Raw genomic sequence first — 72,089 nt, 5'->3', positions numbered from 1 at the left:
ACCTCCCGACGGACCCTCCTCTCCAGCACCCCTGAATAGGCCTTACCAGGGAGGCTGAGGAGTGTGATTCCCCTGTAATTGGAACACACCCTCCGGTCCCCCTTCTTAAAGAGGGGAACCACCACCCCAGTCTGCCAATCCAGAGGCACTGTCCCCGATGTCCACGCAACGTTGTAGAGGCGTGTCAGCCATGACAGCCCCACAACATCCAGAGCCTTTAAGAACTCTGGGCGGATCTCATCCACCCCCGGGGCCTTGCCACCGAGGAGTTTTTTAACTACCTCAGTGACTTCGACCCCAGAGATTGGAGAATCCGCCTCAGAGTCTCCAGGCCCTGCTTCCTCAATGGAAGGCGTGTAGGTGGAATTGAGGAGGTCTTCGAAGTATTCTCCCCACCGACTCACGACGTCCCGAGTCGAGGTCAGCAGCACGCCATCCCCACTGTAAACAGTGTTGACGTTGCACTGCTTCCCCCTCCTGAGACGCCGGATGGTGGACCAGAATTTCCTCGAAGCCGTCCGAAAGTCATTCTCCATGGCCTCACCGAACTCCTCCCACGCCCGGGTTTTTGCCTCAGCAACCGCCGAAGCCGCGTTCCGCTTGGCCATCCGGTACCTGTCACCTGCCTCCGGAGTCCCGCAGGCCAAAACGGCCCGATAGGACTCCTTCTTCAGCTTGACGGCATCCCTTACCGCCGGTGTCCACCAGCGGGTTCGGGGGTTGCCGCCACGACAGGCACCAACGACCTTACGGCCACAGCTCCGGTCGGCCGCCTCAACAATGGAGGCACGGAACATGGTCCACTCAGACTCAATGTCCCCCGCCTCCCCCGGGACGTGGGAAAAGCTCTGCCGGAGGTGGGAGTTGAAGCTCTTCCTGACAGGAGATTCTGCCAGACGTTCCCAGCAGACCCTCACAGAGCGTTTGGGTCTGCCAGGTCGGACCGGGATCTTCCCCCACCATCGGAGCCAACCCACCACCAGGTGGTGATCAGTTGACAGCTCCGCCCCTCTCTTCACCCGAGTGTCCAAAACATGCGGCCGCAAATCCGATGACACGACTACAAAGTCGATCATCGAACTGCGGCCTAGGGTGTCCTGGTGCCAAGTGCACACATGGACACCCTTATGTTTGAACATGGTGTGCATTATTGAAAATCCGTGTCGAGCACAGAAGTCCAACAATAGAACACCACTCGGGTTCAGATCAGGGGGGCCGTTCCTCCCAATCACGCCCTTCCAGGTCTCACTGTCATTGCCCACGTGAGCATTGAAGTCACCCAGTAGAACGATAGAGTCCCCAGAAGGAGCGCTCTCCAGCACTTCCTCCAGGGACCCCAAGAAGGGTGGGTACTCTGAGCTGCTGTTTGGTGCATAGACACAAACAACAGTCAGGACCCGTCACTGAGAATAGTGGCGTGACATAAATTGTTTGGAGAAGCACAAATGTGATTTTTATTTTTTGATTTCTTTGCTTGGCTAAAAATGTATTCTGTAACTGCTTTAAGCAATATTATTTGTCAATTCGATCAAGAGACCCGCTACTATGAGAATAGTGGCGTGACATAAATTGTTTAGAAAAGTAGGTCAAGGGTTTGGATTTTTATTTCAGAGTTAATTGAAGCGTAACTTTAAAAAGTTATTTTCATGGAACAGGAAGAGAAGAAAAGGGTAAGTGAAAGGTTTTACCAGGGGCTAGCTGTGGATTTGGTGGAAAAGTACTGCGTGGTCAGGGCGGAAACAGCTGCTGAAGGCCACAGATGGCCAAGCGTGGGAAGAAAACTGGGCACTCCTACCCTATAGTAGGCGTGGGAAAACTGGCCAGTCCCTTCTATAGGCTTGGGAAAGCTGGCCAGTCCCTTCTATAGGCGTGGGAAAACTGGGCAGTCTTACCCTATAGGGAAAGTACAGGAGAAAAGAAAGGGGAGGGGGGGGACAGAGAAGTCTATAAAAAGTCCTGCAGGGGCAGCTTCAGGGCTTTTTCCCCCAAAAGAGCGCTCATACGTGAAGAAGCCCGGAGGAGTTTCAAGATTTTTTTTTCCAAAGTCCCGAAGATCTTTGTGTGAGACGCAGGATCACTGGACTGAAATTAACTTGGATTTACTCCTAAAAATTGGACTGGACAACTTTAAACGAGGAATAGGTGAGGGTTTACCGTTTTTATGTATTTTAGCGAGACGGGGGAATAGTCATCGGGCCGCCGGCTCCCTCGAGGCCAGCCTGTTTCTCTAATTTGGATTTTAGAAGTAAGATCGAATTGATCACTCGACTTTGCTTCCACCAAAAATAGCACGCAGCTGGTATTTACCTCTTCCATCTTTCATGAACTGTGTTTTGCAGTCGAATTGTTCTGGGATTGAATGATTTTATTAACACGGGCATCAGTGAGTGAAATTGTTCGGTTTCTGGAGTAATCGAGATTTTATAATTCTATTCCATGTTTTCTTCAATAAATGTGTTTTGTATATTACTTCGTTGTGCGCGGATTTGTACTGAATATGCAACCGATGGTTTGGGGCCGATTTAAATAAAATAAATTAACGGAGGTGTTTAAATCGGATTATTGGTTTTGTATAGAACGGAAAGTTATTTAACTATTCGAAAGGCTCAGGCCCGCTTCCCCTTTTTGACGGGCCGCGTAAAAAATAACTCCGAACAAGTTAGAGACTTGAATAACTTCCGTAGTTATTTGAGCCACGGGTGAATTTCGATCCGTTCGAAAGTTTGTATCGTCTGAATAAATTAACGGAGGTGTTTAAATCGGATTATTCGTTTTGTGTAGAACGGAAAGTTATTTAATTATTTGAAAGGCTCAGGCCCGCTTCCCCTTTTTGTCGGGCCGCGTAAAAAATAACTCCGAACAAGTTAGAGACTTGAATAACTTCCGTAATTATTTGAGCCACGGGTGAATTTTGATCCGTTCGAAAGTTTGTTTCGTTTGAATAAATTAACGGAGGTGTTTAAATTGGATTATTGGTTTTGTGTAGAACGGAAAGTTATTTAACTATTCGAAAGGCTCAGGCCCGCTTCCCCTTTTTGACGGGCCGCGGAAAAAGTAACTCCGAGCAAGTTAGAGAATTAAAAAACTTTCGTAAATATTTAAGGGAAGAGTGGATTTCGTAAAAAGTGAATTGTTGGAAACTTACTTCTTCTAAATAAAATAACGACGACGGTTAAAATAAATCATTGGAGTTGGAGGAGGATAAAAGTATTTCGATTGTCCGTCGGGCGCGGCCCAGTTCCTAAATCTGTCGGGCCGCGTCAAAAGTTAAACGGGACACGATCAAAAAATAGACTTGCCTTCCAAATTAATTATTGGGCAAATCTAAATAGAGCACGACATTTTTATCCGGTTTAAGATAGTTGTTATTCTTTTAAAGCAATTGAGAGGGGTGAAGAACTCCGACGGTTAAGTGCTAGATCTACGTATACGAAGTTAGAATTAATCATATAAAGTGCATTAATTTTCTTCTTAAATGCTATTATTGTCACACTTTTATTAATTCGATTCTCTTTCGAATAAAAAAAAGTTGGTCGGCTCGCTGCATGAGCGACCAAGTGGAACGGACCCATATCAACATTTACTTCGGCAAAACTAGTGCTTGGGTGCGCTATACAAACGAATCCCTGAGGTCTTAACAAAGACATATAAAAAATATCCGTAACAAATAAGAACTTCAAACACTAGCGGGGAGCCATCATTACGATGCGGTCACCTCGAAGTCCTGCCTCGAATTGAGTTACTCGGCACGAGCTTCGGGTGACTTGAGAGGGATTGGCGTCGTACAGAAATTAGATTGATTCCGGTGGAGTTAATTTAACTCGGGTGGTTAGATTACGGACGAATCTCCGAACCCGGCTAAAACAAACCCGTTACCGGGAAGCCGGGGGCACCTTAATCCAAGAGGTGCGTTTGACAACACAAAATTAGATACATAGATTCCAATGATAAAAAGTATATTATTTCCAACAATAACAATTAGCACACCAAAGTAAAGTCAAAGTCTGCTTTGTTGTCAATTTCTTCCCATGCCAAGACACACAAAGAGATCAAAATTGCGTTTTCCACTATCCCACGGTGACAAGACATATTACACAACAAGAAAACAACACAAAAAGAAAAAACAAGAACGCACATACAATGAATAAACGAGCGATGAATAATAAATAAATAAATTAGTTAATAAGAGGAGCAAAAATCGTTCATGGGTATTCCCAGTCCTAAAAATTTATTTTCCAACTGTTTTCTACCCTATAAAAAAATATGTTGCCGAATATATTATTAAAAGAAATTTTCTTTGCAACTTTCTTAGAATTTATTAAATTGGACACCCAAAACAATATCAGTATATAGCCATTGATTTTCTCCGGCTGTACCTTCCACGCCTTTGTTTTGCGATGTTTCAGTCGCTGGGGTACTTCTCACTGGCTCAAATTGGTAGCCTTGTACCCCAAGAAAGAAATCATACTCTTCTTAATTTTCTTCAGAAGGTGAAGAATCATCTGAGGGAGTTTCGTCAGACGACATCGCTTCCACTTCTGTATCCGCCATTGTGCTTACATGGTTTTTTTTTTATCAATTACTCCTCAATTCGCGTCGAAAATTCACAACGGTTTCCAAAAATACAAGTCTTTGGTATGACCCGGCCAGGGTTTGACCCACAACCTTCCAGTCTCAGGGTGGACACTCCACCACTAGGCTACTGAGCTGGCATAAAAACAAAGCAATACAACTTCTGTACATTGTTTATACAACTTACAGCTGTTTGAGAGTTTACATCTTCGAAATATGATCATATTTGATGGATTTCATTTTGTCGTTTATATCAGGTTATTCCATACACCTAAGATAGACGTCTAAATTAGGTCTACACATAGAGAAGAGGTCTAATAGATAGTAGGGAGTGATGTGCTGATGCCCTCGCGCTGAGCTGCGAGGGCGCGTCAGCCGGTCAGCATGGCAAGAGCAGAGCGGAGCCGTGACACGTTTACAATTTAAAATGTTTAAAAATATAATAAAATGGTAAAATATAAAATTATAAATGTTAGAGATTCGCTCACTCCAACTTATTTTGCAAGAACCACACGGGAGACAAGCAAGTCCTTTTAGACACCTGCAGGTGGAGAGTCCATTCGTCGCTGTGCGTACAGCGATGTTCGAATAGAGCTCTGAACTCTCCTTCCTGCAAGAGGATATTTATTAAGAGAAACAGAGTGGGGGTTGAGAGTTGACAGGTTTGGTGAACCCCCGGCCTCTGGTAAGATCAGAGCAGGGGGTGTTTTACGATGTTGTGGGAAACAGAACAACTTTGATTGCTTCCTCTGCAGCTGGTCAATCAAGCAGAGGAAGCAACCACTTTATTTTACTGTGTTGTGAGAGCAAGACAAGATTGGTTAATCATTATAGTCTACATTCCAACATAATCCTATGATAAAGATAACCTGGAAAACCCTAACACTCTCTCTCTCTCGTTCTCTCTCTTTCTCTCTCCCTCTCTCGCTCTCTCTTTTTCTTCTTTTCTCTCTCTCTCTTTCGTTCTCTCTCTTTCTTTCTCCCTCTCTCTCTCTTGCTCTCTCTCTCCTCTCTTTCTTTCTAACCCTACCCTAACCTCTCTCTCGTTTTTTTCTCTCTCTTTCTCTCTCTAACCCTAACCTCTCTCTCTCTTTCTCTCTCGTTCCCTCTCTCTTTCGCTCTCTCTCTCTCTTGCTCGCTCGTTCTCTCTCTCTCTCTTTCTCTCTCCCGCTCTCGCTCATCCGTTTATCTGACATTTATCAACCGCAGTAGTCTTACCTTAGGAGATTGTCATTCCCAGCCCCACTTTCTTGGTTCACGGTGTCACTGTCAATGGCAAATTCCCATGAGCCTCAGCGAAGTGTCACGGCGGCTCGTCAACCAATCCCGTCTCTAAACCTATCTAACAACGTGACAAGGACTAAATAAAGTTAGATAAAACACATTTGTGCCGTTTAATTGTGTTAACTGTTCCCCTGCAACCGCAAATTTAATTCGCAACAACATATTTGAAAATAAATCGATTAACGCAAACAGCGTTAGAGCGGGGCCGAATCCGGCGCGAGGCGGCCTTCAGGCACGTGGTTCGAGACGACCACGCCGGGCCGACGACACCCATCCCCGGACCCCGCCGTTCCCTCGCGGTTTATCCAAAGCCGCCTGCCGGAGCCCAACCAACGTGCCACCCCCCTGTTGCCGAGTTCGCTCTTCCCGAGCCCCGTCCTCCCGACAATTCCGTCCGTGACCGCCCCGCGGCGATCCGCTCTGCCCCAGCAGCCGGCGAGTCAGCATCCTACGGGTCTGATCTGGCCGCAGTCCGAGCTCTGGGCAGACACAGCGGCGTCGCGCGGGCGCGGTCGGCGCTCGGAGGCAGCGTTGGGACCGGACCGGCTCCCCGCGGAGACGGTTACGGAGCGCGGCCCGGCACCTCTCGTTACGGCGAAGGTACAGGCAGAGGCCGTTTGGACCCGTGCCGGCCGGAGGGCTTCCCACCCGATAAGGTCCACGAAGACTTGTCCTCGCCCAGCCCCCCGCTCCCGCGGTCGGCGCCCGGAAAACGTGACAGACCCCAGCTCGGCCGAGCGGGCGTCCCGCGCAACTCTACGCGCGCTCGAGCCACCCCTACCTGGTTGATCCTGCCAGTAACATATGCTTGTCTCAAAGATTAAGCCATGCAAGTCTAAGTGCACACGGCCCGTACGGTTCCTTTGATCGCTCCACTGTTATTTGGATAACTGTGGCAATTCTAGAGCTAATACATGCAAACGAGCGCCGATCTCCGGGGATGCGTGCATTTATCAGACCCAAAACCCACGCGGTTCCCGGGCGTGCGGGCCCGGCCTCCCTTGGTGACCCTAGATAACTTCCAGCCGATCGCCGGCCCTCCGCGGCGGCGACGTCTCATTCGAATGTCTGCCCTATCAACTTTCGATGGTACTTTCTGCGCCTACCATGGTGACAACGGGTAACGGGGAATCAGGGTTCGATTCCGGAGAGGGAGCCTGAGAAACGGCTACCACATCCAAGGAAGGCAGCAGGCGCGCAAATTACCCACTCCCGACACGGGGAGCTAGTGACGAAAAATAACAATACAGGACTCTTTCGAGGCCCTGTAATTGGAATGAGCACAGTCAAAACCCTTGGGCGAGAACCCATTGGAGGGCAAGTCTGGTGCCAGCAGCCGCGGTAATTCCAGCTCCAATAGCGTATCTTAAAGTTGCTGCAGTTAAAAAGCTCGTAGTTGGACCTCGGGACGCGAGCTGACGGTCTGCCGCGAGGCGTGCATCCGTCTGTCCCAGCCCCTGCCTCTCGGTCCGCCCCCGGGATGCCCTTAACTGGGTGTCCCGCCCGGGGCCCGAAGTGTTTACTTTGAAAAAATTAGAGTGTTCAAAGCAGGCCAGCGCCGCCTTGCATACCGCAGCTAGGAATGATGGAATAGGACCCCGGTTCTATTTTGTGGGTTTTCCCTCCTGAACTGGGGCCATGGTTGAGAGGGACGGCCGGGGGCATTCGTATTGCGCCGCTAGAGGTGAAATTCTTGGACCGGCGCAAGACGGGCCAGGGCGAAAGCATTTGCCAAGAATGTTTTCATTAATCAAGAACGAAAGTCGGAGGTTCGAAGACGATCAGATACTGTCGTAGTTCCGACCATAAACGATGCCGACCCGCGATCCGGCGGCGTTATTCCCATGACCCGCCGGGCAGCGCCCGGGAAACCACCAAGTCTTTGGGTTCCGGGGGGAGTATGGTTGCAAAGCTGAAACTTAAAGGAATTGACGGAAGGGCACCACCAGGAGCGGAGCCTGCGGCTTAATTTGACTCAACACGGGAAACCTCACCCGGCCCGGACACGGACAGGATTGACAGATTGATAGCTCTTTCTCGATTCCGTGGGTGGTGGTGCATGGCCGTTCTTAGTTGGTGGAGCGATTTGTCTGGTTAATTCCGATAACGAACAAGACTCCGACATGCTAAATAGTTACGCGGCCCTCGAGCGGTCGGCGGGCAACTTCTTAGAGGGACAAGTGGCGTTCAGCCACACGAGATTGAGCAATAACAGGTCTGTGATGCCCTTAGATGTCCGGGGCTGCACGCGCGCCACACTGAGCGGACCAGTGTGTGCCACATCCCCTGCGCCGAGAGGCGCGGGTAACCATATGAACCCTGCTCGTGATAGGGACTGGGGACTGCAATTATTTCCCACCAACGAGGAATTCCCAGTAAGCGTGGGTCATAAGCCCGCATTGATTAAGTCCCTGCCCTTTGTACACACGGCCCGTCTCTACTACCAATTGGATGGCTTAGTGAGGTCCTCGGATGGGCCCCGCCGGGGCCGGTCACGGAGCCGGCGGCCGCGTCGTGAAGACGATCAAACTTGACTATCTAGAGGAAGTAAAAGTCGTAACAAGGTTTCCGTAGGTGAACCTGCGGAAGGATCATTACCGGAGCGATCGAGCGGGATCAGCGGCCCGCGCTTTCGAACGAACACGCCGAGGGCGAAAGGCTAAGGTGGGGAAGGATCGGGGCCACGGCTAATCTAGCGATGCCCGCGTCGGGCGGTCACTCCGACGAATGAGCGGGGCCGAATCCGGCGCGAGGCGGCCTTCAGGCACGTGGTTCCAGACGACCTCACCCCGGCTCTAGCCCGGAGCGCCGCCTAGGACTCTGGGGGAAGGATAATCTCCCGCGGCTGACGCGCACGCTCGCCCCAGCTAACCGAAGGGGGGCGGGCGGTCGGCGCGGGCGCGCGGGGGACCGAGGACCTTTAGCCCGAAGCGATGAGCAGAGGACGGCGGAGGAAGGGGGTACTCGGCCGCGGCTCAGGCGCGCCGGCCCGCCCAGCGAGACCACCCGGTTAAGGCTCCGGACGGACGGCCATCGCGGTCGGCCCAGGTCCGGGGCGGGTCGGGCGGCGCTGGCGCGCGGCCTGAGCAAACCCGGCCTCCCAGCCTGCTGCGCCAAACCAAGCGAGAGAGACGATCCCGGCGCCGGCGGCGGCGCGCGGGTGGAGGTATGTGGCCCGCGCGCATGCGTCGCGTGTGGGGAAGGCTCCGTTCGTCACACCGGAGTCGGCCCCCCGCCCACCGTCGCGCGACGTCACCGTCCTCCTCCCCGCGCGCTCAACCGGCAGCTCGGCGCTCCCTCGCAGTCCTGAAGTAGTCTCCGGGCGTGCCGCGGCCGGGGTCGGGCCCGGTGCCATCGCGGAACGCCCGCTCGGAACTTAAACCCATTGCGGCGGGTACCCATCTCGCGAATCGCCTTCGGTGGACCGCGGGGGGTTCAATGTCCACACCACACGCACTTTTGAGGCGTCGCGGGGGGCGGACCCTTTCGGGGGCCCTGCCTTCATGCGTGCGTTCTCGGAGTCGGACGTCCCCGCGCCGGGCGCATTTCCCCCGTGGTTGTGCGTTGCGACCGTCCCTGGGTTGGCTTGGAAGGGTCTGGGGCGAAGGTGGCGCGGGCGGCGGGGCGGTGCGGGGGGGCCTCCGGGCTCCCCGGCCGCTTCGGCACCCGCGCTGTACAGCGCTTTCCTCACTCCGACTTTGCCGCTTCCCCCCGGGGACGTGGGAGTACTTTCTACACCTTCCGAACCAGGACGGGGCCCCCTCGCCCCAGGCGCGGCCGAAAGGCGCGGACCGTTCTCGGTGCGCGTTGGCCTGTCGCGCCGCTAGGGCGGGGATCGGCCTTCGAAGTAGGTGTCAGGGGTCCGCGGCGATTGTGGCAGCCTGACCCGTCTTGAAACACGGACCAAGGAGTTTAACGCGCGCGCAAGTCGGAGGGCACGAACGAACCCCAATCTGGCGCAATTAAAGTGAGGAGCCGGCGCGCGCCGGCCGAGGTGGGATCCCGGCCCCTCCCATGGGTCGGGCGGGTTAGGGTTAGGGTTAGGGTTAGTCTCGCAGCGTCGGGGAGGTGGAGCTCGAGCGCGCGCGATGAGACCCGACCGTGGTAGACCGTTTTAGCAAGATGACGCATTTCATCCCTCTGCCTAAGCTCCCATCTGCGAAGCAGACGGCGTCCATCATGGTGCGGGAGGTGTTTCGTCACCACGGTCTTCCACAAGACATCGTGTCAGACCGAGGACCTCAATTCGCGTCCACCTTCTGGATGGAGTTCTGCCGACTCCTCGACGCCACGGCCAGCCTCTCCTCGGGGTTTCACCCTCAGTCCAACGGTCAAGCGGAGCGCCTGAACCAGGAACTGGGCAGGGCTCTCCGATGCATGGCCGCCGGGGACCAGCGCGGGTGGGTTCAACAGCTTTCCTGGGTAGAGTATGCTCACAATTCCCTTCCCACCTCGGCCACGGGACTTTCGCCTTTCCACTGCGTCTTCGGGTACCAGCAACCCTTGTTCGCCCACCAGGAGCGTGGTGCGGCGTGCCCGTCGGCCCAGGCTTGTGTCCGCCGTTGTCATCGTGCCTGGGCGAGGGGCCGGGTCACTCTTCTCCGCTCTGTTTCAGGCTACGCCCGCCAGGCGAACAAGCACCGGACACCGGCTCCGGAGTACAGAGTGGGGCAGCGTGTGTGGCTCTCGACGCGGGATTTGCCGCTGCGAGCGGGATCCCGCAAACTGGCGCCCCGCTTTGTTGGACCGTTCCCTATCCAGAAGGTGATTGGCCCGGCCGCAGTCCGTCTGCTCCTTCCAGACTCCATGAAGGTTCATCCCACGTTCCACGTGTCCCGTGTGCGGCCCATCCATGAGAGCGCGTTGGCGCCGGCGCCCGTTCCGCCGCCGCCGCCCCAGCTCGTCGATGGGGGCCCGGCTTACGCTGTCCGCTCCCTGCTCCGATCGCGGCGGCGTGGTCGGGGCCTACAATATCTCGTGGACTGGGAGGGTTATGACGACGCGCACCGCTCCTGGGTTCCGAGCCGCTGGATACTCGACCGTTCGCTCATCACGGAGTTCCATCGCTGTCATCCGGACCAACCGGGTCCTCGGCGCGGGCGCCCGAGGAGGGACGAGGGGACCAGGGGTGAGGGTCCGGGGAGGTCTTGCCCACCGGTACCGGGTTCTTCTGCCCCCGCGCCCGTCGAGCCTGCGTCTGGCGAGATGTCGGACGTTTCAGCGGTGTGCTGACCCCTCCACCTGGCCGCCCGGGGTATTGCCTTCCTTTTTTTTTTTTTTTTGTTGTTTTGTTGTTTTCGGTTCCTGGGGACGTCGGGAGCCGTCCCTTGTGGGGGGGGTTCTGTCACGTGCTGGTGCCACCTGCGACGGGACCACGCCCCCCCTGTCAGTGGAATCACCGTCACCTGCCACGGATTCATGGACAGCGCTATATCAGCGCCGCAAGTGCAGAACCGAGTGCCAGTCTGTCCCTTGATGCTGCTTCGCTCATCAGTCCCGGAGAAACTTGACTCGCTTGACTATTCGAAACCCCCGCAGAACCGTTTGTCCTCTCCAGCCCGATCGCCGCTCCAGCGCCGGCTGTTCCCCTCATCCCCTTCCAATAAAGTCCGTCGTCCCGCACTTGGCTGTACTGTCCGATCCTTAACAGGAAGGACTCACCGGTGACGTCTTTGCCCACGTCCAAGCGTTGTACTTTGTATTTTCATCCTTCTGACAGTGGAAAACATATAGCCAACAAACACCGTGGAACCTAAACGAATGAAAGAAAACTATCATTTGGCCACAACCAACATTCACAGATACAACACAATGTGACGTGCGGGGTTGAGGTTAAAGGTTGAGTGAAGGGCCCTCGTTTTAAACAACTTTTTTGAAAAGGATTGGGAACAAGTAAGACGTATTTAATTTATTTAATGGGAAGTAGTAAGAGCTATTGAATTTAATCTATGTATTATATTCTATTGTATTGTATTCTGTTGTATTCTTTTGGATTGTATTCACACTAACCCTACTAAAACTTCAGCCCACAAAAACTCGCCTCTGGCGCCTAGCCTCTGGCACTTAGCCTCTAACACTTAGCCTTTAACATTTAGCCTTTAACACTTAGCCTAGAAGGTGAATAAATAGGGTTAAAGGTTGAGTGAAGGGCCCTCGTTTTAAACTACTTTTTTGAAAAGGAGTGGGAACAAGTAAGACGTATTTAATTTATTTAATGGGAAGTAGTAAGACTTATTAAATTTATTTAATCTACTTTTCTTCCCAGGCAAAATTTGATGTGCTGCAATTCCAAATTTCCAAAGTGAATGAAGGAATGAAATCCTTTAAATTATGATTTTGTATAAATACTAGGCATAAACACAAAATCTACGGCACAAAATGGGCAGACTTTACTTGTTTGAAAATGACTGGTTACAAGACAGACTTCTTTAATTTATTCAATGGGAAGAAGACTTATTTAGTTTAATTGATCTATTTTTGTTCCCTGGCAAAATTCGATTTGCTGCAATTCCAAATTTCCAAAGTGAATGAAGGAAAGAAGTCGTTTAAATTATGATTTTTTATAAATACTAGGCATAGACACAAAATCTACGGCACAAAATGGGCAGACTTTACTTGTTTGAAGAGGACTGGTTACAAGACAAACTTTTCTGATGTATTTAATGGGAAGAAGACTTATTTAGTTTATTTAATCTATTTTTGTTCCCTGGCAAAATTGGATTTGCTGAAATTGTATTTTGCCAAATCTTGACTTGAGACCTGATAGGAAGTATTAAACGCTTAGTTAAATCGATACAAATTGGTAATAAGAGCGAGTAATGTTGGTTGAACCGATGAATGAAGGTTGAAAGCAATTTAAATTATGACTTTGTATAAATACTAGATATTAACAGAACATCTACTGCGCAAAATGGGCAGAGTTTACTTGTTTGAGAAGGAGTGGCTTATTCAAAACTAAGATTTATTTAATCTGTTTGTTCCCAGGCAAAATTGGATGTGATGCAATTCCAAATTTCACCACATGATGGTGCCCAATTTTGACTTCATAGGACATATTAAACACTTAGCTTGTTACTATGTTCAAGGTAATCAGATTTGTTTATTATTCTAATGGCCTTTTCAAAACTATTCTGGATTACTACTTTGGATCTATTCTACATTACTTGGCAACAACATACTCTGTAACAGATTAGGCAGTATAATCACATATGTTAACTTGAGAGTGCCCACACTCAATCTACTTATCGTGATGTGTTAAATCAATTACTGTTAGACATTATTTGTCTGATAATCTACCAAATCTTTGAGTTGAAGAATTTGTGATTTAATTAAGAGCTTGTTATTATGTTCAGGGTAATCAGACTTGTATATAATTCTAATGGCCTTCTTTTGAAAACTATTCTGAATTACAACTTTGGATCTTTTATTACTTTGCAACAATATACTCGGTGACGGATTAGGCAGTATAATCACATATGTTAACTTCAGTGCCCACACTGTATTTATTTATGGTTATTTGTTAAATCAAGTACTGTTAGACATGAAATAGGAAGTGTTTAACATGAATGTTATGGCTACTCACCATTGTAGCTCGCTCCTGGTCAATGATACTTGTAGCTCGCTCCTGGTCAATGATACGAGCCTCTTCTTGCAGTGGAAAACTTACAGCCAACAAACACCGTGGAACCTAAAGGAAGGAAATTGAACATTAACATTTAGCCTCAACCAACATTCACAGATGTAACGCAACGCAAACTACACAAACGTAAATATTTTTAAACACAATGAGTTGTACTTACCGTGTACGCTCTAGACCAGGGGTGTCAAAGTCAAATGGACGGAGGGCCCAATAAAAAATTTAGCTACAAGCCGAGGGCCGGACTGATCGAATGTTCATTGAATTTTTTTTTTAAATGACGCATGTAGTCTAGTGAACCTAATTGAACCTACTGAAAACCTAACAAATATATTCCAATATGATCAGATAAATAAAGCAATATTTTCCTATGGCTTTGTCAATAATCTTTAATTTTCAACAGACAGAAAAGACAAATTTCCTTTATATAAAAATCCCCATAACATGAACATTAAATGAAAGAAACCTGTATTATTCAAGGCACCACCAGTAACCTATATTTTCTATTTTAGCAAAAGTGAGCTAAATTTACTTCAAAGAAAAAAATAATAGCAATTTTCTATTATCCACTCAACTGAAATATTTTAAAAATATAATTGGATTGAAATACAATAAAATAAAGTGCAGAAATCTGTTAATCAAAAACAACACTTTCCTCAAGGATAAGTAACATGCAGTGAAAAAAATATTAAACTTTAACTTTTAAACTTGAACTGAGTAAAAACACAAACTTTAATCAGACAGTTTTTGATGAAATCCCCCTCCTTAAATGGCCGGGCTAATTTAGCGATCTCTTCTGCCAAAATAAAACTGGCCTTGACAGCAGCCTAGCCTTGTGTTTTGGCTTTTTAGAACAGAGCCTGTCGAGATTTGAGGCCTCGTTTTAATTCCTCGGCCTTCTGTAGCCTTTGTTCCATGTCTATATTCTTGTTTTTGTCCGCGTGTTTCGTTTCATAATGTCTCAGATAATACTCTTTCAGTACCGCCACACTTTCTCCACACAGAAGACACACAGATTTTCCAGCTACCTCCGCGAACATATACTCCGACTCCCACCTTGTTTGAAACCCCCGGTTCTCAGTGTCCACCTTCCTTTTTGCCATTTATGATGGGTATCTGAGGGTTAATTTTACAGTTATGCTGACGACTGCTTTGCTAATAAACACTGAAATCAAGCAGCCTACTGCTCGGTGCTTCAGCGTTGCATTGTGGGAAAATATAGTATTGGTGCGTGTGAAAGATCTGCGGGCTGCCGGCTTGCTGCGGTCTGCGGGCCGGTTCTAATAATAAATCAAGATCATCCCAGGGGCCGTACAAAACCTTCTCGCGGGCCGGATGTGGCCCGCGGGCCTTGACTCTGACATATGTGCTCTAGACGGTCCACTTGCAAGCAGAAAATAAAGATATTTCTGTTGATAGTCGTCGTGTTTGTATCCGTTGTCTCGCTCAAGGCCATTGCGCCCACAGATTTGAATTTTGGTGACAGTTCAGCCTATTGACGTCATTTCCGCGGTGTAATACCCGCATATCTGAAACGGCAAAGTTAAGAGTAGAGTTAAATAAAGTTTTTAATCAACGCAATCATTTACAACCGTTGACCAGTCGAAATAATCGTCAAAATTCGACGTTCCCCCCAAACGCCACACTCACTCGCTTTTCAGGGCAACAAAAGTACTTCTTTTTAAAAACGATGAGTTGTACTTACCGTGTACACTCTGGACGGTCCAGTTGCAAGCAGAAAATAAAAATATTTCTCTCGTTAGTCGTATGTTACCATCCGCTGTGTCTTTGTCAACATTTTCCTACTTCCTGTTGCGAGCCACGCCCACGGATTTAAATTCTGGCGGAAGAGCCCGCCCATTGGCGTCGTTTTCGCGTATAGCAAATCCGATTGGTTGGGAAGGGGGCGCGGTTATGCAGCCGAGGGGTCCTGTGATCGGTGGGATGTAAAGTAGGCGTCGACGTCACATCCGCGTCACGTGACCACGACGTGGCAGACGTCATATAGCAACCGCTGTTTTGTTTAGTAGACTTACAGTTGTTATGCATTGACATAATGGCGCACACTCCAAATGGATTTGAATAAATTAAATAATTCTTCTGCCCACTCCCTTTTAAACAAGTTAACTCTCCCCGCGGATTTGAATTCCGGCGGAAGTTTCGCCCATCGACGTCACGTCTGTCACGTGACCACAACGTGGCAGATGTCATATAGCAACCGCTGTTTTGTTTTCAAAGTCAAAGTCAAAGTCAGCTTTATTGTCAATTTCTCCACATGCCAAAGACACATAAAGAAACCGAAATTTCGTTCCCCCCTATCCCACGGTGACAAGACATGGCTCACAACAGACAAACAAGTAAACAAGTATAACAAAAGCGTGCTGAATAAATAATGAATAAATAACACAACAATAAATAAATAAGTAAGAGGAGCAGAAAAAAAAGGAGCAAGTGCGCGTACAGCAGACATTCCATTTAGTAGATTTACAGTTGTTATGCATTGGCATAATGGTGTGCACTCAAAATAGATTTAAATAAATTAAATATTTCTTCTGCCCACTCCCTTTTAAACAAGTTAACTCTGCCCACGGATTCTAATTTCGGAGGAAGGTCCGTCCATTGATGTCTTGTCTGCGTCACTTGACCACGACGTAGCGACGTCATATAGTAACCGCTGTTTTGATCAGTAGACTTAGTTATTATGCGTTGACATAATGGCGCACTGGTTAGCATGTCCACCTCTTAAGCATGATGTTGCGGGTTCGACGCCTGATCAATGTTAGCCATGGAGTGAGCTGAAGTGCATGGCGCTGAAGATTTGAATCTTTGAAATGCGCTGAGGTCTGACATATCAGGCAGAATGGTTTGCCATCACGTTCAACAAAAAATAGAAACTTTCCCACTCTGATAAAAACGTCCTGTGTTCATCTACATATTTCCGTTTTGCTGTGCATCTTTTCCCTGCCATTTCGAGAGCCCAATTGACACTAATAGTTTACTGGAATGTGTTTGCCCATCCTACTTTGTGGAATTTAACCACATGCGCTTTTGACCAAAATACCAAATTGAACTCAAGTGAAGCCAACACGCACAACCCCCCCCCCCCCCCCCCCCCCCCCCACACAAACAAAGCGGGAAAAAACGAAGACGTGCGTGTTCCGCCCACGCTGGATTTATTTGCACCTTTGAAAAGACACCGTATTGCCGCAGATGTGGCAAAGAGTACTTTTGGGCATCTGAGACGGAAGGATGTCCAAAGCATCACGTCACCTGCTCTGGTCGGCATGGTGGTGGGACGTTGAGGTCAACCGCTTTGGGGTTGGCTGAATCTTTGGTCGCAGGATGCCACACACTTGAAGACAGAAGCAGAAAAGCAGAGCTAAATGCAAAATGTACTCACCGGTGACTCCAATTTTTTTCCCCCCTGAAGAAATGGATGGACGGGTGGCCCCGGCTGGCCGGTGGGACTCTTGTTATTCTGACCCTTTTTAGTGCGCGTTTGGGGCAACAACCGTTTTTTGTGGTGCTCTCTTCTGGTTCAAGAGTGCCCTGCATGTGAATTTGCCTTTCCTGCCTTCTGATTGGATGAGCGCCGGTGTGACGCGGTGCCTCTGTCACTGTGGCGGGGGGTATACGTCGGCATCGGAGCGTCTGCCAACGTCTGAGACCGGCTGGCGGTGTATCGGAAGTGTCGAGTGCGGTGCCGCTGGAGCTCACTCACCAGCTGGTGTTAGGGCCACAGAATGAAGGCCAAGGAGAAGAATAGAAAGAGAAACAGAAACTTCTCCTCCAATTGTTTGATTTGTCTCTTCTGAGCTTCGATGAATTCTTTCAGCTCTTTGTTCCTCTAGGACGGAGAAATGGAAAGCGGCCTTCAAAAGCCAGTAAGCGTGCAAGTAAGTGCCGGGCTGGCTTTGGGCCCTTACCTGTTGCGCGCTGTGCAGCAGATCCATTCTCTCTTGGAGGATGCAAGCGTCGCGCTCCCTTAACTCGCACATCAGGGCTCGCTTCCATTGGTCCACGGCGCTCCTAAGCTCTTCTCTCTGATCCGCCGTCAGCACGTCATTCACGCCAGCGTGGCTGGCTTTTTCGCCGTCCGTGGCGGGCCAGTCCCGCTGCGGTAGCGCCTCGTACAATATGGCCTCCAGCTCCAGGATCCTCTGGGCCGCAATCCTCGTCCATCAGTGGTCCGGCGGGAGATTTGAGGGCGGCTTACCTTATGAGCCTGGTCCATGGAACGCTTCCTGAAGTCCAACTCTTCATCCAGGTAGCCCTTCTGCTTACAGAACATATCCTAGCACAGCTCAAGGTCAGAATTGTTGGGGCACATTGCCGGAGTTCCCCTTGGCTGATGTCGCGTGTCTGTCTACCTTCTCACTTTCAATGTCCAACATCTACTGTTGAAGTGCTGACTTGGTTACTTTGATGTATTCTAACCACTGAGGAAAGGCTGCTGTCACATAAGCAGAATGCGAGAGCGTGCGTGGACGTGCCCGTTACCTTCTCGGCTAGGGTGAGAAGGGTCCTGGCGTGAATCACGACCACCTGCTCCTCGTTGGTGAGATTCTGCAAGAGCCCAAAGGCACAGCGTCAACAAGCTTCTTTCAGCGCAAAGCCTTCCAAAAGTCACATTTGAGCCGCCGAGTCTCGTGGAGTGCGAACATAAGGAGTTCGACATACACTTACGGCGTTATCGCCCAGGATGTCCAGCTTCTTCATCAGATCACTGATGACGATGTCCGGGGGAAAGGCGCAAGGAGCAATGTAAGGTGTTCTGGGACCTCGGGTTAAGGTTAGGGTTGCGAGGGACGCCTTACGTACGCTCACGCCCTCGGCCTCGCAGTAGATCTGCAAAGGGCTGAGGCTGTCTGGGAAACGGACTTGCAGAAACTTCAAGACGGGGGAGCGCCATTCCCTCTCCTGAAAGGCAGAGGCATGCATCCGTCCGTCCGTCCGTCTGTCACATCTCTGGCCTCAACACGCTTGTGCGAGTCTTCCCACCTCCAGCTCCAGGATGCGGAACTCAAGCAGTTCGTTTTGGTCTCGGATATCCTGGATGTGCTCTTTCAGACGCGCTTCTTCCGCCTCCATCCGCCTGACCTGAAAAGACAGTCAGACCTCATCTGCGGGGCTTCCCGACGGGTGTGACGCCAAGCGACTCCGCCCAGCGCCTTTCTTTCCGTCACCTTTTCGGCCAACTGCTGATTGCTCTGACGCAGCAGCTGCTTCTCCTCCACCCACTTGACATTCTAGAAGAGACAAACGCGTGGACAGCTTTGGAATGTTGTGTCATTTTCATCCACAAATTCTTTGTTTGACTGGAAAATGACATTTGCTTTTCTCCGCATTTTCCCAGCCACGTTCAGGGAGGGGTTGGTCCAGTAATGCCAGACGAATGAGTGACTGAAGAATGTAGCTATTTTGTCTGAGAAAAAGGTGTGCTCATTGATGAGCTTACCTGTCCTTGTTGCTTCAGCGCTGACTCCAGATCTGCTACTCTGCTTTGATAGTGACCCATTTCTACCATCAGCTTTTCTCTGGTCTGAAAGGAGGAGGAGGGAGGCTCCTCCTCCTCCTTTCAGACCAGAGAACACCCGAGGCTGGGTGAGAACGGGGAGGCTGCGACCCGGCCGGGGGTTGCGGGAAGGGGCGCCACCTTGATCTCCTTCTCGGCGTCGTAGTTCCCTCCGCTGGTCTGGGCGAGAAGCGCGTAGGCTCGTTGCAGCGCTTGATATTCTTGCGTCAGCTGGCGGTAGCGAAGCTCCGCCTCCTCATGCACACACCAATGCAACACAGCACTAGTGTTAGGGTTTTCCAGGTTATCTTTATCGTAGGATTATGTTGGAACGCAACAGGTAATAAATACCTTACCTTGTCCTCCTTATCTCAAGGTCGTAAAACATCCCCTGACATGTTTAGACTAGAGGACAAGGGCTTTAGCCAGCCTACCCATACCCCCACTCTGTTTCTCTTAATAAATATCCACGTGCAGGAAGGAGGGCAGATTTCATTCCTGAAGCGAGTGATCTCTCCACCTGCAGGTGTCTAAAAGAACTTGCCTTGTCTCCTGTGTGGTTCTTGCAAAATAAGTTGGAGTGAGCAAATCTCTAACATTTTGGTGCCGAAACCCGGGATCCTCATACCCACCATCTGACCGGCGAAGGAGGACGTGCTGCATTGTCGACAAGCCAGCGTCCATTAGGAGGACCTGGAAGAGAAAGTCCTGGGAAGAGAATTCTTCGCTGGGCCAGCATCTTAGGTCTGCCTTCGTCTGACAGAGGTGGATTGACGGGACCCGGCAGTGCAACGAACCAGGGGACAAGTAAGTTAAAGGCCTGAAGTTGTGTGATTGTGTTGTTGCTTGTGAAACGCGTAAAAAGGAAGAAGTGCACAGGAATAAGTTTTGTGGAAGGAGGGGGTGTTGTAGAGTCCCCCTCTGGATGAGGTGTCTCTTTTGGAGCAGTGGTTCTCAAACTGTTTTAAAATCTCAGTACCTCCGTGAATCATTATTTGACGACCACTGTTCTAGGGAGTACAACCTCGCGTTGGCAGGGCTGGGGACAAGGACTTTTGTCTTTAGTTCCCAGGGAAGGTGGGGGGTGTTGTAGAGTCCCCTCACTGGATGAAGCAGCTCCTTTTTTTTAAAAAAAAAGGAGGACTTCGCGTTGGCAGGGCTGGGGACAAGGACTTTTGTCTTTAGTTCCCAGGGAAGGTGGGGGGTGTTGTAGAGTCCCCTCACTGGATGAAGCAGCTCCTTTTTTTTTTAAAAGGAGGACTTCGCGTAGGCAGGGATAACTTGCGTGATTGAGTGTGTGACTGGTAGGATAAATTGACTAAGAAGCAGTTCTAGCGTTGATCCACGGCAATAAAACAGGCTAGTAATCTGTCGAAAGGTCAATTTAAACCTGCATTGAGGATCCTCAAAGAAAAAAAATTGAAAAAAAAATGTAAAACCTTAAACTACTGAAATTAAGATGGGAAAAAAGAACGGTAAATCTCTTGCTCTGCTCTTCTTTAAAACGAGAAGTTCATGGCAAGTAGATTTCTTAATTGTATGGAATACATGCTGAAGTGGTAGAAGTGCTAGAGTGTGGTTGAAATCTTCACAAAGAGATGAGAACGAATTCAAGAGACAAAAGCTAGAAAGATGAAAACTGATGCGGTCACAAGTGTTTGTCAGACCAGGAGACAATAAGGCCCCTGTGAGCAGGTGCAAGGCCGCAGCTCAAGCCGCGGCTCAAGCAAGGGGCAAGAGGAGTTTCCGGTCCTATGCAAATCATGTATCGAAATTTAAAAGATCTGAAACCTCTCCCATATGACAGCAAAACATGTCATTGTCAGGTTATCAAAAATCGTTTTAGATTGTTAGAGCCCCTGTCCACACAAGAAGTATGACAATGCTGTTTGTAGGCCCAATTACAAATGAATAGGGATCAAATTGTGTTACACTGAAGTTAAAATATGCAAATCAAGTGGTAAAGAAATGCAACTTGCTTCTAGAAGATAAATAAATAAAAGTAGAATGTGCTGTCCTCGTGTGCATGGGAGGGACCAGCTCATGATCGACCACAGGAAATGGCCAGCCTGTGACGAATCATTGGTGCTGGGAACTACCTTTTGCATGCGAGAGCTGTGCATGTGTGTGCGTATATGTTAAAATGATGAACATTGGCTAAAGTTTTAGTATAAAAAAATTTGCTAGACTGTGGTCTATTCAATTTACACCGCAGAACAGAAACAATTTTGACAGATAAAAATGAAAGAAAAAGAGAGCAATCTGTTTGCGAACAGAAACTAATCCACACTAGTGCATGTTAGTGTCAAGCCCTCATGAGAAATTCGGAGTTAACAAAACAACAGAACATGCTTTCAGGAATTGGGAGAAGCTAAATTGTGAATTTAAGATTTTGCAATGCTACATTTAATAGGAATAATTGATTGGTTGTGTTATAAGATTATGCAAACTTTTAAATGCAAGCTAAATCTGAGAGATTGAGTTCTTCAAATTTAAAAACAAAGAAAAGAAATTCAGATTAATTTGCCAATTGTTTGTTTTAGTTAAGTTTTTTTGAATTGGTGGATTGTTCTACCAGGAAACCCGAGTTGAAAATGATATATGAATGTTGTGTGGTGAGCTTGGATGAATTGGGACCAATGTGATAGAAAGACTCCTTTTTGGAGACTGCGTGTGAGATGCAAATGAACATTGATGAATGATAGCCTGAATGAAAAGAAATTACAGGTTGAATGGTTGAAGTCGTTGGCGACTACTATAGAAAATTAGTAGAGCGACTTCGATGAAAGAGTGATTTTGAGCAGGTTGAATGTTAGAAAGAAACACATAGCTTTTGGATTGATAATTAACTAGAAGAAAAAAAACTGGAGAACCAGTAACACATGCAGAAGATGTGTGAACTGAGAAATTGAGAAGCGTTTTGGAAAGAAAGTCAACTTAAATGATGATGGAATCGTATGTAGTAAAGAACGCATTCTCCCAAAAAGTTTGTCAAGGTGTGAGGCATGGGCGTTGCCAAGCCTCAAAAAGGGGGGAGTGAGTAGGACAGATAGTGGAAGATAGTAATAATACAACACGTTATGACAATGAATTTTCAAATACATTTGGTGTTATATTGTGGTAATTTTTTTGTTCTGGTGTAGATAGGTTAGCAACACGAGAGATTTAGAGGTTCAAAAGAAAGACAGTTAAAAGAAAACATTTTTGATTTGGACAATTGCAGGCTAACAGGAACATGAGAACGATAAGAACTACGAGGTGGGATCCAATTTCATTGGGGAGATTGAGAATTCACAGCACCATACTCTAAGTCACATTTTTGAGCAAGCATGACAATAACATGTGAGAGGTCAAGACATACAGATCAGGGCTTGATGTGGAAAGCAGACCTCGATGAGTTGATTTTCAATAATGATACTGAAGACAACATACTGTCCGATTAAATTGGAACTATAGATAAAATGTAGCTCAAAAATAGGATGAGTTGCAGGATTTACGATATAAAACCGAGACCGCTGTTATTAGGAGAATTTGAAGTTTGGTAAATAAACGTTACCAGCAAATTGATGGAAGCAGCTACATTTGGAAATAGTCTTACAAGTTTGATGTCCCAGCCTGTCATTCTCAGTGTCAGAGTCCCTGAAACCCAATCCGAGACTTCGCCTGCAGCCGTGAACAACTACAAAATGGTGCCTGGCTCTGAAGCACCTTTGACCTTTGGCGAAGGACAAGAAAAGACTGCTGTTGTGCTTGGAGGAGGACAAGTACACTCCGGAGGACAGACAACATCCTCGGGGACGAGAAAAGACAGTGAAAAGCGGAGGAACTCACAATGATGAAAATTGACTCATTTGAACAATGGACTCATTCAAGAGTGATGGATGGGGTCGCTCTGAAGCAACAACAAAAGAACACCAACTTGAGAGGGTGAAGTGCGGCAAAAAGATATGGACTTGGAGTGTCCGACAACCAAATCGCACTCCTTGCTACGGCGTTCCCAAATTTGGTGAAGCTTGGTTCAAAGTGGAAGGGAGGTTCATTGTGCACTGAGTTTGACAGAACTGAGGAGATTTGATAAATAAATAAATAAAAATTTGAAAAATACGTAGGGCTACAGATTATAATCAGAGATTGAACAGATTTGGATAAAACAAATAGGCTAAAACGGTAGGAAACAAGAGCAAGATCTGATATTTTGGCTCATCAAGCTTAAAACGTAGAGGTCGAGTTATATAAATTCAATGACCCCCGCCTCCCCCGGGACGTGGGAAAAGCTCTGCCGGAGGTGGGAGTTGAAGCTCTTCCTGACAGGAGATTCTGCCAGACGTTCCCAGCAGACCCTCACAGAGTGTTTGGGTCTTCCAGGTCGGACCAGCATCTTCCCCCACCATCGGAGCCAACCCACCAACAGGTGGTGATCAGTTGACAGCTCCGCCCCTCTTTTCTCCCGAGTGTCCAAAACATGCGGCCGCAAATCTGATGACACAACTACAAAGTCCTGGTGCCATTGCCCACGTGAGCATTGAAGTCACCCAGTAGAACGATGGAGTCCCCAGAAGGAGCGCTCTCCAGCACTTCCTCCAGGGACTCCAAGAAGGGTGGGCATAGACACAAACAACAGTCAGGACCCGTCCCCCCACCTGAAGGCGGAGGGAAGCTACCCTCTCGTTCACCGGGGTGAACCCCAATGTGCAGACGCCCAGCCGGGGGGGCAATAAGTATACCCACCACATCTGCTCGACACATCTCACCGTGGGCAACTCCAGAGTGGAAGAGAGTCTAGCCCCTCTCGAGAGGGCTTCTACCGGAACCCAAACTGTGCGTGGAGGCTAGTCCGACTATATCTAGTCAGAATTTTTCTGCCTCGCACACCAGCTCGGGCTCCTTTCCAGCCAGAGAGGTGATATTCCATGTCCCAAGAGCTAGCTTCTGCAGCCGGGGATCAGACCGCCAAGGTCCCTGCCTTTGGCCACCGCCCAGCTCACACTGCACTCGACCCCTTTGGCCCCTCGCACAGGTGGTGAGCCCATGGGAAGGGGGACCAACGTTTCCTTTTCGGGTTGTGCCCGGCCGGGCCCCATGGGCGAAGGCCCGGCCACCAGACGCTCGCCTTCGAGCCCTGCCTCCAGGTGCAGCACAACCAACGTGTGGAAAAGATAATGCGCACGACATTTTTTCTCAAAAGCATGACTTGAAAGAAGGTCCAAACCAGACAAACAGCAGAGGATGGTTTTGATCTATCCACCTCTGGGTTATGGGCCCAGCACGCTCCCGCTGCACCACTCTGCTGCTCAGTGCTAGCAATTCATCAAGTCCTCTAATCGGCTAACAAGCATTCGGTTCCAACTCGTAACTGGATTCTGACTGTCACTCATTACATTATGAACAAAGCTCAGTCGGGCAGCACTAACCTGGATGCTGGTGGAGAAACCAACTTTTTATCCACTTTCACATTTTATTAGAAATGTCAACAAAATTCAATGTTGAAACTGCAGTTGGTAGGTAGTGTCGCTGAAGCGCTGGATTTAGGCTCTCAGTCTCTACTAAGGCGTGCGTTCAAATCTTGTGTTAGTTCCGCTCTATTCTTCTGGCCTGACTCCTTTTGGCGCAGCCGTTGTACATATGATGACCCTGGAAAGTTCTTGGCAAATTCTCATTTGCCTTTCATGTTCATCGGGTCTACCATTTTAATAGGTATCTACACTGTGTATTTGGATAGAGACTGGTCAAAGGGGACACATATATGCCTCGTGAACTACTACATGCATTACTGCGGATGAAGAAGAGTGAACAAATAAGTCATCAGACAAGTTTGCCGATTTTTTAGTGCCCATTAGAGCAGCACTCTGTTCCGTACTGTAACCTGTTAGGTTTGTTCCCAGTTCTTTATCTTTAATGCTCGATATGCTAACAGTAATTACCAAGAGAAAGCCTTCACAGTTTAACTATTTAATGTATGCCAAAATGATTGATGCACAGCTGTGGAGCCCTTTCTGCGAGATGCAGAAGAAGGTTCCTCTCCCAGCGCCAAGGTTCCTGCTCTTATACTACTCTGGCCGCCTTCCTGCAAGGAGGCGACTGCCTAGCCTGTGTGATAATGTGTGACCTTGTCATCTTAACCGAGAGCGACTTCTACATATGTGCAAAGGGTTTCATAGAGTAGAGAAAGTTAATAAAGCAAGAGAAGTGTTACAGCGATATAATGGCATAGCTCAAGCTCCCTAGCTAATCACATGTGCCAAAGAGGCCTATTCTAACAAACCGTTGGTGAGAATGGGTAGACGGGGAAGCCTGTAAGCGAGTCCCTCACTCGCATACTCCATCGCTTCTCTGCCTTTTGGCTAAGATAAAGTGTAGTATCTGTTCTTGGGTTTGGGGGATTAAGAGAGCTGACCGTAGAAGAGAGAATTTTAACCATAAAAGTGGTGATTTTACCCTTGCTTTTACTAATCAGTTCTGTTTTCATCCCAGCAAGTAAGTTGCTTTTAGAATTGGACCGAGCCATTTTTTACTTCACCTGGAAATCCAAGTCAGAGGGACTGAAGAGGGACACCATGAAGAAAAAGAAAAAAAAACAGAGGAGAAGGAGTCCCGAACTTAAAACTCTTCCTCGGAAGCAGATATGTTGCCCTGCACCTGCGAAGCGCGCTCGTTACACCAAATGCATCGAAAAGCCAAGCAATGACACGATTCTGGATGGGCTCATACTGTCACGGTCGGGTGGTGGAGCATGGAGCAGGATGACCAAGTGCAGCTCGGACCAGGGTTTATTGAAGCAACTCAAAATACAGACTCGGTAAACTGACATGACTTAAACAATAACTTGACTGACTGACCGGGACGTGGAACAAGAAGACAGCAGGACATGACGGCACCAAGACAGGACGACACACCGAACGACAGGAACCAAAACCAATGACCAAAACCAATGACCAAAACCAATGATCCGACAGGGAGAGAGGGGCAGACAGGACTTTTATACACGACAGGTAACGAGAGGCAGGTGGGACCAATCACACTGATCATGGGCACACAGGAGGGGAGGGGCGAGCACACAGACAGAAACCAAGACAGACACATAGTGGAGCAGGGCGAGACGTGACACATACCTCCGGAAACTAAAGCTAATACCCATCGACCAATGAATTCCTGTGTCTTTTAACGCGCCACCTTCTTATTTCTTCACCAAAAAGTTTTTGAAGAACTTTAAATTAGAGCAAGAAAATAGTGACATTTTAACAAGTCACAGATCTATGATCTCTGTCGTACAGCGGGAAGTGGTTTGTCCAGTGCTCGGACCCGCATTCGGCGAGCCCACAACAGTTTGGCACAACGTCAACCACCCCGCCCTCTCGAAACAAACTTGTTGGGACCTGTCGTGGATGGTGGCCCATGATGGCCTCCCAGTCAGGTCCGTTATGCACTCCCGGGGCATATCAGCGCTCTCAACGTGCCCCCGACCTGGCTGTGGCGCCCAGGAGTCAGTGTGGCACCTGCTCAGGTAGTTCATGGCTGCCGTATACCTGTGGGCGACCTGCAGTTCCCGGCAAGGGAAGTGTTGAATGCAGACATCAACATCTCAACAGACCCTTCGCACCCAGGTTGCAGCCTGTTTGAACTACTCCCCTCCGGACGCCGTTATAGAGCTCTGTACACTAAAACCAGCAGACACAGAGACAGCTTCTTCCCCCAGGCTGTCGCTCTGATGAACTCACACCACTCTTAGAGTCTCAGAGTCATTACTGTGCAATAACATCCCGCTTTCCACACCTTTTTTGTTTACACTGTTTGTACTATGTGTCCTCTCTGCATCCATTGCAGCCTGGTCATCCTCGAAGAGGGACCCTCCCATCTGTGGTCTCTTCTCAAGGTTTCTCATTTCCCCTAGCTGGAGTTATGAGTTTTTCCTTGCCCTCTTGGGAGTTTAAGATCAGTTTAAGATCAGGGGATGTTTGAGAATATCTTTCATTTTTCACATGTTGTTGTTAGTCACCTAAATGTTGAACAGAGGCTGTGATTTACCGAAGTCAAATTCCTTGTTTGGCACGCTCAAACATGGCGAATAAAAAACTCTTGAATCTTGAATCTTGAACCTTGTACTCTATGGGGTGAGCCCGTTGAAAATCAAGCAAGAAGACTTTACAAAGCAGTGGCTCACTTTTGCTGCCATCAAAGACGCCATGTGGACTTCCAGAAATTTGCTGGTAAGGAGGCACAGACAGACAAGGAAATGATGGAATTGGGCTAAAATGGTGCACGAAAACAGTGTGTATTCACCTTTATATTTTGCTTCATGTAGCCTTATCAAAATGAATAAAACTTCTCTCTGTATGTGCATTCACGTGTAACATTGAAGGAGGTAGATATTTTGTTTCAATATTTAAATAAATACCATCATTGTCTATTAAGACACTAAAAGTTGATGGAACATTTTTTGTAGGGCTGCTGTGTTTTAACAAGGAAAGACTCATGTGCTTATGGATGAAGACGACTTGTACTTGTGATTGTGCTTGTGAACAGTAAAGAGGAGTGCTTGTGCAATTGACAGGGTTGGTTATTGTTTTTTATTTAAAAACAATATTTTTTGCCAAATTACAATAGACTGGCATGTGCCAATTCAAATGGGTCCCACCAGAAGTTAAACTGCATTGATAAACGAAGCCTCTTCGTTAGTCATCACTTTACCGTGGAGGAGGGGTTTGCACGCCCCAATGATCCTAGCAGCCATCTTGTCTGGGGCTTCATGCCCCTGGTAGGGTCATCCATGGCAAACGGATCCTAGGTGAAGGGCCAGACAAAGCACGGCTCTCACAAGCCCCTTATGAAGAAAAACATAAATGGATTTTGTTTTCCCTCGCCCGGACGCGGGTCACCGGGCCCCACATCTGGAGCCAGGCGTGGAGGTGGGGCTCGAAGGCGAGCGTCTGGTGGCCAGGCCTTCGCCCACGGGGCCCGGCTGGGCACAGCCCGAAAAGGAAACATGGGTCCCCCTTCCCATGGGCTCACCACCTGCCGGAGGGGCCAAAGGGGTCGGGTGCAGTGCAAAATGGGCGGCGGAAAAAGGCAGGGACCTTGGCGGACCGATCCCTGGCTGCAGAAGCTGACTCTTGGGACATGGAATATCGCCTCTCTGACTGAAAAGGAGCCCGAGCTGGGCGTGGGAGGAGTTTGGCGAGGCCATGGAGAATGACTTCCGGATGGCTTCGAGGAAATTCTGGTCCACCATCCGGCGTCTCAGGAGGGGGAACCAGTGCACCGTCAACACTGTTTACACTGGAGATGACGTGCTGCTGACCTCGACACGGGACGTCGTGAGTCGGTGGGGAGAGTACTTTGAAGACCTCCTCAATTCCACCGACACGCCTTCCATTGTGGAAACAGGGCTTGGAGACTCTGAGGTGGACTCTCCAATCTCTGGGGTCGAACTCACTGAGGTAATCAAAAAAGTCCTCTGGGGCATGGCCCCGGGGGTGGATGAGATCCGCCCAGAGTTTTTACAGGCTCTGGATGTTGTGGGACTATCATGGCTGACACGCCTCTACAGCATTGCGTGGACATCGGGGACGGTGCCTCTGGATTGGCAGACTGGGGTGGTGGTTCCCCTCTTTAAGACGGGAGACCGGAGGTTGTGTTCCAACTATAGGGGAATCACACTCCTCAGCCTCCCTGGTAAGGTCTATTCAGGGGTGCTGGAGATGATGGTCTGTCGGGAGGTCGAACCTCGGATTAAGGAGGAGCAGTGTGGCTTTTGTCCTGGCCATGGAACAGTGGACCAGCTCTACACCCTGGGCAGGATCCTCGAGGGGGCATGGGAGTTCGCCCAACCTGTCCACATGTGTTTTGTGGACTTGGAGAAGGGGTTCAATCGTGTCCTTCGGGAAGTTTTGTGGAGGGTGCTTCGGGAGTACGGGGTGCTGAGCCAACTGATAAGGGCGGTTTGGTCCCTGTATCACCAATACCAGAGTTTGGTCCGCATTTCTGGCAGTAAGTCAGATTCTTTCCCAGTGAGGGCTGGACTCTGCCAAGGCTGCCCTTTGTCACCGATTCTGTTCATAATGGTTATGGACAGAATTTCTACACGCAGCCAAGGCGTTGAGGGGGTCCAGTTCTGGGACCTCAGCATTGCGTCTCTGCTTTTTGCAGATGACGTGGTGCTGTTGGCTTCTTCAAGCCGTGATCTCCAGCTCTCACTGGGGTGGTTCGCAGCCGAGTGTGAAGTGGTCGGGATGAGGGTCAGCACCTCCAAATCCGAGGCCATGGTCCTCGGTCGGAAAAGGGTGGGATGCCCTCTCCGGATCGGGGATGAGATCCTGCCCCAAGTGGAGGAGTTCAAGTATCTTTGGGTCTTGTTCACGAGTGAGAGCAGGATGGAGCGCGAGATCGACAGGCGGTTTGGTGCAGCGTCGGCAGTAATGCGAACTCTGTACTAATCCGTCGTGGTGAAGAGAGAGCTGAGACAAAAGGCAAAGCTCTCAATTTACCGGTCGATCTACGCTCCTACCCTCAACTATGGTCACGAGCTTTGGGTCGTGACCAAAAGAACGAGATCCAGAATACAAGCGGCCGAAATGAGTTTCCTCTGCAGGGTGTCCGGGCTCTCCCTTGAGAAGCTTGGTCATCCGGGAGGGACTCGGAGTAGAGCCGCTGCTCTTCTACGGTGAGAGGAGCCAGATGAGGTGGCTCAGGCATCTCATCAGGATGCCTCCTGGACGCCTCCCTTTGGAAGTGTTCCGGACATGTCCCACCGGTAGGAGACCTCGCGGGCGATCCAGGACGTGCTGGAAAGACTATGTCTCTCGGCTGGCCTGGGAACGCCTTGGGATTCCCCGGGTTGAGTTGGATGAAGTGGCTGGGGAGAGGGAAGCCTGGGAGTCCCTCCTAAAGCTGTCTCCCCCTCGACCCAACCCGGATAAGCGGAATAGGATGGATAAATGGATGGATGATAAACGAGGTTTTAAACGTGATTGTCTGTCTGCACTCGGCATAATTTCTCTGTTTATGTGAACATGTTCACACGTGCCGGTATAAATTATGTGAACGTATGATTGTTGCACGGAGTATGATATAGGCGGCTATCCGTTGCAATATTGATATTCTTTCGCAGAGCATCAACAAATTGAGATATACTCTTATTGTTCCTCTCCACGGAAATGGTATACTCTTTATTGTTCCTCTCCACAGAAATCTTTAGTAAAAGGCGAAAGATTTATTCGATCTGAAGAGAAACGAGTGATCTGAAAATCTGAGTCAAAACGGGCCACCCCACTGCTGGTCTCACTAAATTCACAGGCGGTCTCACACTCAAATTGCAGCAACCATTCCTTCTAATACAAACAATAGAAGTTGATGGATTTACTATACTTACAAGGACTCAAGCAAAATAGAATGTTTAAACGAGTATTTTGTGTTCATTAATGTCTCACTTACTTTAAACATTGTTGGCGCACAGGATTGTAGGTATCTGATCGAACACTGATGGCGCTCGTTCTTTCAATTATATTGGGCGTCTATTTTGATTATTGATGGTAAAAACAGTTGTATGTCTTGGTACGTGTACTTTTGGTCTGAGAGAACGGGAAATGATCCCATCCCTGTGTTTTATTTGAAAATTTGTAATTTCATAACTTTATTCAACACAAATCGGGAAACAAAATACGATCGTAATTTCTCAAATGATTTTTCAAACTTCGGAAATGCTCTATGTCTCCCTTGTGTCGCAAATAATTGAGGCTTTTGACGTTGCTGGCATGGTTTGGAGTGTAATTCACCTCCACTGCGTTGGTGGCGTTTGATATTTGACATTAGAAAATATTTCTGTCATTTTACTTTAGAAAGTAAAAGTTGTTTTCTAGAAATCCATACTTGTGATGTATGAGGAACAACAATCGGGCGCATTCTTAAAAAGACAGACCTACAGCCGACAAAAAGGTTTTGATACGTTCATATCATATGACGAGTCAGGAACGTGGTAATTACATATTATTTTGCATTTGCTAATTTGGTGAATACAGTTTAACGAGCAAATGCACAGTGTTAGAGATTCGCTCAGTCCAACTTATTTTGCAAGAACCACACGGGAGACGAGTAAGTCCCTTTAGACACCTGCAGGTGGAGAGTCCATTCGTCGCTGTGCGTACAGCGATGTTCGAATGGAGGTCTGACTCTCGCCTCCTGCAAGAGCATTTTTATTAAGAGAAACAGGGTGGGGGTAAGAGTGGACTGAATAGAGAAAGCCCTTGACCTCTAGTCAAAACATAGCAAGGGGTGTTTTACGACTTTGTGTAGGATGGGACACGCTAGGTGATTTATCACAGGTTGCATTCCAACATAAGCATAAAACTAATCTAGCTAGGTTATTTATTACAGGCTGCATTCCAACATAATCATACGATAAGAATAATCTGGAGAACCCTGACACACAGTTCCAGAGTACAGTTAATTACATAATCAAAAGCGTTCAGTGTGTCACAGCATCGCAGACTTAAACTCCATGTGCTTACTACTGCGCTTAATTTTTGTTTTCATCAGAAAGACCAGAGGAGAGCGCGAACACAGTCCCCCACTACCAGAAATAATAGAGTCAAGATTCACACAGTAGGGGAATTTGCAGAGGTCAGCACAACCGTAGTGCAATGGCTGAGCCTCACATGGGGTGAACCACCTTCTTGATCATGGGCCGACGTCTTTACCGCACACGCCATTTTCAGTCACGGGCTTAATTGCTAAAAACGTGTGGCACACATACACACTCAGTGGATGAAACAGGATTCGTAGAACTGTTTAAGTCAAAGTCAAAGTCAAAGTCAGCTTTATTGTCAATTTGTCCACATGCCGAAGACATACAAAGAAACCGAAATTTCGTTCCCCCCTATCCCATGGTGACAAGACATGGCCCACAACAGACAAACAAGTAAACAAGTATAACAAAAGCGTGCTGAATAAATAATGAATAAATAACACAACAAATAAATAAATAAATAAGAGGAGCAAAAAAAGGAGCAAGTGTGCGTACAGCAGACATTCCAGAAAATAGCGCAACAGTGCCGCACGCTACGCAGAAGGGGGTAGCGAGTTCAGGGCCCTAACAGCCTGGAGAAAGAAGCTGTTGGCGAGTCTGGTGGTGCGGGAGCGCAGGCTCCTATACCTCTTCCCAGAGGGCAGAAGGTCAAACAAAGAGTGAGCCGGGTGACTCACATCTCTGGCAATCGAGGTTGCCTTGCGGGCGAGATGGGAGGTGTAAATGTCCTTCAGGGAGGGGAGCGAAGCACCAATAATCTTACCAGCCGTATTCACTATGCGCTGCAGGGCCTTCAAGTTCTGTTCAGTGCAGTTACCACCCCAGACAGCGATGCAACTGGTGAGGACGCTCTCAATGGTGCCACGGTAGAATGTAGACAGGACTGCCTGAGGAGCACATGCACGCCTGAGCTTCCGCAGGAAGTACAGGCGGCGCTGAGCTTTCTTTGCCAGTGACGAGGTGTTTGCGGACCAGGAGAGGTCCTCACTGATGTGCACCCCCAGGAACTTGGTGCAGCTCACCCACTCCACCACAGCACCGTCGATGATCAGCGGCAGGTGTGTTGTGTGACCCTTCCGGAAGTCAACAACGATTTCCTTGGTCTTATTGACGTTCAGCAGGAGGTTGTTGTCCCTGCACCACATGGTCAGAAGGTCAACTTCCGACCTGTACCGAGTCTCGTCGCCCTTCGTGATGAGACCCACCAGAGTCGTGTCGTCAGCAAACTTCACTATGCGGTTGTCGCTGTAGGTCGCAGTGCAGTCATGCGTCAGCAGGGTGAAGAGCAATGGACTAAGCACGCAGCCCTGGGGCCCCCGTGCATGCATTGCCTTTTTTAACCTGAGAACCCTAAAACTGTATGAATTTGTATTTATTGAAAACGTCCAACATTACCACTGAATAATATTTTTTTTCCTGAACAAGTTTTGAAAATGACAAATATATCAAATAACAATAACATAAACAGTTCACCGCCACACAGCCCCAAGCACCGGCATCGACTTCCAGGCGTGTGGCAGCGTGGACTTCCATCCCTGGAGGTGGCACTTCCAGCCACAGAGGTCGAAGAGAGCTCCATAGAATAGGACCGGGTGTGCGTGAAACATATAATAGTTTTTCAAACCTTCTGTGTCACTCCAAATCATTAAATCCTTCAAACTAGTGGTAGAGTGTCCGCCCTGAGACTGGAAGGTTGTGGGTTCAAACCCCGGCCGGGTCATACCTATAAAAATGGGACCAATTGCCTCCCTGCTTGGCACTCAACATTAAGGGGTGGAATTGGGTGTTAGATCACCAAATGATTCCCGAGCGCGGCACCGCTGCTGCTCACTGCTCCCCTCTCCCCCAGGGGATGGATCAAAATCACACGGGGATGGGTTGAATGCAGAGGACAAATCTCACCACACCCAGATGTGTGTGTGATGATCATTGGGAAAAAAAAAACTCTCCGTCCTCTGTGTCACTTACAAGCAAAGCCACTAAAGATGCCGGTAGTACATGGGGCCCTTCGTCATCTTCGTCATCCCGTGATCGAATCCTTTGTCCTTTAAGTAAACAACCGCCGCGCCGCTGATGTCACTTGCAGTTCAAACTACAGTAATCCCTTGCTACATCACGGTTCGTTTATCCATTTTTCGTTTTTTTTTTTTATTTTGAAAATTTGTGACAAAAAATCACGTATAAGTTGCTCCTCAGTATAAGTCGCCCCCCCACCCAAACTATGAAAAGAAACGTGACTTATAGTCCAGAAAATACGGTAATGACAACACACAATACAACAAAACACAACACAACAATACTTACCTTTCCTTTAAAATCTTTTTCTCTACCTAACACAGACAGATAATGGGAGAATGTGTCACAATGTGAAGGAGATGTATTGGGTAATGCAGAAACAAAATAAAAACTATTATTTAATGTTAGACACATTATCCACTAGGCTACTTTCCTCTTGACATTCATTAAATTGACAACGAAGGGACTTGAACCCCTTAATCTTCTGATCCAGTCAGTTAACTCCACTTGAATCTAGGCTGTAGATTTACTGTATATGCTCAAAAATCATTGCACTGCTATCACTTGTCAGAATTTCCTGTATGGCTATCTGGCCTAATGGATAAGATTTCAAATCTAAACAGGTATTCATGTCTAGTGTATCATCAAATTGAAAGAGGAAAATATGTCACGGTCGGGTGTGGAGCATGGAGCAGGACGACCAAGTGCAGCCCGGACCAGGGTCCACCGAAGCAACTCAAAATACAGACTCGGTAAACTGACATGACCTAAACAATAACTTGACTGACCAGGACGTGAAACAAGAAGACAGCAGGACACGACGGCACCAAGACAGCACGCCAACACCGAACGACAGCAACCAAAACCAAAACCAATGATCCGACAGGGAGAGAGGGGCAGACAGGACTTTTATACACGACAGGTAACGAGAGGCAGGTGGGAACAATCACACTGATCATGGGCACACAGGAGGGGAGGGGCGAGCACACAGACAGAAACCAAGACAGACACATAGTGGAGCAGTTGGGGGCGAGACGTGACAGAACCCCCCCCACAAGGGACGTCTCCCGACGTCCCAAAAAAAAAAAAAACTAGGGGAACCGAACCGCGCCGCACTCGGGCGGCGACTTGGGGAACCGAACCGCGCCGCACTCGGGCGGCGACTTGGGGAACCGAACCGCGCCGCACTCGGGCGGCGACTTGGGGAACCGAACCGCGCCGCACTCGGGCGGCGACTTGGGGAACCGAACCGCACCGCACTCGGGCGGCGACTTGGGGAACCGAACCGCACCGCACTCGGGCGGTGACTTGGGGAACCGAACCGCACCGCACTCGGGCGGCGACTTGGGGAACCGAACCGCACCGCACTCGGGAGGCGACTTGGGGAACCGAACCGCACTCGGGCGGCGACTTGGGGGAACCGAACCGCACTCTGGCGGCGACTTCGGGGAACAGATCCGCACTCTGGCGGCGACTGCGGGGACAGATCCGCACTCTGGCGGCAACTGCGGGGACAGATCCGCACTCTGGCGGCGACTGCGGGGACAGATCCGCACTCTGGCGGCGACTGCGGGGACAGATCCGCACTCTGGCGGCGACTGCGGGGACAGATCCGCACTCTGGCGGCGACTGCGGGGACAGATCCGCACTCTGGCGGCGACTGCGGGGACAGATCCGCACTCTGGCGGCGACTGCGGGGACAGATCCGCACTCTGGCGGCGACTGCGGGGACAGAACCGCACTCGGGCGGTGACTGCGGGGACAGATCCGCACTCGGGCGGTGACTGCGGGGACAGATCCGCACTCTGGCGGTGACCTAGGGGACAGAGCCGCACTCTGGCGGTGACCTAGGGGACAGAGCCGCACTCTGGCGGTGACTTCGGGAACAGAACCGCGCTCGGGCGGCGACTTGGGGAACACAACAGCACACGGGCGGCGACTTGGGGAAACAGAACCGCACTCCGCGGAAACTCGGGGAAACACAACCGCACTGGGGCGGCGCCTTGGGAAGTCTGTACCGCGATCGGCGGCCACTCACAAAGTCCGTACAGTGATCGGCGACATTCGGAAGGCGGGGCTGTGCGCGGCGGCAAGAGCCATCACGCGCCGCAGCAGAGGGAGCGGAGCCAGGGACGATCGCGGGTCCGACGCAGCTGGCTTGGATGTCTGGCGACGTTCGCGGGTCCTGCGACGCTGGGGTGGAGCCCGATGGCGGCCGTGAGTCTGATGACGCCGGGGGGGCACTCCGATAGCGGCCGCGGGTCCGGCGTCGCGGCAGCGAAGTCCGACGACGGTCGCAGAGCTGATGGCGCCGGGGGGGAATTCCGATGGCGGCCGTGAGCCCGACGTCGCTGGAGCAAGATCCGATGGCGGCTGCAAGCCCATGGCGCTGGAACATGCTCGGATGTGGATCGGGCGTCGCAGCGGGAGCTGGTGGTGAAGGGTGGTCCAAGCGCTGGCCGCTGTGATGGTCGGATCATTCTGTCACGGTCGGGTGTGGAGCATGGAGCAGGACGACCAAGTGCAGCCCGGACCAGGGTCCACCGAAGCAACTCAAAATACAGACTCGGTAAACTGACATGACCTAAACAATAACTTGACTGACCGGGACGTGAAACAAGAAGACAGCAGGACACGACGGCACCAAGACAGCACGCCAACACCGAACGACAGCAACCAAAACCAAAACCAATGATCCGACAGGGAGAGAGGGGCAGACAGGACTTTTATACACGACAGGTAACGAGAGGCAGGTGGGAACAATCACACTGATCATGGGCACACAGGAGGGGAGGGGCGAGCACACAGACAGAAACCAAGACAGACACATAGTGGAGCAGTTGGGGGCGAGACGTGACAAAATATAGGTAAACTGTTTTTGTGCTGTTTTGATCTTTGTTGTGGTGACCCCAAATGTCAGTGACAAAAGCCAAAAGAAAGAGGCACATTTTTCATCTGATGTACAATTTTTAATTTGTTTCTCTTGACTCCAGTTGAGCAACCTGTGCTTGCTGATATTCACAATCCCTGCTTACTTTGCTGCCCTACCCCTTAAAAGAAGAAAAAGTTATTTTAGTCTGAGCAACCTGCTCCCTACTGAAAATAGGGTTTTCAACTAAGGTTTCCAACTAGGACTAGGGTTTCCAACTAGGGCTAGAGTTAGGGTTAGGGCTAGTTTGGACTAGGTATATAAAAAGTCTGCCCCACCTGAGGACCGAACTCTTGACCTTTAGATTGTGAGACTGGCATGCTAGCACCTGCATTAATGAGGCTGTGCATTTACAGTTTTACAATTCTTTTTTACTGTAAAATTGATCCAACCACCGGCCATTTCAATCAAACTGAACTTCACAGAAAGATAAAGTGACTTTTAGTCTGAGCATTCTGAAACTAGGGTTTCCAACTCCGGTTAGGGAAGCCAACTAAGGTTTCAAATTGTGGCCAGGGTTTCCAACTGGGGCTTCCAACGAGGATGAGGGTTTCCAATTCGGGCTAGAGTTAGGACTATATAAAAGTGTGCCCTGTGTGAGGGTCGAATTTACGACCTCCAGATTATGAGACTGACACACTACCACTTCCGCGAACGAGGCTATGCATTTGCAATTTGTGCAATTGTTTTTTACTGTAAAATTGATTCAACCACCGCCCATTTTGATCAAACTTAACTAGGCTAGGGCTAGGATTTCCAACTAGGACTAGGGTTTACAGGTAGGGCTAGATTTAGGGTTGGAATATATATAAATCATGCACCGTGTGAGGATCAAACTCTCGACTTTCAGATTACGACACTGACGCGCTACCGCCTGCGCCAACGAGAATTTGTGGCACCTGTCTTAAAATTCTATTTTACTGTAAAATTGATTCAACCACCGGCCATTTCCATCAAACTGAACTTCAACAAAAGAAAAAGGTACTTCTGTCTGACCATTCTCAAAGTTGGGTTTCCAACTGGGGCTAGGGTTTCCAACAAGGGCTCGAGTTAGGGTTAGGACTAAATAAGACATAGCCCCGTGTGAGGGTTGAACTCACGACTTTCAGTTTACTAGACTGACGCGCTACCGCCTGCGCTACCGAGGCCATGAATAGTTGGTTTTACAGAGCTATTTTACTGTAAAATTGATTCAACCACTGGCCATTTCAATTAAACTCAACTTCACAGACAGTAAACCTTATTCTATGTATTATTTATTATTCTTTTCTATACTGTCAGAAAGGTTTTGGTTTCTGATTTCTTTTTTGTTGTGCTGACTCCCCCCCAATCTCCATTTTCAGTGCAACAAAGTGACAAAAACCAAAAGAAAAAATGCTTTCTCTATTGCACACTAGAGCCAGCATTTCCAACTAGGGCTAGGGTTTCCAACTAGGGTTCCAACTCCGGGTAGGGTTTCAAACTAGGAATTCCAACTGGGGCAAGGGTTTCCAATTAGGGTTTCCAACTCGGGCTGGGGTTTCCAACTAGAGACAACATTGGACAGCTGCCACTTGTTGGGAACCTTTAAATGTTTAGTCTTATCAACGAATGTGTTTCAGAGGCCAGATTTAAAACGTGGCTTCTGGTTTTCGTGAACCAAACCCATTAAAAAAAGTGAAAGAATGAAACAGTTCTTAATAGGAGAAGCCTGGTTAGCTCAGGTGGTAGAGCATGCAAGTCTTAATCTCAGGGTTGTGGGTTCTATCCCCATATTGGGCAGCCCACACTTGTCGGGAACCTTTGATTCTTTAGTCTTATCAATAGATGTGTTTCAGAGGCCACACTTAAAACATTTCTCTATTTCCCCTAACCCATTCAAAAAAAATGAAAAAATGAAACAATTCCAAGGTCGAAAAGCCTGGTTAGCTCAGTGGGGAGAACATGCGACTCTTAAACTCAGGGCCGTGGGTTCGGTTCCCACATTGGGCATCCTTGCTTGTTGGGAACCGTTAAACAGTCTTATCAAGGCCACACTGAAAACATGGAGTATTTCACATGGCGATGTGGCCTAATGGATAAGGCACCTGACTTCGGATCAGACGATCCCTTTCATAGTCAATTTAACGTGTCATGCTTTGAAATCAAAAACTTGACTTCAGTCTGAACCAACTCTTGACTGATTGATTGAACTTTATTCATCCCACAGCAGGGAAATTCACTTGTCACAGCAGCGCATATCAGTGCAATAATAATACGAGTGCAAGAATAAAACAAGTGCCAGAATTACAAAAAAGGGTAAATAACAGACAAGGATAAACACAAGTGCTGCTAGTAGAGACGAAACACATTCATTTTATCAGGCGGCATGCATGTTGTAAAGTCTGACAGCAGAGGGAATGAAGGACCTGAGGAACCGTTCCTTCCTACACCAAGGGTGCAAAAGTCTGCCGCTAAAGGAGCTGCTCAGGAACCGCACACTCTCATGGAGGTGGTGAGAGGTGTTGTCCATGATGGATTTAAGCTTAATCAACGTCCTCCTCTCACCCACAACCTCAATGGAGTCCAGGGGACAGCCCAGAACAGAGCTCGCTCTTCTGAGCATCTTATTCAGTCCCCCCCTGTCCCGGTCACTACTGCCCCCACCCCAGCAGACCACAGCGTAGATGATGGCCGAGGCCACCATAGAGTCATAGAGGGTCCGGAGGAGAGCCCTGCACACACCGAAGGACCTCAGTCTCCTCAGCAGATGGAGGCGACTCTGGCCCTTTTTGTACAGGATATGGGTGTGATCAGTCCAGTCCAGTCCAGTTTGTTGTTAAGGCGAACACCCAGGAATTTGTAGTTCTCCACTACCTCACTGTCCGATCCCTGGATGTTCATTGGAGTGAAGATGGGTGCTGTCCTCCCGAAGCTCACAATCAACCCCTTCGTCTTGCTGGTGTTGTTCACCTGATGCTGGTTGAGCTCACACCAGCTGACAAAGTCCTTGATGACCAACCTATATTCCAGATCGTTCCCCTCTGCGACATTTCAAACAATGGCCATGTCGTCGGAGAACTTCTGGATTTGGCAGTGTGCGGTGTCGTGGGTAAAGTCTGACGTGAACAGGGTGAAAAGGAAAGGAGCACCCTACCCTGGGGGACACCAGTGCTGCAGTGCACCACGTCGGACTCACTGCGATGTAACCTCACAAACTGCGGCCGGTCGGTGAGGAAGTCCGTTGTCCATGCAGTCAGGCACTGGTCCACACCCGCCTTCTCCATCTTCACCCTAAGCAGTGACGGCTGGATGGTGTTAAAAGCGCTGAAGAAAACAAAGAACATGATCTTCCCAGTGCTCCTGTTGTCCTCCAGGTGAAGCAGTGTTCTGTGCAGTAAATAAATCAATGCATTGTCCACCCCAACACCAGGCAGGTAAGCAAACTGCAGGGGGTCCAGCTGCGCTCCCACTAGTGAACGCAGGTGACCCAGGATGATCCTCTTCATAGTCTTCATCAGGTGGGAAGTCAAGGCAATAGGCCTGAAGTGGTTAGGCTCCTTGGGGCATGGCACCTTTGGTACAGGGACCACGCAGGAGGTCTTCCACAGTACTGGGACCTTGTTCAGGCTCAGGCTTAGGTTGAACAGGTACCTGACCACACCACTCAGCTGGTCCGCACAATCCCTGAGCAGTCTCGGCCAGATGCCGTCTGGGCCCGGGGTCTTCCCTGCTTTGATCTTTCTGAAGTGAACCTGAAGATCTGTAAAGAAGAGGGGGATGTCGGAAGACCGGGGTGATGGAGTGGAGACAGGAGACAGAAGAGTGACTCCGGGGGAGGGGGTTGGTGAGCTGGCGGGGGGGCTGGAGTGTCGAAGGTGGTAGAAAAAGATGCGGAGCGAGGTGAAGGGGTGGGGGGGAGGCGGAATCAAATCTGTTGAAGAACAGATTGAGTTCATGCACCTGTTGGATTTTGTCCACAATTTAGGGAGCGCACTATCTGCGCCTCACGGCAAAAGTCATTGCCAATCACCAGTTATCCAATTTACTCACTGTGTGCTCGTTTGATTTCTTCAGATTTAGGAAAATGCTAAGACACTGAAGCAGAAATTAGACTTACACAGGTTGGTTGAGTTCAATCACAATTCTTGTTCAGAAAGCTCTGTCTTCAGGAAAGTACAATACAGCGCTTGGCCTTTCAAGAGCGCAAAGTCTCCATTCAGAAAAGGCCACCTTCAAGGTTCTTTGGTCAGCTTATATTCAGTCGGCCAGTGTGGGCCGAGTTTGATGGGTGATGAGTCTTTGGGGTGGGGCAAGTTCACAGGAGAGTTTGATTCCATGGGAGTGGGTGCTGGTTCGGTGAGAGCTGGTTCCGTGGGGTTGGGTGCTGATTATGGGAGATTCGATTTGTGGGGGCTGTTGTTGTCCTTTCCGTCTTTCAGCCTTGACGATCGTCTTTGGCTTGGCTGTCTCCCTCTGGCACCTGCTGGTTTTATCTCCAAGTGACCTTCCTGTAAACATTCTTGCACATATACTGTTCCACCTCATCCATTCATCATTCTTTCAATTTTGTCATTTTGTACGGAATTATGTGAGCTTTTGGCTGTGACATCATCTACCTATTTATTAATGTTCCCTGACCATGCAAAGTTTGTACTCACCACTTACTGTCACGTGCTGGTGCCACCGGCGGCAGGACCACGCCCCCCTGTCAATGGAATCGCCGTCACCTGCCACGGGCTCATGGACAGCACTATATCAGCGCCGCCAGCGCAGACCTGAGTGTCAGTCTGTCCCTTGATGCTGCCTTGCTCATCAGTCCCGAAGCTACGGACTCGCTTGACTACTTGGAACCCCCGCAGAATCGTTTGTCCTCTCCAGCCCGATCACCGCTCCAGCGCCCGCTGTTCCCATCATCCCCTTCTCCAATAAAGTCCGTCGCTACGCACTTGGCTGTACTGTCCGTTCCCTTACAGTACAGACTGACCAACGCTATGCAGCCAGCGAACGACGAGACGGCATTGAGTCGACTGGAGCGAGCCGAGACCGCCGTCAGCAGCCTGTCTGCCGACATCCGGCACCTGATCAAGGTTGGTCAGCAGCAACAGCTACAGCAGCAGGAGATGGCCCAAGCCCTCCAGAGACTGTCGGTGGCTGCGTCCCCGGCTGTCACGGTACCCCCGCACCGCTCGTCTGCCGAGGCCAGGACGCTCGTGGACGTCCCGGAGCCCCGCCTTGGCAACATCGAGAAGTTTAACGGCGATCCCAAGCACGTGAGGGCATTCGTGACGAACTGCCGCATAATGTTCAGCCTCCAGCCAATCACGTTTTCGTCGGAATCAGCCAAGGTCGGGTTCGTCCTAACCCACCTCACGGGCGAGGCGCGGCTGTGGGGCCTGGCCGAATATGAAAGGATGGCCCCGGCTTGCGATTCCTTCGACGCCTTCGCGGAGGAATTGCTCCGCCTGTTCGACCTGGGATCCGCCGCCGAGGACGCCGCCGAGGAACTGGCGACGCTGCGTCAAGGTAGCCGATCGGTCGCAGAGTACGCCCTTAAGTTCCAGACGTTGGCCGGCAGCAGCGGATGGAACACGCCGGCGCTCGTTAGCACCTTCCTAAACGGACTCGCTGAGTACATGAAAGATGGACTGGTTGCGTACGATCGCCCGCGAACCCTGAGGGGCGCGATGGACTTGGCGGCCCGAGTAGACCGGCGGATCCAGACGCGGCGGCGCGATCGGGAGAGGAGGTCCCCGCGAAACCCGTGTGGTCACATTCCTCCGTCTGCTGGGGACCCGCCAACCACACCACCCGCCGAGCCCATGGATCTGGGAGGGGCTCGGGTTCCCTCGGAGGAGCACCGTCGACGCCCCTCGCTGGGCTTGTGTTTTTACTGTGGGGAGGGGGGCCATCGGGTAGCGGGGTGCCCGTTAAAGAGGCCGGAGCTCACGCGGCGTCGGGGGATCCGCGTGAGCTCGACCAGCACCGGCTCTCCCAGCCCCAGCACGCTCACGCTACAGGCACGCGTCCAGCTCGCGGCGGGCGACCAGAACGTGGCGGCCTTGGTGGATTCCGGCGCGGAGGGGAACATCATGGACATTAGCCTGGCACGCAAGTGGGGTGTCGGCTTCCTCCCTCTGAGCCCGTCTATTCCCGCACGTGCCATTGATGGCCGTCTGATCGGCGAGGTGGCTTTCGTGACGGAACCAATTAAGTTACTGCTCTCGGGCAATCACCACGAGACCATCCAGTTTTTTCTTCTCTCCCTCCCAGGACAGCAGCTCATACTGGGGCACCCTTGGTTGCAGCAGCACAACCCGGTGCTGGACTGGGAGGTGGGGGTTGTTCGGCAGTGGAGCGAACGCTGCCATCAGGCGTGCCTGAAGGCGGCCACCAGCCCACTCAGCAGAGCCCCGCCGAGGTACAGTCCCGACATCCCCAATGTCCCAGCGTTTTATCACGAGCTCAAGGAGGTTTTTAGTAAAGCCAGGGCCACTTCTCTTCCTCCACACCGGTCCTACGACTGCGCTATCGAGCTGTTACCCGGCACCTTCCCTCCCAAAGGACGCGTCTACTCCCTGTCCGCTCCTGAGCGCCGGGCTATGGAGGAATACATCCGGGAGTCCCTGGCAGCCGGTATCATACGACCGTCCTCTTCACCTGCGGGAGCGGGGTTCTTCTTCGTGAAGAAGAAGGAGGGCACGCTACGCCCGTGTATCGACTACCGGGGACTAAACGAGATCACTGTGAAGAACCGATACCCTCTGCCTCTTCTGTCTTCCGCCTTCGAGAGCCTTCAGGGAGCCACCATTTTCACCAAGCTGGATCTTCGCAACGCCTACCACCTGATCCGCATCCGGGAGGGAGACGAGTGGAAGACGGCTTTCAACACCCCGAGCGGACACTACGAGTACTTGGTGGTTCCGTTTGGGCTCACCAACGCCCCAGCGGTTTTCCAGTCACTGATTAATGACGTGCTACGAGACATGCTGGACAAATTTGTGTTCGTTTATTTAGACGACATCCTCATTTTCTCCCGCTCGCTCCCTGAGCACATCAAGCATGTACGGGCGGTGCTGCGCCGTCTCATTGAGAATTCGCTCTACGTGAAGGCGGAGAAGTGCGAGTTCCACGCCTCCTCTGTCAAATTCCTCGGCTATGTGGTGCGTGAGGGATCCATCGAGATGGACCCTGGGAAGGTGCAAGCGGTCACGTCATGGCCTGTTCCCGAAACACGCAAGCGACTGCAACAGTTCTTAGGGTTCGCGAACTTTTATCGCCGTTTTATCCGTGGATACAGCACAGTGGCCGCGCCCCTCACCTCCCTTACCAGCCCCGCCTCCCCGTACAAATGGACGGAACGGGCAGAACGGGCATTTCAGGAGCTTAAGAGGAGGTTCACATCCGCTCCCATCCTCAGGGTTCCCGATCCCGACAGACAGTTCGTGGTAGAGGTGGACGCCTCGAACGTGGGTGTCGGGGCGGTGCTGTCTCAACGTAGCCGCCAAGACGATCGCCTCCACCCGTGCGCCTTCTTTTCTCGCCGTCTGTCGGCCTCGGAACGAAACTATGACATCGGGAATCGGGAGCTCCTCGCCGTCAAGTTGGCCTTGGAGGAGTGGCGGCATTGGCTGGAGGGCGCCACCACTCCGTTCATCGTCTGGACCGACCACCGCAACTTGGAGTATCTACGATCGGCCAAGAGGCTGAACGCAAGACAAGCACGGTGGGCTCTGTTCTTTGACCGGTTTGAGTTCTCTCTTTCCTATAGACCGGGTTCCCGTAACGCGAAGGCGGACGCCCTGTCGCGTTTGTTTCCTGGGGGGGAGGAGGGACAGGGTCCGCCTCCCACTATCCTCCCGAGCTCAGTTCGGGTGGCGGCTCTTACATGGGAGATCGAACGCCAAGTGGAAGCCGCATCACGCGATCAACCCGGCCCCAGCAACTGCCCGGAGGGTCGCCTGTTCGTCCCTGAAGGTCTGCGGTCGTCCGTGCTGCAATGGGCGCACGACTCACGCCTGGCCTGTCATCCCGGCGCGGCACGCACGAGGTACGTGGTGGCACAGCGTTTCTGGTGGCCCACCTGGCAAGTGGACACCAGCGATTACGTCAGAGCCTGCTCAATTTGTAACCGCTACAAGACGTCTACTCGTCCTCCGGCCGGGCTGCTTCAACCCTTGCCGGTCCCCCAGCGTCCCTGGTCTCACCTGTCGATCGACTTTGTCACGGGCCTCCCCCCCTCTGAGGGAAACACGGTGGTTCTCACGGTGGTGGACCGTTTTAGCAAAATGACGCATTTCATCCCTCTGCCTAAGCTCCCATCTGCGAAGCAGACGGCGTCCATCATGGTGCGGGAGGTGTTTCGCCACCACGGTCTCCCACAAGACATCGTGTCAGACCGAGGACCTCAATTCGCTTCCGCCTTCTGGACGGAGTTCTGCCGACTCCTCGGCGCCACGGCCAGCCTCTCCTCGGGGTTTCACCCTCAGTCCAACGGTCAAGCGGAGCGCCTGAACCAGGAACTGGGCAGGTCTCTCCGATGCATGGCCGCCGGGGACCAGCGCGGGTGGGTCCAACAGCTTCCCTGGGTAGAGTACGCTCACAATTCCCTCCCCAGCTCGGCTACTGGACTTTCGCCTTTCCACTGCGTCTTCGGGTACCAGCCACCCTTGTTCGCCCACCAGGAGCGTGGTGCGGCGTGCCCGTCGGCCCAGGCTTGTGTCCGCCGTTGTCATCGCGCCTGGGCGAGGGCCCGGGTCACTCTTCTCCGCTCTGTTTCAGGCTACGCCCGCCAGGCGAACAAGCACCGGACACCGGCTCCGGAGTACAGAGTGGGGCAGCGTGTGTGGCTCTCGACGCGGGATTTGCCGCTGCGAGCAGGATCCCGCAAACTGGCGCCCCGCTTTGTTGGACCGTTCCCTATTCAGAAGGTGATTGGCCCGGCCGCAGTCCGTCTTCTCCTTCCAGAGTCCATGAAGGTTCACCCCACGTTCCACGTGTCCCGTGTGCGGCCCATCCATGAGAGCGCGTTGGCGCCGGCGCCCGTTCCGCCGCCGCCGCCCCAGCTCGTTGAGGGGGGCCCGGCTTACGCTGTCCGCTCCCTGCTCCGATCGCGGCGGCGCGGTCGTGGTCTCCAATACCTCGTGGACTGGGAGGGTTATGACGACGCGCACCGCTCCTGGGTTCCGAGCCGCTGGATACTCGACCGTTCGCTCATCACGGAGTTCCATCGCTGCCATCCGGACCAACCGGGTCCTCGGCGCGGGCGCCCGAGGAGGGACGAGGGGAGGTCTTGCCCGCCGGTACCGGGGTCTTCTGCTCCCGCGTCCGTCGATCCTGCGTCTGGCGAGGTGTCGGACGTTTCGGCGGTGTGCTGACCCCCCCACCTGGTCGCCCGGGGAATTGCCTTCCTTTTTTGTTTTTTTTGTTTTGTTTTTGGTTCCTGGGGACGTCGGGAGCCGTCCCTTGTGGGGGGGGTTCTGTCACGTGCTGGTGCCACCGGCGGCAGGACCACGCCCCCCTGTCAATGGAATCGCCGTCACCTGCCACGGGCTCATGGACAGCACTATATCAGCGCCGCCAGCGCAGACCTGAGTGTCAGTCTGTCCCTTGATGCTGCCTTGCTCATCAGTCCCGAAGCTACGGACTCGCTTGACTACTTGGAACCCCCGCAGAATCGTTTGTCCTCTCCAGCCCGATTGCCGCTCCAGCGCCCGCTGTTCCCATCATCCCCTTCTCCAATAAAGTCCGTCGCTACGCACTTGGCTGTACTGTCCGTTCCCTTACACTTACCATGTTTTTGTTTGTTTGTTCTTTTGATCTCCATGTACTTGCTTACGTCATCATATTCTTAGTTTAATCATGCTTTCAACCATATCTTTTCTTTGTTAGGCAAAATATTTCCCTCTGTCCAGAACGTTCAGTAGTAATCAAAAACTGGTGTCTAGAATTAGTCAAAACATAAGATACAATCAAGTACTGAACATTTTTAGACGACTTTGGCAGTGTCCGTGATTTAGAAAATCATCAGGCATGCATTGAACAGTTCCTTAAGGGTCATTAAGCTATTCAGGCAATATATCAAAAAACATTTGTTATTTCAAAGTGCTCAGAAATATATATATCAGATCATAAAGTTATAAAAACCTTTCTCATTACCACTTATCAAAAATGTCTAGTTATGTCTTCTTTATTGATTTGGTGTGTAGGTATAATTATATGTTTAAAATGTTTCTTTTATTTATTTAATATGTGAATATACTTGTCTGCTTATGTACTTTATTCAATGAGGTTTGAGCCAGGGCTGTGGACTCGGTCGGATTTTTGCACCGAGTCCGGCCTCTTGACCACCGAGTCCGAGTCCGGGTCCCAGTCCGGCTGTCAATTTTTTCCGTTAATTCATGTGACTGCTTCGTCTTTAGTCAAGGCTAATTTAGATCAAAATCTATCAGAACGAACGCAACTGCTTTCACACTGGCTGGTTCGGCTTATATAGGATCCCTTGCTGAGAGGGCGGACGTAAAAGTGAGGCGACGTTCCAATCGGACGTCGGATCGATAACATTTTCCCTGCCCCACCGGAGTTGTGCTAGTTCATAACGTAGATCACTCGAGGCATAGTCATAAATGTACGGTTGACAATTTAACCGATAGAAGTGGATACATTGGAACATAACCTACACTCTAATATATTATTTGACATGGTATTAAATGCGTGGCTTTACAAAAATGGTCATTGAAGCCCACCCTTAGCCCTGAGTGCCATTGGCATGAGGCAAAACGCTTGAAAACACTCTTGCCCAATTAAATAACCATTCTGAAACACGGGACATGTAAGATAATATTTTTTAATCATTAATTACACCATTATAGCTCAGACATTTATCTAAACACAAATAATTAGTGACGACCCCACAACTATCGAAACACATCAATGATATAAGCTGGGTGACATAATCGTCCTTGACATTGGTACATAATGTAAACATTAGCCTAAGTGCAACTCAACGTGGCCGCATTGATCGTAAGCAGGGCTGTGGACAGTATTCCTACTCGCATTCTGAGCAGCATGATGAAAATAAAATTGAACGTGATTTTTTTATTGTCGGACTCGGTGGACTCGGTCAAAATCAGCACCGAGTCTGAGTCCGAGTCCGGCAAAAATGACAGAGTCCGACCGAGTCCGAGTCCCCGAGTCAGAGTCCAAGTCCAGGAATATAGGTACGTTTTGTGTGCCAAATCTTCATTACAGCCAATAGCAGATTTCTGATTAAAGGTACAAAAAGAAAAGCAATGACTATGTGTGTCCGCTGGTTCTTCTCTGCAACACAGGAAGTTTGCATTCACTACAGTTGTGCCCATCGGCAAAAGGCAGCCCCCAACTACCACATGAGTAGCCGACAGGCCTGTTCTAAAACAACTCACTGATGAGGACGTATTATTTTCAAGGAATGTTCTAGAAGTAATCATTGTTAAAAAAAAAAAACACATGATGGTGGTTCTTGGAGATCACTGTTTATATATACACACACAAATATATATATTGAGTCTAGGGAGACAAATACACCGCAAACTGTGGGTAGGTGTCAGGTGATGAGCCACAGAAAAAAATCACAGTTGCCACAGAAAGATGACAAGCCTCATTTTGAAGCAGATCTAAACATCAGGGATGAGAACGGCAAATGAAAAAAAACACTGATATATTGATCAAAACCAGAGCACATTTCTTGGCTTGCTTATCCGAGTCGACAGCATAGACATGGAGACTTTCAAGGCAAGTTACCCCAAGTTGCGCAGCGGTCTGGGTTAGCTACAACAAACATACACCATAAAGGTCAAGCCAGGTGCCGTGCCATATTCAGTAAAAAAAACCAGGAGGATTCCACTACCACTGGTGGGTGAAGTCAAGAGAGAGCTCCAGCGCATGGAAGCTCTGGGCGTCATTAGTCGGGTGAAGGAGCCAACTGATTGGTGTGCCGGCATGGTGGTCGTGCCCCAAAAGGACAAAAGCAGCATTTGAAGACCTAAAGAAAGCTCTGTCCTCTCCTCCGGTGCTGGCTATGTATGACCCGGGCAGAGACACCAAAGTATCTGCTGATGCATCATCATATGGGTTGGGGGGCGTAATTCTTCAGAAATGAGGGGAAGGATGGAAGCCTGTGTCTTACGCATCACGGTCACTCACTCCAACTGAGCAACGATACACACAGGTGGAGAAGGAAGCTCTGGGCCTCACATGGGCCTCACATGGGCCTGTGAACGGTTTCGGGATTTCCTCATTGGAAAGGAGTTTTGCCTGGCGACCGACCATAAACCCCTTCTCATCCTGCTTGGAGCCCAAGCACTGGATCTTTTGCCACAGAGAATCCAGGGTTTCAGGATGAGGGTGATGCGCTACTCATACTCCATCGTGCACGTACCAGGAAAGTCGCTTTGGACAGCAGACACACTTTCACGTGCAACCTGTAAAATGACGCATGTCCACTGATGACCAGGAGCTGATGGAGAGCACAAACATATTTGTGGACTGTGTCACTGAGAGTCTACCTGTCAGCTCATCATATACAGAAAACCTGAAAGAGCAGTTGAAAGCCGACAGTGTCTGCTCGCGTGTCATGACCATGTGCATGGAAGGATGGCCAGCACATGCAAAACAGGAACCAGCGCTAAAAAATGACTGGCCGGAGCGAGCCACATTAACAGTGAAAGATGCTAAAGGACACACGACTGGTAATACCTTCCGCAATGAGGAACGACGTGCTGTTCAAATTACACGAAGGACACTTAGGTGTCCTGGAATGTAAATCACGTGCACGTCAATCTGTGTGGTGGCCGGGACTCAGCCAGCAAGTGAACAAAATGGTACTGAACTGCAGGACATGCATACAAGAGCGACACAACCCAAAAGAGGCACTCGTGCCATCAGGGTACCCTGAAAGACCTTGGCAAAAGTTAGGAACAGACCTTTCTACACAAGAGGCAGAATAATCCTCTAAGGCAGTGGTTCTTAACCTTTTTGGAGGTACCGAACCCCATCAGGTCCATATGTGCATTCAACAAACCCCTCTTTGGGGGGCGAGTTAAACGAACCCCATCAGTTTCATGTGCACATTCACCGAACCCCTCTATATAGGGGGGGGATGACATACCAGCAAATCAGTGTGACTTCTGCTGTTGCCTTTGCAAGAACAGTTCAGATATGCGTTATCACGAATTTACACGATATTCAGGTGTGTTCAGCCATCCGTGGGCGGGGGGGGGGGGGGGGGGGGGTCGCGGGGCGGGGGCGGGGCAATGACATACCAGCTCTGCCGAACCCCTGAAGCCGACTCACCTAAACCCTAGGGTTCGATCGAACCCAGGTTAAGAACCACTGCTCTAAGGTCTGACGAGACAAAGGCAGTCTACCCTATGATCCCTGGAAAAAGGGAGATGTGGTATTATCGTATGTTGAAACTATAATATTATATAGTTTGTTATTGGAGGTCTCAAATAATGTTGACAGTTGGGGGCTCTGTGGTGCGCCAGGGGCATTGTACTGCTATGTAAGACATGAGTGGGGAGAAAATAAAAAGTTGCTGAATAAAGAAGTTGCATTCGCGTTCATCTCTACTCCGTATAAACACAACAGTCGTGGACTGCGTTCGCGCTCTCCCCTGGTCTTTCTGATTAAAACAAAAATCACACGCAGTCGTACGTACATGGAGTTTAGGTCTGCGGTGCTGTGACACACTGAATGCTTTTGAGCATGTTATTAACTGTACTATGGAACTGTGCATTTGCTTGCTAAACTGTATTAACCAAATTAGTCAATGCAAAATAATATGGAATTACCACGTTCCTGACTCGTCATATGATATGAACGTATCAAAACCTTTTTGTCGGCTGTAGGTCTGTCTTTTTAAGAATACGCCCGATTGTTGTTCCTCATACATCTCAGTATAGATTTCTAGAAAACAACATTTACTTTCTAAAGTAAATTGACAGATTTATATTCAAATGTCAAATATCGAACGCCACCATCACAGTGGAGGTAAATTACACTCCAAACCATGCCAGCAACGAGAAAAGCCTCAATTATTTGCGACACGAGAGATATAGAGCACTTCTGAAATTTGAGAAATCATTTGAGAAATTACGATCGTATTTTGTTTCCCGATTTGAATAAAGTTATGAAATCACACGTTTTCAAATAAAACACAGAGATGGGATCATTTCCCATTCTCTCATACCAAAAGTACACGTACCAAGACATACAACTGTTTTTACCTTCAATACTCATAATAGACGCCCAATCGATAGGTGACGCTGTTTGAAAGAAGGTTTGATCAGGTACCTACAATCCTGTGCGCCAAAGATGTTTAAAGTAAAAAAGACATTAATGAAAACAAAATACTTGTTTAAACCTTCTATTTAGGTTGAGTCCTTGTAAGTATAGTAAATCTATCAACGTCTATTGTTTGTATTAGAAGGACTGGTTGCTACAATTTGAGTGTGAGACCGCCTGTGAATTTGGTGAGACCAGCAGTGACGTGGCCCGTTTTGACCCAGATTATCAGATCTCTCTTTCTTTTCAGATGGAATAAATCTTTCGCCTTTTACTAAAGATTTCCGTGGGGAGGAACAATAAGAGTCTATCTCTACCCATTCTCACCAACGGTTTGTTAGAATAGGCCTCTTTGGCACCACTTTTATGGTTAAAATTCTCTCTTCTATGATCAGCTCTCTTAATCCCTCAAACCCAAGAACCGAGACTACACTTGATTTTAGCCAAAAGGCCGAGAAGCGATGGAGTATGCGAGTGACGGACTCACTTACAGGCTTCCCCGTCTACCCATTCTCAGCAACGGTTTGTTAGAATAGGCCTCTTTGGCACATGTGATTAGCTGGGTAGCTTGAGCTATGCCGTTATATCGCTGCAACCCTTCTCTTGCTTTATTAGCTTTCTCTTCTCTATGACACCCTTTGCACATATGTAGAAGTCGCTCTCAGTTAAGACTACAAGGTCACACGTCATCACACAGGCTAGGCAGAGTCGCCTCCTTGCAGAAAGGCGGCCCAGAGTAGTATAAGAGCAGGAACCTTGGCGCTGGGAGAGGGACCTTCTTTCGCATCTCGCAAAAAGGGCTCCACAGCTGTGCATCGATCATTCTGGCATACATCAAATAGTTAAACTGTGAAGGCTGCCTCTTGGTAATTACTGTTAGCATATCGAGCATTAAAGATAAAGAACTGGGATCAAACCTAACAGGTTACAGTACGGAACAGAGTGCTGCTCTTCTGGGCACTAATAAATCGGCAAACTTGTCTGATGACTTATTTGTTCACTCTTCTTCACCCGCAGTAATAAATATAGTTCACGAGGCATATATGCTTCCCCTTTCAGCAGTCTCTATCCAAATACACAGTGTAGATACCTATTAAAATGGTAGACCCGATGAACATGAAAGGCAAAGATGGATAATTCGCCAAGAACTTTCCAGGGTCATCATATGTACAACGGCTGCACCGAAAGAGTTGGGCCAGAATAGAGCGGAACTCATGCAGAAGTGCATGAACACCACCTTGCTGAAAGAATAAAACCAACACAATGCATGAATTCACGACAAATGACATACCACCAAATCGGTGTGACTTCTGCTATTGCCTTTGCGAGACCAGTTCAGATATGCTTTATCACGAATTTATAAATCTGGTGTGTTCGGACCTCCGCAGTGGAGGCTCTGCTGAACCCCTGAGACCGACTCACCGAACCCCTAGAGTTTGACCAAATCCAGGTTAAGAACCACTGGTTTAGAGGCAGTTATTTCTGCAAAAGGAGGATCTACTAAATATTGCTGTCATTTTTCTGTTGGAGTTTCCAAATGTATGCACCTGCCTACTTTTGTTTAAATAATGATTGCACCCTGTCTGCAAATCCTATAAACTTCATTTCACTTCTCAAATATCTGTGTTGATCACTGCCATCATCCTCCATGCATGGATTCGGGCCATCTGATTGGTTCCTTTGCCCCCCCATACACACAGGAATTGGTTAGGACTTGATTAGTAAATACTAGGAATCGTTTTGCCTGTCTGTTCAGAGCAAGAAACAAGCCACTAGCCCCACGGGAAGTTGTCATTTTCTGTAAGCTTGTGTGTATGTAAGTTTGTCATGGTCCAACGTAAGACTGTTTAGGGTGAATAAAAAATAACTGCAACAAGTTTATTCTGCTATTAACCAGATTCAAACTGGGGTTGCAGCCGCCTCATTGCTATATTATGGCCAATATGCAGTTGCATGTTTAGGGTCTTTTCTCTAGGAACTTCAGCCACGACACCCAGGCAGACCATGAAAGAATGTCGATGTTAAAATGTTGGTTGAACTATCCAATAACTACGCAGATCCGATGATTCCTAAGACTTGAGATCAGACAAAATTGGAAAGACTATTTTTTGATGGTGTCTGTGAGTTACTTCAACCCAAAAGTTCACATAAATTACACATAGCTAATGTTGACCACAAAATGGTATGTGAGCTGGCCAGGAGTCCTGGAATCTTTTGATTTGTAGACAGATGCGTTATCCATTGCTCCACGAGCCCCACGGGAATATGTGGCTTATAAACTTGTGTGTAACACTTTTGCAAAAATGAAAAACAAAAAAAAAATGGGTGACATTATTTGAATATGCCATGATGCTTTATCCATTGCGCCATTCGCCCTACAAGTTAAGGCTATCGACCGCAAACGTGAGGAAAATCGTCATTGTCCAAAAGATGGCTGTTCAGCAATAGTGAGCAAGGGACAAATTCCACATAGTTATTTGAGTATGCCATGACCCTGATTCGAACCAGGGTTGCTGCAGCCACAACACCGAGTACTAACCACTATATGATCATGGCCAATATGCGCAACTTATTTAACGCTACTGCATACAGGCCATGATCGTGTAGTGGTTAATGGTTGTGTTCCATTCGAATCCGGGTTATGGTATAATCAAATTACTTTGATGAATTTGTCTGCTGGTCACTGTTGCTAAGCAGCCTTCCTTTGGACAATGACAGTTTTCCACACAAGTTTACAGTCGATACGGTCTTGTAGGGTGAGTGGCGCAATGGATGACACATGACGGCAGATTCAAGTGATGAGAATCGAAACAACAGATTCAAGAGACCCAAGGTAAATGAACACAACCCGTTTCGTTTCAATTGACAGCCCATGTGACATGCACCTCAGATGAAATGGGGCTAGTTGATCAACAGCAATGTTTTAACGAAGGGATCATCTGGGAGTTAAACCCCAGACCTCTCACACCCAAAGCAAGATTCATACCCCTAGACCACTGGTGTCAAACTCGAGGCCCGGGGGCCAGTTATGGCTCACCGTATCATTTTCTGTGGCCCGCAACGACAAATTGTGCATTAAATCTATGTCATACTAACATTGCAAATTGTCGGAACTTTTAAGAATCTTCTTAAAATTATTTTTGAAATATGTGAAAAGTTTCCACGAGTCTGATTTGAAAAAGCAATTATTTGTCAGTTTGTTTTGTAGCTTATACTGTATATAATATGAGGCGTTTATTTATTTGGGTTGACAGTCATAATGGCGCATCGAGGGAAACTTTGACTACAATGTGGCCCGCGACAAAAATGAGTTTGACACCCCTGCCCTAGACCAACGAGCCTCAAAGAAAGCTTGCAGACCATGGTACATTCTGTGTAACATTGGCCTGTCATATGAGAAAGGACTCATATGTGAGGTTGCTGTTTGTGGACTTCAGCTCTGCCTTCAACACCATTGTGCCGCAGCGACTCATCTGCAAACTCGATGAGCTGGGCCTCAGTACCTCCCTCTGCAACTGGATACTGGACTTCCTCTGTCAGAGGCCTCAGGTGGTGCGTGTTGGCGACAAAATCTCCGCCAGCATCACGCTGAGCACGGGGGCCCCCCAGGGCTGCGTGCTCAGTCCATTGCTCTTCACCCTGCTGACGCATGACTGCACTGCGACCTACAGCGACAACCACATAGTGAAGTTTGCTGACGACACGACTCTGGTGGGTCTCATCACGAAAGGCGACGAGACTCGGTACAGGTCGGAAGTTGACCTTCTGACCACGTGGTGCAGGGACAACAACCTCCTGCTGAACGTCAATAAGACCAAGGAAATCATTGTTGACTTCCGGAAGGGTCACACAACACACCTGCCGCTGATCATCGACGGTGCTGTGGTGGAGAGGGTGAGCTGCACCAAGTTCCTGGGGGTGCACATCAGTGAGGACCTCTCCTGGTCCGCAAACACCTCGTCACTGGCAAAGAAAGCTCAGCGCCGCCTGTACTTCCTGCGGAAGCTCAGGCGTGCATGTGCTCCTCAGGCAGTCCTGTCTACATTCTACCATGGCACCATTGAGAGCGTCCTCACCAGTTGCATCGCTGTCTGGGGTGGTAACTGCACTGAACAGAACTTGAAGGCCCTGCAGTGCATAGTGAATACGGCTGGTAAGACTATTGGTGCTTCGCTCCCCTCCCTGAAGGACATTTACACCTCCCATCTCGCCCGCAAGGCAACCTCGATTGCCAGAGATGTGAGTCACCCGGCTCACTCTTTGTTTGACCTTCTGCCCTCTGGGAAGAGGTACAGGAGCCTGCGCTCCCGCACCACCAGACTCGCCAACAGCTTCTTTCTCCAGGCTGTTAGGGCCCTGAACTCGCGACCCCCTTCTGCGTAGCGTGCGGCACTGTTGCGCTATTTTCGGGAATGTCTGCTGTACGCGCACTTGCTCCTTTTTTTTCTGCTCCTCTTATTTATTTATTTATTTATTTATTTATTTATTTATTTATTTATTTATTTATTGTTGTGTTATTTATTCATTATTTATTCAGCACGCTTTTGTTATACTTGTTTACTTGTTTGTCTGTTGTGAGCCATGTCTTGTCACCGTGGGATAGGGGGGAACGAAATTTCGGTTTCTTTGTGTGTCTTTGGCATGTGGAGAAATTGACAATAAAGCTGACTTTGACTTTGACTTTGACTCCACACAACGATAGACAACAGTGTTTCAAAGAAGAGCTCGTCCGGGAGTTTAACCCGGGCAATCAAAGAACCCTAGGCGAGAATCATTCCCCTGCACCAATGAGCCCCATAGTAGACCAGCTGACCCCATTACATTCCAGCAGAATTTCAAAGATTCTCCCAGAAGGTAAACTTAAAAACACATGGAAGAACACATACAGGTGAAAAAAATGTTTCCTGCTCAGCTTGTGGCCAAAGATTCTCAGAGAAAGGAAGCTTGAAAAGACACACAACAACCCACACTGGTAAGAACCCTTTTTCCTGCTCAGTTTGTGGCCAAAGATTCTCTCAGAAGGTAAATTTAGAAACACATGCAAGAACACACACAGGTGAAAAGCCTTTTTCTTACTCAGTTTGTGGCCAAAGATTCTCAGAGATGGGAAACTTCAAAAGACACACAAGAACCCACACTGGTGAGAAAAACCTTTTGCCTGCTCAGTTTGTGGTCAAAGATTCTCAGAGAAGCGACAGTTCAAAACACATACACAGGTAAGAACCCTCTTTCCTGTTTAGTTTGTGGCAAATATTCTCTCAAAGCAAGCCTTCGACGAGGATGGGATTTCTCATGCGTGCAGAGAACAACGGAGTAGCAATCCATCGCCTTAACCTCTCGGCCACCTCGTCTTGTGTTGATAAGTCATGTTACGTATGTTGTGCCAAGATACTTTGGATGTGAATGTGAAACCGACGAGGATGTGATATGAAATGATGAGTGGAGAGCACAATGGAGTAGCAACCCATCGCCTAAATATTTCAGCCATCGCATCTCATGCATGAGTTGAATAGGCGACGTGATATGGTATGTACGGTGTAGTATAAGCCGCAAGGTAAAATGATACGATACTTTAGATGTGTAACGAAGAAAAGGTAAGCCACAAAATAAGTGACACTGTAAACAAAGCAAAACGTTTTTTCAATGTTGTCTCACCCCAAATCTTTGGGATCATCGGATCTGCACAGTTGGATAGTTCCACCGACATTTTAACATCAACATTCTTTCATGGGTGTCTTGGCTGAAGATCCTAAAGAAAAGACCCTAAACTTATTGTATGCGATTGCATATTGGTCATGATCGTATAGTGTTGTGGCCGTAGCATCACCGGAACGAATCTGGGTCATGGCGTCAGTAAATTACCTTGCTGAATTTGTCCGTTGTTCACTGTTGCCAAACAGCCTTCTGTTGAACGCAGGCTTCCAGACATTACGTCCACCTATGTTTTAACATCAACTTTATTTCATAAAGTTCTTCCAAATTCATCTTGGTGAAACTCCCTCCCTCAGGTGTTCCCATTTTTTTTAGGCCTGGCTGCCACGAGGCAGCGGTAGAAACAAAATATGACCCTGAAAGGGCACGCCCAAACCGGCTATGATATTAATCAGAATTCGTTCATCACTAAAATGCAGTCCTCAGGTCCATGTCATATTCGCTACCAATCGGAATGTAACGGACAGATTTATATTCAAATGTCAAATCTCGAACGCCACCGTCGCAGTGGAGGTGAATTACACTCCAAATTCACCTCCACTGCAACGACAAAAGCCTCAATTATTTGCGACACGAGAGATATAGAGCACTTCTGAAATTTGAGAAATCATTTGGACCAGCTCAGTGGCCTAGTAGTAGAGTGTCCGCCCTGAGACTGGAAGGTTGTGGGTTCAAACCCCGGCCGGGTCATACCAAAGACTATAAAAATGGGACCCATTGCCTCCCTGCTTGGCACTCAGCATTAAGGGTTGGAATTGGGGGGTTAGATCACCAAATGATTCCCGAGCGCGGCACCGCTGCTGCTCACTGCTCCCCTCTCCCCCAGGGGATGGATTAAAATCACATGGGGATGGGTTAAATGCAGAGGACAAATTTCACCACACCCAGATGTGTGTGTGACGATGATCATTGGGACTTTAACTTTAACTTTAAATTACGATCGTATTTTCTTTCCCGATTTGTGTCGTTATGAAATCACATGTTTTCAAATAAAACACAGAGATGGGATCATTTCCCATTCTCTGATATCAAAAGTACACGTACCAAGACATACAACTGTTTTTACCTTCAATACTCAAAATAGACGCCCAATCGCTGTTTGAAAGAATGTGTTCGATCAGGTACCTACAATCCTGTGCGCCAACAATGTTTTAAGTAAAAAAGACATTAATGAACACAAAATACTCGTTCGTTTAAACCTTCTATTTAGGTTGAGGCCTTCTAAGTATAGTAAATCTATGAACGTCTATTGTTTGTATTAGAAGGAATGGTTGCTGCAATTTGAGTGTGAGACCCCCTGTGAATTTGGTGAGACCAGCAGTGGGGTGGCCCGTTTTCACCCAGATTATCAGCTCATTCTTTTTTCTCTTCAGATCGAATAAATCGTTCGCCTTTTACTAAAGATTTCCGTGGGGAGGAACAATAAGAGTCTATCTCTAGCCATTCTCACCAACGGTTTGTTAGAATAGGCCTCTTTGGCACCACTTTTATGGTTAAAATTCTCTCTTCTATGATCATGTGTTTAGCTGGGTAGCTTGAGCTATGCCGTTATATCGCTGCAACCCTTCTCTTGCTTTATTAGCTTTCTCTTCTCTATGACACCCTTTGCACATATGTAGAATTCGCTCTCAGTTAAGACGACAAGGTCACACGTTATCATACAGATTAGGCAGAGTCGCCTCCTTGCAGGAAGGCGGCCCAGAGTAGTATAAGAGCAGGAACCTTGGCGCTGAGAGAGGGACCTTCTTTCGCATCTGGCAGAAAGGGCTCCACAGCTGTGCATCGATCATTCTGGCATACATTAAAGAGTTAAACTGTGAAGGCTGCCTCTTGGTAATTGCTGTTAGCATATCGAGCATTAAAGATAAAGAACCGGGAACAAACCTAGCAGGTTACAGTACGGAACAGAGTGCTGCTCTTCTGGGCACTAATAAATCGGCAAGCTTGTCTGCTGACTTATTTGTTCACTCTTCTTCACCCGCAGTAATGCATGTAGTTCACGACGCATATATGTGTCCCCTTTCAGCAGTCTCTATCCAAATACACAGTGTAGGTACCTATTAAAAGGGTAGTCCCGATGAACATGAAAGGCAAAGATTGATCATTCGCAAAGAACTTTCCATGGTCATCATATGTACGAAAGAGTTGGGCCAGAAGACTAGAGCGGAACTTATGCAGAAGTGCATGGACACCACCTTGTTGAAAGAATAAAACCAACACAATGCATGAATTCACGACAAATGATATACCAGCAAATCAGTAGTACTTCTGCTGTTGCCTTTGCGAGACCAGTTCAGATATGCGTTATCACGAATTTATAAATCAGGTGTGTTCGGACCTCCGCAGTGGAGGGAGGCTCTGCTAAACCCCTGAGACCGACTCACCGAACCCCTAGAGTTTGACCGAATCCAGGTTAAGAACCACTGGTTCAGAGGCTGTTATTTCTGCAAAAGGAGGAACTACTAAATATTGATGTCATTTTTCTGTTGGGGTTTCCAAATGTATGCGCCTGCCTACTTTTGTTTAAATAATGATTGTACACTGTCTGCAAATCCTATAAACTTCATTTCAATTCTCAAATATCACTGTGTTGATCACTGCCGTCATCGGCCATGCATGGATTCGGGCCATCTGATTGGTTCCTTTGCCCCCCCCCCCCTCCCCCATACACACACAGGAATTGGTTAGGACTTGATTAGTAAGTGTTAGGAATCGTTTTGGCTGTCCGTTCAGAGCAAGGAACGAGCCACTAGCCCCACGGGAAGTTGTCATTTTCTGTAAGCTTGCGTGTATGTAAATTTGTCATGGTCCAACGTAAGACTGTTGAGGGTGAATAAAAAATAACTGCAACAAGTTCATTCGGCTATTAACCAGATTCAAACTGGGGTTGCAGCCGCCTCAATGCTATATTATGGCCAACATGCAGTTGCATGTTTAGGGTCTTTTCTCTAGGATCTTCAGCCACGACACTCAAGCAGACCATGAAAGATTGTTGATGTTAAAATGTTGGTGGAACTATCCAATAACTACGCAGATCCGATGATCCCTAAGTCTCGAGATGAGACAAAATTGGAAAGACTATTGGTTGACAGTGTCTGTGAGTTACTTCAACCCAATAGTTCACAGAAATTACACATAGCTAATGTTGACCACAAAATGGCATGTGAGCTGGCCAGGAGTCCTGGAATCTTCTGATCTGTAGACAGATGCGTTCGTTATCCATTGCTCCACGAGCCCCACGGGAATATGTGGCTTGTAAGCTTTTGCAAAAATGAAAAAATAAAATAAAAAATGGGTGACATTATTTGAATACGCCATGATGCTTTATCCATTGCGCCACTCGCCCTACAAGTTAAGGCTATCGACCGCAAACGTGTGGAAAATCGTCATTGTCCAAAAGATGGCTGTTTAGCAATATTAAGAAAGGGACAAATTCCACACAGTAATTGGAGTGTGCCATGACCCGGATTCGAACCGGGGTTGCTGCGGCCACAACGCAGAGTACTAACCACTATACGATCATGGCCAACATGTGCATCTTATTAACGCTACTGCATACAGGCCATGATCGTGTAGTGGTTAATGTTCGATTCGAATCCGGGTTATGGTATAATCAAATGACCTTGTTGAATTTGTCTGCTGGTCACTGTTGCTAAACAGCCTTCCTTTGGACAATGACAGTTTTCCACACAAGTTTACAGTCGATACAGTCTTGTAGGTTGAGTGGCGCAATGGATGACACATGACGGCAGATTCAAGTGATGAGAATCGAAACAACAGATTCAAGAGACCCAAGGTAAATGAACACAACCCGTTTCGTTTCAATTGACAGCCCATGTGACATGCACCTCAGATGAAATGGGGCTAGTTGATCAACAGCAATGTTTTAACGAAGGGATCATCTGGGAGTTAAACCCCAGACCTCTCACACCCAAAGCAAGATTCATACCCCTAGACCACTGGTGTCAAACTCGAGGCCCGGGGGCCAGTTATGGCCCACCGTATCATTTTCTGTGGCCCGCAACGACAAATTGTGCATTAAATCTATGTCATACTAACATTGCAAATTGTCGGAACTTTTAAGAATCTTCTTAAAATTATTTTTGAAATATGTGAAAAGTTTCCACGAGTCTGATTTGAAAAAGCAATTATTTGTCAGTTTGTTTTGTAGCTTATACTGTATATAATATGAGGCGTTTATTTATTTGGGTTGACAGTCATAATGGCCCGTCGAGGGAAACTTTGACTACAATGTGGCCCGCGACAAAAATGAGTTTGACACCCATGCCCTAGACCAACGAGCCTCAAAGAAAGCTTGCAGACCATGTTACATTCTGTGTAACATTGGCCTGTCAAACACTCCACACAACGATAGACAACAGTGTTTCAAAGAAGAGCCCGTCCGGGAGTTTTACCCGGGTAATCAAAGAACCCTAGGCAAGAATCATTCCCCTGCACCAATGAGCCCCATACTAGACCAGCTGACCCCATTATATTCCGATTGGTAGCCCATGTGACATGGACCTGAAGACTGAATGTCAGTGATTTAAGTCAAGTCAACAAGTCCGATGTCAGCGGCGCGTTGCAGTTCAAATTTTGCTACAGGCCCATATAACAATATATAAACTATGTATGAAATAACAAAAATATAAACAACTATTTTATCGAACCATGCATGTCACTCCAAATCAATAAATCCATCAGAATCTTCGTCTTCCGTGTCACTTGAGAAAAAAAAAAAAAGAAAAAAAATTGACGCCGGAAAGAATACGTGTGCCACGGACGTCAGACTAGATATATCAAATAAATGTAATATAAACATCAATTTTAACAAACCATCCGTGTCACTCCAAATCATTAAATCCACCGGAATATTCATCCTATGTGTAAAAAAACCCCCAAAATAAACAGCTGTCGATTCCGGACCTACGTGCGGCGCTGATGTCAGCCTCATTTTCAGTTGGCGGCTCCAATTATTCCACAGATCTACATATATAACTATATCGTAGCGTTACAGAAGTACCAGGCAAGACGTGGGTTTGGTAACAGGCCGGCTCTTTATTTCACAAATCAAGAGCTCAACATGTGAGCCAACACACGCAAGCGCCCAGGATCGCTCTTTCCGCCCCCCCCACGCCCTGCTGCCTTCACGGCCTCCCTAAAAAATCGGAAACTACTGAAGTCTAACAACATACACGTTGCTACTCTAAATAAACTACATATCAAATAACTATAAAATAAATAACAAGTTTATCGAATAATCTGTATAACTCCAAATCACTAAATCTCCCGACTTCGGAAGTCAGTAAATGGAACTCATTGTCAGTGAGGCTCCAATTATTCCACAGCCATAGTGCCCCCTCATGCGGTTAAAAAGTGAAAATAACATGTGAAGTGATCAACTATACTAGTAAATAAGTAAAGTGTTAATGATAAAGTAAAAATTTGTGAAAAAATTCACATATAAGTCGCTCCTGAGTAAAAGTCGCCCTCCCACCCAAAGTATGAAAAAAAACCTCGACTTATAGTCCGAAACATACGGTGTATAAATGTGTTATTTATTTATATAAAGGCCGGTCCACGAAAATATTTCTGACACGTAACCGGTCCGTGGCACAAAAGAGGTTGGGGACCACTGATTTAGTAGAAGGTGGCTACAGATGAAAGTTTCAGTTCAATTTGAAAAACTTACAGGTCACTCAAGTTCAGACGCACGCACAACCAATGCAGCTATATAATAACTCTGCTGCAAACATAGGTTAACGCACTTGGGTTGAAAAGCGAACCCCGGTCTTTCACGCAACAAGCAGAGATACTATTCACGATACTAACGAGGAACATGCCCTGTGTTGGGGCAAGATGCACTGCTTGGCGGAAGAAAGGAAAGGGAGGGGACAGAAAGGAGAACGCTCACGGAACACATGCGCATATACCTATTATGTGGATTTTAACCATCTGTAAAGGTTTCTAAAACAGTACTGAAATGGGACAATCTGCTGGTCTGGTTCATATATGCCTGCCTTCAAGTTTAGAGGGCACTACCTTTAGGGGGAGCATTGAAGGTTAGGGTTAAATGTGAGGGGGTTACCGTTAGCGAGTTAGCAGGTTAGGGGTTAATTATTAGGGTTTGGTTATTATTAGGGTTTTAGAGTTAGCGTTAGGGCTTGAAGTTAGGGAATTAGGAGCATTAGGCCAACCAGATTCCATTTATTCCATTAATCACTGACATTCAGTCTTCAGGTCCATGTCACATGGGCTACCAATCGGAATGTAACGGGGTCAGCTGGTCGACTATGGGGCTCATTGGTACAGGGGAATGATTCTTGCATGATTCTTGCTTTGGGTGCATGATTGCCTGGGTTTAGCTCCCGGACAAGCTCCTCTTGCAAACACTGTTGTCTATCATTATGTGGAGCGTTTGACAGGCCAACGTTACACGGAATGTAACATGGTCCGCAAGCCTTCATTCTTGTTCGTTGGTCTAAGGGTATGATTCTCGCTTTGGGTGTGGGAGGTCCTGGGTTCAACTCCCAGACGAACCCTTCTTTAAAACATTGCTGTTGATCAACTAGCCCAATTTAATCTTGGGGGCTAGCCCGAATCCATACACGGTGGATGGCGACAGTGATATTTGAGAAGTGAAAAGAAGTTTATTGGATTTGCAGACAGTGTGCAATCATTATTTCAACAAAGGTAGGCAGGTACATAAATTTAGTAGATCCTCTGTTAGGGTTTTCCAGGTTATCTTTATCGTAGGATTATGTTGGAATGTAGACTGTAATGATTAAATCAATCTTGTCTTGCCCTCACAATGTAATGATTAAATCAATCACGTCTTGCCCTCACAATGCAGAGTAAGATGAAGTGGTTGCTTCCTCTGCTTGATTGACCAGCTGCAGGGGAAGCAATCAAAGTTGTTCTGTTTCCCACAACAGTGTAAAACACCCCCTGCTCTGATCTTATCAGAGGCCGGGGGTTCACCAAACCTGTCCACTCACCCCCACTCTGTTCCTCCTAATAAATATGCCCTTGCAGGGAGGAGACTTTTAGACTTCATTCGATAATCGCTGTTCAGACAGCGACGAATGGACTCTCCACCTGCAGGTGTCTAAAAGAACTTGCTTGTCTCCTGTTTGGTTCTTGCAAAATAAGTTGGAGTGAGCAAATCTCTAACATCATCTGAACAGACCAAATGACAATGTTGACCATGGAAAACGATGGTCACACGATGAGAACTTTGAAGCCATACGAAACCAACACTTGGTACCGGTATGTAAAGGTCACTGTGAGAGCTCACACATGGGACGGGTGTTATGTGTGTTCGAAACTCCCCTCTTCCTCCACACAAGGTCACTTGGAGGCCAGAGCAATGAATGTCACGGAAGCGAAACGTATGGCATCCATGGGAGGAGTTGGATATCAACACCGAGCTGTCACAATCAGTGATGCCGACCCATCCCACTCTGGACTTGCAGACGGTGCCTATGATGAACACTTCTGGGCAAATCTCAATGTGACTGTTAGAGGATGAACAATACCACAAGTGGCCTACACAGAGAGACCAGCTGGATGAATTACACATGTTACATCCAAGGTAACAGGACCCACAAATGCATTAACGACGACTGCTCTCCAGGAGGAAACTGGATGGGAGCTTTGGACCTCATCGCTGTGTGCCAGGATGAGAGAGCCGTTTTCAAGGTGTAAGGGCTCTACTACCAACATGGCTGCACCATCGGACGGGACCTACTTCATCCAGAAGTTCAGAGGCACTGCCTCACCTGCATCCTATGAGTGCACGTGCCTTTTCAGAACGGATCGTGGTTTTGTGGTCACAGGAGTTGTCCGATGCTGCCTGCCAACTGGACACGAGCCTGTGCGCCAGTGTGTGTGACAGAACACACCTACAGACTAGAACATCATCAGCTGACGGAAACACTAGCACATATAAAACTTCTTAGACGTGACAGATGTGATAATGATAATGAGACGTGGATTGCGTAGATGCTGTTCTGTTGAGCATGTGTTACGGAAACTTGATGATTTGACCATCAAATATGCTTCGCAAGTGATGGATAGAATGATGTACTGTTTCTGTGTTTTTCTTTTTATCTTATTTTTTTTATTGATAGCATTCTGGTCGCCTAAGGCAGAGGGACCGTGTGAGAATTTTCCTGCTAATAACATCTGGCCAGCAGGTTTTTCGCTTACACAATAAGTTTGATCTGGGGTATTAAGGTAATACCTAATCTTCACTGGAAAGTGTTGCTATCGTTGTTTGTTGTTTTTCTTATTTCTGCTATTCTTCTTTCTTCATTATGCATATATGTATGTTTTTTTTACTTGTCTTTGTTGTTTAGGGTGGCATAATCATATGATAAAACAGGAGAGAGATGTTAGAGTTTTACAGAGTATCCTTATCATAGGATTATGTTGGAATGCAACAGGTAATAAATACCTTACCTTGTCCTCCTTATCACAAGATCGTAAAACATCCCCTGAGATGTTTAGACTAGAGGACAAGAGCTTTCTATTCAGCCCACTCATACCCCCACTCTGTTTCTCTTAATAAATATCCTCTTGCAGTAAGGAGAGTTCAGAGCTCTATTCGAACATCGCTGTACGCACAGCGACGAATGGACTCTCCACCTGCAGGTGTCTAAAAGGACTTACTTGTCTCCCGTGTGGTTCTTGCAAAATAAGTTGGAGTGAGCAAATCTCTAACAGTCCCTGAAACCCAATCAGAGACTTCGCCTGCAGCCGTGAACAACTACAAAATGGTGCCTGGCTCTGAAGCACCTTTGACCTTTGGTGAAGGACAAGAAAAGACTGCTGTTGTGCTTGGAGGAGGACAAGTACACTCCGGAGGAAATACAACATCCTCGGGGACGGAAAAGACAGTGAAAAGTGGAGGAACTCACAATGATGAAAATTGACTCATTTGAACAATGGACTCATTCAAGAGTGATGGATGGGGTCGCTCTGAAGCAACAACAAAAGAACACCAACTTGAGAGGGTGAAGTGCGGCAAAAAGATATGGACTTGGAGTGTCCGACGACCAAATCGCACTCCTTGCTACGGTGTTACCAAATTTGGTGAAGCTTGGTTCAAAGTGGAAGGGAGGTTCATTGTGCACTGAGTTTGACAGAACTGAGGAGATTTGATAAATAAATAAAAAAAATGAAAAATACGTAGGGCTACAGAGAAAAACATTATTATCAGAGATTGAACGGATTTGGATAAAACAAATAGGCTAAAACGGTGGGAAACAAGAGCAAGATCTGATATTTTGGCTCATCAAGCTTATGACGTAGAGGTCGAGTTATATAAATTTTAGAACAGGACATTTGGCAGTCAGGAGGAAGCTAGGTTGCTCAATGTACCTACCCAATACAATAGTAAGGTTTTTTGTACCACAGTGGAGGTTGAATGGTCAGAAAGTTAGGTATGTTCAATTTTGACATTCACACAATCATGCATAGGAGTCACAAGGTGACAGTTAACAAGACAATGACTGCAATAGGGGCCACCTACGACTGCACCGACATGAAAAAGTAGAAGCGAGAGAGCAGAGTATGGGATTACATGCTAAAACGTCTGCTATACAGTTACCGATAGGAGATTCTATCAAAAGAAGCTACATGAGAGATGGATTAGAATCCCTTTGTCTGTGTGCTCTGTGTTTGTGCGTAATCTCTGTAAAATTGTGAGTCTTTTGTCGTTCGTCTGAACTTTGTATGCCGTTTTTTGTATGTGTGCGTGCAGATGTGTGTGTGTGTGTGTGTGTGTGTGTGTGCGCGCACACCCTGTGTGGGTGCGGGCGTGTGAGGAGAAAGAAGACATGGGTAAGACAATCTCTTTTAAACCAGGAGGCAATAAATGGGAACGCCCCTGTCATAAGTAGTCTTTGGTTAAAGGGAATCATTAGGAGGTGTTCAAACTCTTCCCGCAAACACTCCTATTTGCCAGTTAAATGGGCACTGCAATTGACTACGAGAGTTGCAAACAACAGATGAAGAGCAGTTCTTGGCAGATTATATGATCAGGATGCTCAAACTGTGTCAAAGACAAATTTACTGCTGCTTGATCTTTACTCCTCACAGGTCGACAACCCCATCAATCCAGGAGACTGGGTCTACATCAAGGTCATCAAAAGAAAGAACTGGGCCAGCCACGGCGGGGGGGGGACCATTCCAAGTCTTGCTGACTACAGCAGTGACGATCGCTGTACGGCCCAGTTGGATTCACCTCAGCCACTGCAAGTTGCAGAGAGTGCTGGACCCCTAATTCGGAGTAGTGGGGCGTCTCAATGATGGTGAAGCGAACAACGATCCCCACTCCGCTAGGCGAGGGGATGTCCCGGTGTCTCTGCTAACCAGTAGCAATGGGGAGCCATATGCCAGATCGATCCTCTGCTGCGTTGTGGTTGGAGCGTGCTATGGTCTATGGACTCATCTGAACAGACCAAGTGACAATATTGACCATGGAAAACGATGGTCACACGATGAGAATTTTGAAGCCATACAAAACCAACACTTGGTACCAGTATGTAAAGGTCACTGTGAGAGCTCACACATGGGACGGGTGTTATGTGTATTCGAAACTCCCCTCTTCCTCCACACAAGGTCACTTGGAGGCCAGACCAATGAATGTCACTGAAGCGAAACGTATGGCATCCATGGGAGGAGATGGATATCAACACCGAGCTGTCACAATCACTGATGCCGACCCATCCCACAATGGACTTGCAGACTATGATGAACACTTCTGGGCAAATCTCAATGTGACTGTTAGAGGATGAACAATACCACAAGTGGCCTACACTGAGAGACCAGCTGGAGTGAATTACACATGTTACATCCAAGGTAACAGGACCCACAAATGCATTAACGACGACTGCTCTCCAGGAGGAAACTGGATGGGAGTTTTGGACACCACCGCTGTGTGCCAGGATGAGAGAGCCGTTTTCAAGGTGTAAGGGCTCTACTACCAACATGGCTGCACCATCGGACGGGACCTACTTCATCCAGAAGTTCAGAAGCACTGCCTCACCTGCATCCTGTGAGTGCACGTGCCTGTTCAGAACGGATCGTGGTTTTGTGGTCACCAGAGTTGTCCGATGCTGCCTGCCAACTGGACGTGAGTGTGTGCGCCAGTGTGAGTGACAGACCACACCTACAGACTAGAACATCATCAGCTGACGACAACGCGAGCACATATACAACTTCTTTGACGTGACAGATGTGATAATAATAACGAGACGTGGATTGCGTAGATGCTGTTCTGTTGAGCATGTTTTACGGAAACTTGTTGATTTGACCATCAAAATTGCTTTGCAAGTAATGGATACAATGATGTACTGTTTCTGTGTTTTTCTTTTTATTTAATTTTTTTATTGATAGCATTCTGGTCGCCTAAGGCAGAGGGACCGTGTGAGAATTTTTCCTGCTAATAACATCTGGCCAGCAGGTTTTTCGCTTACACAATAAGTTTGATCTGGGGTATTAAGGTAATACCTAATCTTCACTGGAAAGTGTTGCTATCATTGTTTGTTGTTTTTTTTTATTTTTACTATTCTTCTTTCTTCATTATACATGTATATATGTTTTTTTTTACTTGTCTTTGTTGTTTGGGGTGGCATAATCATATGATAAAACAGGAGGGAGATGTTAGGGTTTTTCAGATTATCCTTATCGTATGATTATGTTGGAATGCAACCGGTAATAAATAGCCTATCTCGTCCCATCCTCCACAAGGTCGTAAAACATCCCCTGATATGTTTTGACTAGAGGACAAGGGCTTTCTATTCAGCCTACTCATACCCCCACTCTGTTTCTCTTAATAAATATGCCCTTGCAGGGTGGAGAGTTAAGACCTCCATTCGAACATCGCTGCACGCACAGCGACGAATGGACTCTCCACCTGCAGGTGTCTAAAAGGACTTACTTGTCTCCCGTGTGGTTCTTGCAAAATAAGTTGGAGTGAGCGAATCTCTAACAGTATTCACGGGCTCGGCTCGGCAAACTGAGGTTCAATTCCCTGACGCGGAGTCTATTTCTTTGTGTTTGAAAATTTCTTTTGTCGCACAGTTTTGAAGAGCAAATCAAAAGGATCATCAGACTTGTTTCCATCCAGTTTCAATCCAGGGACCTTCAGGGTGTGAGGCGAATGTGACAACCACTGTCAGGCTGGGAACAAGGCGGAGGACTCGGATGCAGAGTCGTTTCTTTCTCTGATTTATTCCAGCACACACACTGATCAAAAGTACAATTCAAAACGCCTCTTGCGAGGGAAAACACGTGGCAAAAAGTACAAACAAAAGCATCGCACTGGGGCGAGACAAAAAGGCTATGGGGATCACGGCACTAACAAAAAGCGTCGCTCGGTGGCGAGACAAAAAGGCTATGGGGATCAAGGCACTAACAAAAAGTGTCGCTCTGTGGCGAGACAACAAGGAGGAGTCTTACTGAGAGCTCGGACGTCAAAGAATCGCTGGTGGTCGGGACGAGGCAAGATACACTGGCACAAGACAAGGGGAAGACACGGACTAAATACACACAAAAGGGCGGGGACACAGGTGCTGACAATTAGTGTCAACTACACAGGTGCACACAATCGGGATCAGGGAAGACAAGACAACCAAACACCGAGGAAGGAAACACGAACTGAAACGGAAGGGATGACAAAATAAAACAGGAAGTAAAGTTACGACACCGACGAGAAAGAAAACCGGGAAAATAAACGTGACCGCATGACATAACCCCCGCCCCCCCTAGGGCCGGATCCCAAACGGCCCAGGAGCCTCAGGGTGAGCTGCATAAAAGTCCTCAAACAGTCCCGGGTCCAAAATATAACTAGGCGGCACCCATTGCCGCTCCTCCGGCCCATAACCCTCCCAGTCTACCAGGTACTGCCAGCCCCGGCCTCTTCTGCGCACGTCCAATAGTTCTTTCACGGTGTAGGCCGTCCCACCTCCCACAGTCCGCGGAGGCGGAGGCGGCGCAGGATCTGGCACCAATGGACTGTCCACAACCGGCTTGACCTTCCCAACGTGAAAGGTGGGGTGGACTGCAAGGGACCTGGGCAAGCGGAGACGCACTGCGGCCGGGTGCACGACCTTGGCGATGGGGAACGGACCCACGAAGCGAGGCGCCAGTTTCCTGGAGTCCCCCCGGTGGGGAAGATCCTTGGCGGACAGCCAGACACGTTGACCTCGCTGGTACATGGGCGTCGGACGTCTCCTCCGGTCAGCCATCCGCTTGACCCGGTCCCCCTGTCGGACCAGCGTGGCCCGTGCCGCCGACCAGACGCGACGACAGCGGCGCACCAAGGCGTGGGCCGAGGTCACCGTCACCTCCGGCTCACTGTCAGGGAAGACTGGGGGCTGGTAGCCATACACACACTTGAATGGGGACATACCTGTAGCCGTGGTGGGCAGGGAGTTGTGGGCATACTCCACCCAGGTGAGGTTCTTGCTCCACGAGGAGGGGTTCTGGGAGACCAGGCAGCGGAGACTTGTCTCCAACTGCTGGTTGATGCGTTCCGTCTGCCCGTTTGCCTCCGGATGATAGCCTGACGTGAGACTCACGGTTGCCCCTATGAGCCTGCAAAACTCCCTCCAAAACCTGGATATGAATTGGGGCCCCCTATCGGAAACAATGTCTTTCGGGAACCCATGAACCCGGAATATGTGGTCCATCATCACTGTGGCCGTTCGTTTAGCGGACGGGAGCTTGGGCAAGGCGATAAAGTGAGCCATCTTTGAGAATCTGTCTACCACCGTGAGTATGGTGGTTCGCCCATGCGAGGCCGGAAGCCCGGTGACGAAGTCCATGGATATCTCTGCCCACGGACGCGAAGGAATGGGTAGGGGATGCAGCAACCCCATACGGGCGCCGTGGGAGTTCTTATTCCGGGCGCAGACGGGACAGGCTACAACGTATTCTATGACGTCTGCCCTCATGGAGGGCCACCAGAATCGCTGCTGGATGACAAACAGGGTTCTGCGCATGCCCGGATGACAGGAGAGTCTGGAGGTGTGAGCCCAATGGACGACTTGGGATCGTAATTGATCGGGGACAAAAAGTCTGTTCTCCGGGCAACCACTAGTGGGTGGCTTGTTACCATTGGCCCGCTGTACCCGGCCTTCGATTGGCCAGGTCACTGCTCTCACCAGGCAATGAGGAGGCAGAATGGATTCGGGCTTCTTAATTTCTGGATCTGAGTTGTAGACACGGGAGAGGGCGTCAGGCTTGGTGTTTTTGGTTCCCGGTCTGTAAGACAGAGAAAAGTTAAAACGATTGAAAAATAGTGACCAGCGGGCTTGGCGGGAATTCAATCTCTTAGCTGACTTTATGTATTCTAAATTCTTATGGTCTGTCCAGACCAAAAAAGGCTGCTGTGCTCCCTCCAACCAATGTCTCCATTCTTCCAATGCCAGTTTTACTGCCAACAGTTCGCGATCTCCCACATCGTAATTCTGTTCGGCGGGCGTCAGCCGTCGAGACAGGAACGCGCACGGATGGAGCTTGTTGTCGCTCTTACTCCTACTCCTCGATTGGAGGCGTCCACCTCCACCACAAACTGTCGTGACGGGTCGGGAAGCGTGAGGATGGGAGCGGTGCTGAAGCGGTTCTTCAGCTCCTGGAAGGCCGCCTCCGCCTCCGCCGACCAGCGGAAGGGAACCTTAGGAGACGTGAGCGCGTGCAAGGGAGCCGCCGTGGCACTGAAGCCCTTGATGAACCGCCGATAAAAATTGGCAAAGCCCAGGAATTGCTGCACCTTTCTGCGTGAGTCAGGGGTAGGCCATTCCGTTACCGCGCTAACTTTCGCCGGGTCCATCTCAACTTTGCCCGGGGCTACGATGAAACCGAGAAAAGATACGGTGTTCTTGTGGAATTCACTTTTCTCGGCCTTTACGTACAGTTGGTGTGCAAGGAGTCGTCGCAGCACCGTCTCGACGTGAAACCTATGGGTCTTCAGATCCGGGGAATAAATCAAAATATCATCCAAATATACGTACACAAAACGGTCCAAACAGTCTCTCAAAACATCATTTATCATGGCCTGAAACACAGCGGGAGCATTGGTGAGGCCAAATGGCATGACTAGGTATTCAAAGTGTCCTCGATGGGTGTTGAACCCTGTCTTCCATTCGTCCCCTTCCCGGATGCGCACTAGATGGTATGCGTTGCGCAGATCTAACTTTGTGAACACCCGGGCTTGCTGTAATTGGTCGAACACGGTCGACATCAGTGGGAGCGGATACCGGTTCTTGATTGTGATCTGATTGAGGGGACTATAGTCAATACAGGGACGTAGGGTGCCGTCCTTCTTGCCCACGAAAAAGAACCCCGCCCCCGCAGGCGACGATGATGGTCGAATCAGTCCTGCTTGCAGGGAGGAGTCTATATATTCGTTCAAGGCTTGCTTTTCAGGTCCCGAAAGAGAATAAAGCCTCCCCTTGGGTATAGTTGAACCCGGCAGGAGTTCAATGGCGCAATCATACGGACGGTGGGGAGGTAGGGAGGTAGCCTTGGCCTTGCTGAATACCTCGGCCCATTAGTGGTAACACGCAGGGACCCCGGTTAAGTCTGGGGTTTGCGCGTCTAGAGCAGGAGGCAC

At 48.7% G+C, this 72,089-nt stretch overlaps 4 non-coding genes and 3 pseudogenes across 4 annotated transcripts; 3 read left to right on the top strand and 4 right to left on the bottom strand.

Annotated features, from left to right (window-relative positions):
- The first annotated feature begins 25,328 nt into the window (after positions 1–25,328).
- On the top strand, positions 25,329–25,536 carry LOC125993992 (U2 spliceosomal RNA; annotated as a pseudogene).
- A 4,619-nt stretch (positions 25,537–30,155) lies between these two features.
- On the bottom strand, positions 30,156–30,240 carry LOC125994026 (U5 spliceosomal RNA; annotated as a pseudogene).
- A 1,302-nt stretch (positions 30,241–31,542) lies between these two features.
- LOC125993974 (U1 spliceosomal RNA) lies at positions 31,543–31,694 on the bottom strand (annotated as a pseudogene).
- A 5,850-nt stretch (positions 31,695–37,544) lies between these two features.
- Positions 37,545–37,617, bottom strand: trnat-agu (transfer RNA threonine (anticodon AGU)). Its single transcript has one exon. It is a non-coding gene; the product is annotated as a tRNA-Thr (tRNA).
- A 13,367-nt stretch (positions 37,618–50,984) lies between these two features.
- Positions 50,985–51,094, top strand: LOC125994038 (U5 spliceosomal RNA). The gene has a single exon (XR_007490477.1). It is a non-coding gene; the product is annotated as a U5 spliceosomal RNA (small nuclear RNA).
- Positions 51,095–57,817: 6,723 nt separating this feature from the next.
- Positions 57,818–57,929, top strand: LOC125994049 (U5 spliceosomal RNA). Its single transcript, XR_007490480.1, has one exon. It is a non-coding gene; the product is annotated as a U5 spliceosomal RNA (small nuclear RNA).
- A 1,989-nt stretch (positions 57,930–59,918) lies between these two features.
- trnah-gug (transfer RNA histidin (anticodon GUG)) lies at positions 59,919–59,990 on the bottom strand. Its single transcript has one exon. It is a non-coding gene; the product is annotated as a tRNA-His (tRNA).
- Positions 59,991–72,089: the final 12,099 nt, after the last annotated feature.

This window comes from Syngnathus scovelli, chromosome 1 (genome assembly GCF_024217435.2).
Source record: "Syngnathus scovelli strain Florida chromosome 1, RoL_Ssco_1.2, whole genome shotgun sequence".
In the NCBI taxonomy this organism is placed as follows: Eukaryota; Metazoa; Chordata; class Actinopteri; order Syngnathiformes; family Syngnathidae; genus Syngnathus; species Syngnathus scovelli.
Note: the sequence above shows the minus strand (reverse complement) of the source record. Positions and strands in the feature narration are given on the sequence as shown.